Below are 72089 nucleotides of genomic sequence, written 5' to 3' on the forward strand. Positions count from 1 at the left end.
TGATCTCACTAATTAGTTGTCTAATTAACTCTTATCTTCTAACCTGACATGTAAAAAAAAGGGGTAAGAAGGAGCATGTTAAAAAATTCCTGTAAAAAACATACTGCTCCAGTCGTGCACATCCCATTGACCCATACTAACAGCAGCGAACACTTATCCATTCTATTAACGTCTTAATAAAATGCAGTATGGAGTTTTAAAAAATGTAGTATGGTTTACAGCGGTAGCACCAGTTTGATACATAATTTTTTTGTTGAAAGGATACATCATTGCTTGTTTGATGGTATTACTTCACTTACATACTATCTCCTCGATGACCACACGGAACAATCAGGCGTACAAGGTACGCGATAGAGTACTACTCCATGTATCTCATCATTACATAAGTGAAGAAATTTCATGTAGTAAATTTGGCGTTGAAGCCGAATACTCCCTCCGTTCGAAAATACTTGGACGGATGGAGTACAGAGTATATGTTATATGATAACGTCACAATAGGTGAGTATAACAATCGAAAAAATGTCATGAAGACCGCGGTCGAGAGAAGAGAGAAGGGCCGTCAACTCCGCCAATCTCGCCGTGGTGGCGCAACCTACTTCGACAGTGAGGAGGTGGACGAGGGGATTATAGGGAGGCGGCCTTGAGGAGTTTGGCGAGAGATGAGGTGGAGGGCGGAGGCGGCCGTGGATAGGTGGTCACGGGGATCACAGGTGGAGGGCGGCGGCGGCCGTGGATATGTGCTCGCGGGGACGAGAGGTGGAGGGCGGCGGCGGCGGCCGTGGAGAGGTGGCCGAGGCGATAATGGGCCAGAGCCGCTGGATTGCGGATGGGGCCCAACCTAACGGTGGCCGCGATCGATGCTAGCGTCCCGATCTGGACGTTGCATATACTAGCGTCCGCATGTGGACGCTGTAATGCCTAGCGTTCTTCCTATTTCTCAAATAAGGAATTATCCTTTCCTTTTTTCATAATTCTGTGATTATTAATTACTATTAATAAAAAATTCGGGGCGGCTCACCTGAGCCTTGGCTCAGTGGTTGGGCATGCGGTTGTGCAGCCTAACGACCCGAGTTCAATTCCTAGAATTGACAGGTGATGCGCAGGGGTTTTTCCCTATTTATTGAGGATCAAGTTTGGTGTGTGATGGAACCACTCATTAAAAACTATCTTGATTCTCATTTAGAAAATTCTGAGGACCATGTGTATCTTGGTACTCATACTAAAATGGCCGTATGCATCCCTAGTTGGTGCAGAGGCCGGGGAACTGAAATTCTCCCCCAATTTTTTATCTCGCTCGCTCCATGAAAAGTGGATCGCCCCCGCGTCGTGTGTGGCGACACGGGAGGCCATCCATCGCGCCGCCCCAGTCATCTTCCCCAGCCCCTCCTGTCTCGCCGCTGCCTGAGGCCCTACCGGCGAAGCCCGTCGGGTCCGGGGACGGCGGCGGTGGGGCGCTCTCCTGGCTCGCCATCTCTCTCCTGGGGGTTCCTCTGCTGGATTCACTGGGAGACGGCGGCGCTGGTGCTAAGGCGGGCTGCCTGAGGCCCTGCCGGCGAAGCCCGTCGGGTCCGGGGACAGCGGCGGCGGGGCGCTCTCGTGGCTCGCCATCTCTCTCCTGGGGGTTCCTCTGCTGGATTCACTGGGAGACGGCGGTGCTGGTGCTAAGGCGGGCTCCGACAGGCGGCTGGCAGGATCGGCGGCAACAGGGCAATTTAATCCATCACGGGATGGCTGGTGCCTGGCTCATCTCATCAGACCCGATGCTAACCTCGGCATGGAGATGCAAACTATGGATGACGGCTTGACGCAGTGGGGTGGTTGTGCGGCGGCGGCGGTCCACACCGCATGTAGCTGCTGCGATGCGGAAAAGTGGTGATGATAACACATAAGTGACGTCGATGGTGGTTCTATGCAAGCACCTGGTCATGAGTTCCTGGGTGAAAGCCTAGGTTTCCGTGTTGGATATACCTAGCAATGGCGATGTTTTAAGTCGTTACCTTGTTGGATGCATTGCTTGGATATGCTCAAACTGGTTCTTCAGGGTCAAAAGCTAGATTCCGACCTCGTGTGGTTGGATCCGGTGAATGCGACGCATAGATAAAAGTTTAATGTTGACATAAAAGTAATAATACTTCAAACATGCTAACCAAGCAATTATGTCTTATCAAAATAACATAGCCAAAGAAAGCTTATCCCTACAAAATCATATGGTTAGGCCATGCTTCATTTTCGTCACACAAAACGTTCTCATCGTGCATAACCCCGATGACAAGCCGAGCAATTGGTTCATACTTTTTAACGCGCTTCAGCCTTTTCAACCTTCACGCAATACATGAGCGCAAGCCATGGATATAGCACTATGGGTCGAATAAGGTATAATGATGGGGGTTATGTGAGAAGACAAAAAGGTAGAAAGTCTCACATTGACGCGGCTAATCAATGGGCTATGGAGATGCCCATCAATTGATGTCAATGCGAGGAGTAGGGATTGCCATGCAACGGATGCACTAGAGCTATAAATATATGAAAGATCAACAAAAGAAACTAAGTGGGTGTGCATCCAACTCGCTTTCTCATGAAGACCTAGGGCATTTTGAGGAAGCCCATCATTGGAATATACAAGCCAAGTTCTAAAATGAAAAATTCCCACTAGTATATGAAAGTGACAACATAGGAGACTCTCTATCATGAAGATCACGGTGCTACTTTGAAGCACAAGTGTGAAAAAGGATAGTAACATTGTCCCTTCTCTCTTTTTCTCTCATTTTTTTTTCTTTTTTTCTCTTTTTTTATTTGGGCCTTCTCCTTTTTTTCTTAGTCCGGAATCTCATCCCTACTTGTGGGGGAATCATAGTCTCCATCATCCTTTCCTCACATGGGACAATGCTCTAATAATGATCATCACACTTTTATTTACTTACAACTCAAGAATTACAACTCAATACTTAGAACAAAATATGACTCTATGTGAATGCCTCCGGCGGTGTACCGGGATATGCAATGAATCAAGAGTGACATGTATGAAAAATTATGAATGGTGGCTTTGCCACAAATACAATGTCAACTACATGATCATGCAAGGCAATATGACAATGATGGAGCGTGTCATAATAAACGGAACGGTGGAAAGTTGCATGGCAATATATTTCGGAATGGCTATGGAAATGCCATGATAGGTAGGTATGGTGGCTGTTTTGAGGAAGATATAAGGAGGTTTATGTGTGATAGAGCGTATCATATCACGGGGTTTGGATGCACCAGCGAAGTTTGCACCAACTCTCAAGGTGAGAAAGGGCAATGCACGACACCGTAGAGGCTAGAAAATTGTGGAAGGGTGAGAGTGCGTATAATCCATGGACTCACATTAGTCATAAAGAACTCATATACTTATTGCAAAAGTTTATTAGCCCTCAAAGCAAAGTACTACTATGCATGCCCCTAGAGGGATAGATTGGTAGGAAAAAGACCATCGCTCGTCCCCGACCGCCACTCATAAGGAAAGCAATAAAAGAACACCTTATGCTTCAAATTTGTCACACAACTTCTACCATACGTGCATGCTACGGGACTTGCCAACGTTAACACAAGTATTTCTCAATTTCACAATTACTCAACTAGCACATTCTAATATTACCACCTTTATATCTCAAAACAATTATCAAGTATCAAACTTGTGACGATATTCAATGAACTCAATATGGAAGTTTTTATTATACCCATCCTGGATGCCTATCATATTAGAACTAATTTCACAATTAAAGCAAATTACCACGCTGTTTAAGACTCTCAAAATAATATAAGTGAAGCATGAGATATCAATAATTTCTATAAACTAAAACCACCACCGTGCTCTAAAAGATATAAGTGAAGCACTAGAGCAAAAACTATATAGCTCAAAAGGTATAAGTGAAGCACATAGAGTATTCTAATAAATTCCGAATCATGTGTGTATCTCTCAAAAGGTGTGTACAGCAAAGATGATTGTGGTAAACTAAAAAGCAAAGACTCAAATCATACAAGACGCTCCAAGCAAAACACATATCATGTGGTGAATAAAAATATAGCCCCAAGTAAAGTTACCGATAGACGAAGACGAAACAGGGGATGCCTTCCGGGGCATCCCCAAGCTTAAGCTTTTGGTTGTCCTTGAATTTTACCTTGGGGTGCCTTGGCCATCCCCAAGCTTAGTCTCTTGCCACTCCTTGTTCCATAATCCATCAAATCTTTACCCAAAACTTGAAAACTTCACAACACAAAACTCAACAGAAAATCTCATAAGCTCCGTTAGCGAAATAAAACAAACCACCACTCTAAAGTACTGTATTGAACTCATTCATTATTTATATTGGTGTTAAACCAACTGTATTCCAACTTCTCTATGGTTTATAAGCTCTTTTACTAGACATAGATTCATCAAAATAAGCAAACAACACACGAAAAACAGAATCTGTCAAAAACAGAACAGTCTGTAGTAATCTGTATCTAACGCAAACTTCTGTAACTCAAAAAATTCTGATAAAATAGGAAATCCTGAATAATTTGTTTATTGATCTACTGCAATTGGAATCAGTATTTTATCACGTTCTGGTGATTTTAAACAATTGTTTTCGTGAGCAGAAAGTTTCTGACTTTTTCAGCAAGATCAAATAACTATTATCCAAGAAGATCCTATAGATTTCACTTGGCACAAACACTAATTAAAACACAAAAACAAATCTAACCAGAGGCTAGATCAAATATTATTACTAAACAGCAAGGATAAATATTGGGTTGTCTCCCCACAAGCGCTTTTCTTTAAAGCCTTTTTAGCTAGGCATTGAGATTTCAATGATGCTCACATAAAAGATAGTAATTGAAACACAAAGAGAGCATAATAAAACATGTGCAAATCACATCTAAGTCTAACATACTTTCTATGCATAGGCATCTTATAGGCAAACAAATTATCAAGTCAAGCAAAAACTAGCATATGCAAGGAAGCGGAAAGAAACAATAGCAATCTCAACATAACGAGAGGTAATTTAGTAACATGAAAATTTCTACAACCATATTTTGCTCTCTCATAATAATTACATGTAGGATCATAAGAAAATTCAACAATATAGCTATCACCAAACATATTCTTAACATGATCCACATGTATGCAAAGTTGACACTCTTCCAAATAGTGGGATTATCATTAACTAAAGTCATGACCTCTCCAAACCAACTTTTATCAAAAATACCATAAGATTGAACATTCTCCAAATATGTGGGATCTAAAGTTGACACTCTTCCAAACACACTTTCAATATTATTGCAAACACTATTATCAATCTCATATTCATCATGGGGCTTAAATAAATTTTCAAGATCATAAGAAGAATCACCCCAATCATGATCAGTGCAACAAGTAATAGACATAGAAAAACTAGCATACCCAAGCTTAGGGTTTTGCATATTATTAGCATAATTGACATCAAGAGAATTTATAGTAAAGTCATTGCAATCATACTTTTTATTCAAGGCGCTATCGTGAATCTCTTCATAAATTTCTTCATCACAATTTTCAGATTCACGAATTTCAAGCAAAACCTCATAAAGATAATCTAGTGCACTCAAATCACTAGAAATTGGTTCATCATAATTGGATCTCTTAAAAAGATTAGCAAGCAGGTGAGGATCCATAAATCTTAGGTTCTCCGTTTAGCAACAAATTATTCCAACCAAACGAGCAAACTAGCCAAGTAAGACATCAAGGCAAACGAAAAGACGAACAGAACAAGGGCGAATAAAACGGCAAGGTTGAAGTGGGGGAGAGGAAAACGAGAGGCAAATGGCAAATAATGTAATGCGAGGGATATGAGTTTGTGATGGGTACTTGGTATGTCTTGACTTGTGCGTAGACTCCCCGGCAACGGCGCCAGAAATCCTTCTTGCTACCTCTTGAGCACTGCGTTGGTTTTCCCTTGAAGAGGAAAGGGTGATGCAGTAAAGTAGCGTAAGTATTTCCCTCAGTTTTGACAACCAAGGTATCAATCTAGTAGGAGACCACGCTCAAGTCCCACGTACCTACACAAACAAATAAGAACCTTGCAACCAACGCGATAAAGGGGTTGCCAATCCCTTCACGGCCACTTGCAAAAGTGAGATCTGATAGAGATAATAAGATAATATTTTTGGTATTTTTGTGATAAACACTAAAAGTAAAGAAAGCAAAACAAACAAAGATAGAAATAACGGGAGATTAATATGATAGAGAATAGACCCGGGGGCCATAGGTTTCACTTGTGGCTTCTCTCAAGAGCATAAGTATTACGGTGGGTGAACAAATTACTGTCGAGCAATCGATAGAATTGAGCATAGTTATGAGAATATCTAGGCATGATCATGTATATAGGCATCACGTCAGTGACAAGTAGACCGACTCCTGCCTGCATCTACTACTATTACTCCACACATCGACCGCTATCCAGCATGCATCTAGAGTATTAATTCATAAGAACAGAGTAACGCATTAAGCAAGATGACATGATGTAGAGGGATAAACTCAAGCAATATGATATAAACCCATCTTTTTATCCTCGATGGCAACAATACAATACGTGTCGTTTCCCCTTCTGACACTGGGATCGAGCACCGTATGATTGAACCCAAAGCTAAGCACTTCTCCCATTGCAAGAAAGATCAATCTAGTAGGCCAAACCAAACTGATAATTCAAAGAGACTTGCAAAGATAACAAATCCTACATAAAAGAATTCAGAGGAGATTCAAATGTTTTTCATAGATAATCTTTATCATAAACCCACAATACATCGAATCTCGACAAACACACCGCAAAAGAAGATTACATCGAATAGATCTCTAAGAGAATCGAGGAGAACTTTGTATTGAGATCCAAAGAGAGAGAAGAAGGCATCTAGCTAACAACTATGGACCCGAAGGTCTGAGTTAAACTACTCACACATCATCGGAGAGGCTATGGTGTTGATGTAGAAGCCCTCCGTGATCAATGCCCCCTCCGGCGGAGCGCCGGAAAAGGCCCCAAGATGGGATCTCACGGGTACAGAGAGTTGCGGCGGTGGAAATAGGGTTTCGTCCTCTGTTCTGATGTTTCCAGGGTATATGAGTATATATAGGCGAAAGAGGTCGGTCAGGAGAGCCAGGAGGGGCCCACGAGGGTGGGGGGCGCGCCCAGGGATGCAGGCGCGCCTCCCTGCCTCGTGGCCTCCTCGTTGATTGCTTGACGTCCACTCCAAGTCCACTGGATCACGTTTGTTCCAAAAATCACGTTCCCGAAGGTTTCATTCCGTTTGGACTCCGTTTGATATCCCTTTCCTTCGAAACACTGAAATACGCAAAAATAAACAGCAATTTGGGCTGGGCCTCTGGTTAATAGGTTAGTCCCAAAAATAATATAAAAGTGTATAATAAAGCCCATTGAACATCCAAAACAGATAATATAATAGCATGGAACAATCAAAATTTATAGATACGTTGGAGACGTATCACGCATAAGCGTCGCTCCCTTCATGAAGGCGTTGCTGTTGAAGAATCTCGTTGTCCGTCTGATGTCATGTGGTGGTTGGTGCGGATATGGTAATTTCTGTAGTTTGCAGATCGCGGATCGGATTGCTTTGGATTTTTTTCCTCGCCCATGCATAGCTTTGGTCTTATATGACTTTGCTCTCTATTGGGTTTTTTTGTCTGTGTGTGTGCGTTTGTAATGATTGTGTGCATCTTAGCTATACAGAGGCCGGGTGTGTGCTACCCTTGCTGGAAAATCTTACTTTTGCCCCCAGGCCCATTTCATTTCTTCTTCACTAAAAATCTTGGCTAAAAATTGTCCGCCTCCCGCTTAGTATGAAGATATGCTGCGGAGAAGTGATGCATTAACAATAGTGAGAAGAAAAAATTTCTCCTTCTTGTACTCATCACTAATACGCTTAGCCCAAGCCTACAGGAATTGCCTAAGGTTCCGGATTTTGAATTGTCACTCATCAATATTAGTGACTCCTTTGACGTCCTTTGACCATAATTTAGTTTAGCTATGGAGAAAATCTTCGCTCTCAAGCCAAGATGTTTCAAAGGAAAAAGCAGCCTTGTTTCCTTTTCGACAAAGGGTGGATATTATTTGCTCAAAATGGAGCATTAAAAGGATACAAAACACAATGAGCACACACCCGGCCTCTGTATAGCTAAGATGCACACAATCATTACAAACGCGCACACACACACAAAAAAACCCAACAGAGAGCAAAGTCATATAAGACCAAAGCTATGCATGGGCGAGGAAAAAAATCCAAAGCAATCCGATCCGCGATCTGCAAACTACAGAAATTACCATATCCGCACCAACCACCACATGACATCAGACGGACAACGAGATTCTTCAACAGCAACGCCTTCACGAAGGGAGCGACGCTTATGCGTGATACGTCTCCAACGTATCTATAAATTTTGATTGTTCCATGCTATTATATTATCTGTTTTGGATGTTCAATGGGCTTTATTATACACTTTTATATTATTTTTGGGACTAACCTATTAACCGGAGGCCCAGCCCAAATTGCTGTTTTTTTTTGCGTATTTCAGTGTTTCGAAGGAAAGGGATATCAAACGGAGTCCAAATGGAATGAAACCTTCGGGAACGTGATTTTTGGAACAAACGTGATCCAGTGGACTTGGAGTGGACGTCAAGCAATCAACGAGGAGGCCACGAGGCAGGGAGACGCGCCTGCCCCCCTGGGCGCGCCCCCCACCCTCGTGGGCCCCTCCTGGCTCTCCTAACCGACCTCTTTCGCCTATATATACTCATATACCCTGGAAACATCAGAACAGAGGACGAAACCCTATTTCCACCGCCGCAACTCTCTGTACCCGTGAGATCCCATCTTGGGGCCTTTTCCGGCGCTCCGCCGGAGGGGGCATTGATCACGGAGGGCTTCTACATCAACACCATAGCCTCTCCGATGATGTGTGAGTAGTTTACCTCAGACCTTCGGGTCCATAGTTGTTAGCTAGATGACTTCTTCTCTCTCTTTGGATCTCAATACAAAGTTCTCCTCGATTCTCTTGGAGATCTATTCGATGTAATCTTCTTTTGCGGTGTGTTTGTCGAGATCCGATGAATTGTGGGTTTATGATAAAGATTATCTATGAAAAACATTTGAATCTCCTCTGAATTCTTTTATGTAGGATTTGTTATCTTTGCAAGTCTCTTTGAATTATCAGTTTGGTTTGGCCTACTAGATTGATCTTTCTTGCAATGGGAGAAGTGCTTAGCTTTGGGTTCAATCATACGGTGCTCGATCCCAGTGTCAGAAGGGGAAACGACACGTATTGTATTGTTGCCATCGAGGATAAAAAGATGGGTTTATATCATATTGCTTGAGTTTATCCCTCTACATCATGTCATCTTGCTTAATGCGTTACTCTGTTCTTATGAACTTAATACTCTAGATGCATGCTGGATAGCGGTCGATGTGTGGAGTAATAGTAGTAGATGCAGGCAGGAGTCGGTCTACTTGTCACTGACGTGATGCCTATATACATGATCATGCCTAGATATTCTCATAACTATGCTCAATTCTATCGATTGCTCGACAGTAATTTGTTCACCCACCGTAATACTTATGCTCTTGAGAGAAGCCACAAGTGAAACCTATGGCCCCCGGGTCTATTCTCTATCATATTAATCTCCCGTTATTTCTATCTTTGTTTGTTTTGCTTTCTTTACTTTTAGTGTTTATCATAAAAATACCAAAAATATTATCTTATTATCTCTATCAGATCTCACTTTTGCAAGTGGCCGTGAAGGGATTGGCAACCCCTTTATCGCTTTGGTTGCAAGGTTCTTATTTGTTTGTGTAGGTACGTGGGACTTGAGCGTGGTCTCCTACTAGATTGGTACCTTGGTTCTCAAAACTGAGGGAAATACTTACGCTACTTTACTGCATCACCCTTTCCTCTTCAAGGGAAAACCAACGCAGTGCTCAAGAGGTAGCAAGAAGGATTTCTGGCGCCGTTGCCGGGGAGTCTACGCACAAGTCAAGACATACCAAGTACCCATCACAAACTCATATCCCTCGCATTACATTATTTGCCATTTGCCTCTCGTTTTCCTCTCCCCCACTTCAACCTTGCCGTTTTATTCGCCCTTGTTCTGTTCGTCTTTTCGTTTGCCTTGATGTCTTACTTGGCTAGTTTGCTCGTTTGGTTGGAATAATTTGTTGCTAAACGGAGAACCTAAGATTTATGGATCGTCACCTGCTTGCTAATCTTTTTAAGAGATCCAATTATGATGAACCAATTTCTAGTGATTTGAGTGCACTAGATTATCTTTATGAGGTTTTGCTTGAAATTCGTGAATCTAAAAATTGTGATGAAGAAATTTATGAAGAGATTCACGATAGCGCCTTGAATAAAAAGTATGATTGCAATGATTTTACTATAAATTCTCTTGATGTCAATTATGCTAATAATATGCAAAACCCTAAGCTTGGTATGCTATTTTTGCTATGTCTATTACTTGTTGCACTGATCATGATTGGGGTGATTCTTCTTATGATCTTGAAAATTTATTTAAGCCCCATGATGAATATGAGATTGATAATAGTGTTTGCAATAATATTGAAAGTGTGTTTAGAAGAGTGTCAACTTTAGATCCCACATATTTGGAGAATGTTCAATCTTATGGTATTTTTGATAAAAGTGGGTTTGGAGAGGTCATGACTTTAGTTAATGATAATCCCACTATTTGGAAGAGTGTCAACTTTGCATACATGTGGATCGTGTTAAGAATATGTTTGGTGATAGCTATATTGTTGAATTTTCTTATGATCCTACATGTAATTATTATGAGAGAGCAAAATATGGTTGTAGAAATTTTCATGTTACTAAATTACCTCTCGTTATGTTGAGATTGCTATTGTTTCTTTCCGCTTCCTTGCATATGCTAGTTTTTGCTTGCCTTGATAATTTGTTTGCCTATAAGATGCCTATGCATAGGAAGTATGTTAGACTTAGATGTGATTTTCACATGTTTTATTATGCTCTCTTTGTGTTTCAATTACTATCTTTTATGTGAGCATCATCGAAATCTCAATGCCTAGCTAAAAAGGCTTTAAAGAAAAGCGCTTGTGGGGAGACAACCCAATATTTATCCTTGCTGTTTAGTAATAATATTTGATCTAGCCTCTGGTTAGATTTGTTTTTGTGTTTTAATTAGTGTTTGTGCCAAGTGAAATCTATAGGATCTTCTTGGATAATAGTTATTTGATCTTGCTGAAAAAGTCAGAAACTTTCTGCTCACGAAAACAATTCTTTAAAATCACCAGAACGTGATAAAATACTGATTCCAATTGAAGTAGATCAATAAACAAATTATTCAGGATTTCCTATTTTATCAGAATTGTTTGAGTTACAGAAGTTTGCGTTAGATACAGATTACTACAGACTGTTCTGTTTTTGACAGATTCTGTTTTTCGTGTGTTGTTTGCTTATTTTGATGAATCTATGTCTAGTAAAAGAGCTTATAAACCATAGAGAAGTTTGAATACAGTTGGTTTAACACCAATATAAATAATGAATGAGTTCAATACAGTACTTTAGAGTGGTGGTTTGTTTTATTTCGCTAACGGAGCTTATGAGATTTTCTGTTGAGTTTTGTGTTGTGAAGTTTTCAAGTTTTGGGTAAAGATTTGATGGATTATGGAACAAGGAGTGGCAAGAGACTAAGCTTGGGGATGGCCAAGGCACCCCAAGGTAAAATTCAAGGACAACCAAAAGCTTAAGCTTGGGGATGCCCCGGAAGGCATCCCCTGTTTCGTCTTCGTCTATCGGTAACTTTACTTGGGGCTATATTTTTATTCACCACATGATATGTGTTTTGCTTGGAGCGTCTTGTATGATTTGAGTCTTTGCTTTTTAGTTTACCACAATCATCTTTGCTGTACACACCTTTTGAGAGATACACACATGATTCGGAATTTATTAGAATACTCTATGTGCTTCACTTATACCTTTTGAGCTATATAGTTTTTGCTCTAGTGCTTCACTTATATCTTTTAGAGCACGGTGGTGGTTTTAGTTTATAGAAATTATTGATATCTCATGCTTCACTTATATTATTTTGAGAGTCTTAAACAGCGTGGTAATTTGCTTTAATTGTGAAATTAGTTCTAATATGATAGGCATCCAGGATGGGTATAATAAAAACTTCCATATTGAGTTCATTGAATATCGTCACAAGTTTGATACTTGATAATTGTTTTGAGATATAAAGGTGGTAATATTAGAATGTGCTAGTTGAGTAATTGTGAAATTGAGAAATACTTGTGTTAACGTTGGCAAGTCCCGTAGCATGCACGTATGGTAGAAGTTGTGTGACAAATTTGAAGCATAAGGTGTTCTTTTATTGCTTTCCTTATGAGTGGCGGTCGGGGACGAGCGATGGTCTTTTTCCTACCAATCTATCCCTCTAGGGGCATGCATAGTAGTACTTTGCTTTGAGGGCTAATAAACTTTTGCAATAAGTATATGAGTTCTTTATGACTAATGTGAGTCCATGGATTATACGCACTCTCACCCTTCCACAATTTTCTAGCCTCTACGGTGTCGTGCATTGCCCTTTCTCACCTTGAGAGTTGGTGCAAACTTCGCTGGTGCATCCAAACCCCGTGATATGATACGCTCTATCACACATAAACCTCCTTATATCTTCCTCAAAACAGCCACCATACCTACCTATCATGGCATTTCCATAGCCATTCCGAAATATATTGCCATGCAACTTTCCACCGTTCCCTTTATTATGACACGCTCCATCATTGTCATATTGCCTTGCATGATCATGTAGTTGACATTGTATTTGTGGCAAAGCCACCATTCATAATTTTTCATACATGTCACTCTTGATTCATTGCATATCCCGGTACACCGCTGGAGGCATTCACATAGAGTCATATTTTGTTCTAAGTATTGAGTTGTAATTCTTGAGTTGTAAGTAAATAAAAGTGTGATGATCATTATTAGAGCATTGTCCCATGTGAGGAAAGGATGATGGAGACTATGATTCCCCCACAAGTCGGAATGAGATTCCGGACTAAGAAAAAAAGGAGAAGGCCCAAATAAAAAAAGAGAAAAAAAGAAAAAAAATGAGAGAAAAAGAGAGAAGGGACAATGTTACTATCCTTTTTCACACTTGTGCTTCAAAGTAGCACCGTGATCTTCATGATAGAGAGTCTCCTATGTTGTCACTTTCATATACTAGTGGGAATTTTTCATTTTAGAACTTGGCTTGTATATTCCAATGACGGGCTTCCTCAAAATGCCCTAGGTCTTCATGAGAAAGCGAGTTGGATGCACACCCACTTAGTTTCTTTTGTTGATCTTTCATATATTTATAGCTCTAGTGCATCCGTTGCATGGCAATCCCTACTCCTCGCATTGACATCAATTGATGGGCATCTCCATAGCCCATTGATTAGCCGCGTCAATGTGAGACTTTGTACCTTTTTGTCTTCTCACATAACCCCCATCATTATACCTTATTCGACCCATAGTGCTATATCCATGGCTTGCGCTCATGTATTGCGTGAAGGTTGAAAAGGCTGAAGCGCGTTAAAAAGTATGAACCAATTGCTCGGCTTGTCATCGGGGTTATGCACGATGAGAACGTTTTGTGTGATGAAAATGAAGCATGGCCTAACCATATGATTTTGTAGGGATAAGCTTTCTTTGGCTATGTTATTTTGATAGGACATAATTGCTTGGTTAGCATGTTTGAAGTATTATTACTTTTATGTCAACATTAAACTTTTATCTATGCGTCGCATTCACCGGATCCAACCACACGAGGTCGGAATCTAGCTTTTCACCCTGAAGAACCAATTTGAGCATATCCAAGCAATGCATCCAACAAGGTAACGACTTAAAACATCGCCATTGCTAGGTATATCCAACACGGAAACCTAGGCTTTCACCCAGGAACTCATGACCAGGTGCTTGCATAGAACCACGATCGACGTCACTTATGTGTTATCATCACCACTTTTCCGCATCGCAACAGCTACATGCGGTGTGGACCGTCGCCGCCGCACAACCACCCCACTGCGTCAAGCCGTCATCCATAGTTTGCATCTCCATGCCGAGGTTAGCACCGGGTCTGATAAGATGAGCCAGGCACCAGCCATCCCGTGATGGATTAAATTCCCCTGTTGCCGCCGATCCTGCCAGCCGCCTGTCGGAGCCCGCCTTAGCACCAGCGCCGCCGTCTCCCAGTGAATCCAGCAGAGGAACCCCCAGGAGAGAGATGGCGAGCCACGAGAGCGCCCCGCCGCCGCTGTCCCCGGACCCGACGGGCTTCGCCGGCAGGGCCTCAGGCAGCCCGCCTTAGCACCAGCGCCGCCGTCTCCCAGTGAATCCAGCAGAGGAACCCCCAGGAGAGAGATGGCGAGCCAGGAGAGCGCCCCGCCGCCGCCGTCCCCGGACCCGACGGGCTTCGCCGGCAGGGCCTCAGGCAGCGGCGAGACAGGAGGGGCTGGGGAAGATGACTGGGGCGGCGCGATGGATGGCCTCCCGTGTCGCCACACACGACGCGGGGGCGATCCACTTTTCATGGAGCGAGCGAGATAAAAAATTGGGGGAGAATTTCAGTTCCCCGGCCTCTGCACCAACTAGGGATGCATACGGCCATTTTAGTATGAGTACCAAGATACACATGGTCCTCAGAATTTTCTAAATGAGAATCAAGATAGTTTTTAATGAGTGGTTCCATCACACACCAAACTTGATCCTCAATAAATAGGGAAAAACCCCTGTGCATCACCTGTCAATTCTAGGAATTGAACTCGGGTCGTTAGGCTGCACAACCGCATGCCCAACCACTGAGCCAAGGCTCAGGTGAGCCGCCCCGAATTTTTTATTAATAGTAATTAATAATCACAGAATTATGAAAAAAGGAAAGGATAATTCCTTATTTGAGAAATAGGAAGAACGCTAGGCATTACAGCGTCCACATGCGGACGCTAGTATATGCAACGTCCAGATCGGGACGCTAGCATCGATCGCGGCCACCGTTAGGTTGGGCCCCATCCGCAATCCAGCGGCTCTGGCCCATTATCGCCTCGGCCACCTCTCCACGGCCGCCGCCGCCGCCCTCCACCTCTCGTCCCCGCGAGCACATATCCACGGCCGCCGCCGCCCTCCACCTGTGATCCCCGTGACCACCTATCCACGGCCGCCTCCGCCCTCCACCTCATCTCTCGCCAAACTCCTCAAGGCCGCCTCCCTATAATCCCCTCGTCCACCTCCTCACTGTCGAAGTAGGTTGCGCCACCACGGCGAGATTGGCGGAGTTGACGGCCCTTCTCTCTTCTCTCGACCGCGGTCACCACATCTGTTCCGTTCCTCGTCCCTGCATTCCTCGCAGCCTCAATCGTCACCCGCCGGAGCACAGGACAGTAGGTACTGTTATTTTTTCCTCAAACTGTATGTTCTTCATGATCTTCAATTGAATAGCACACTACAGTAGATGCTAGCAGATATCTTCTATGTATTGCATAGTATTTGTCTCTTCTTCTGATTAATAGATTGGTATTGATATTGCGGCAAAAAAAGTGTAGTCCTGAATTTTCATGAGTGTAAGTGTGCAACCTGGTACTTGTATGTAGTTGACAGTAAATGATTGATATTGTTAATGCGGCTGCTTTAGTGATTTGTCATTGGTTTCATAAGCATAGCTCTTACTGAGAGAGAATATGATTTACTGAGGTTTATCTAATACTCTGAAGAATAAATGCAAATGATTGATGTAGTGCACTCTCAAGGCTTACTTGTTCCTTTTATCTTGTGACAGGGTACTGAAATGAATACAAATGGGCGTTTTAGTGATTTATTATGGATGCCTCACAGCCAACATAAAATATCCAAAGCTTGGGAAAATGTGAGTCTTTGTTGAATTTGCATGTGGTCTGTTACACTTGGTGTTTGGCTTAAATTGATTTCTGTTTGTATTAATGCAGCCTAATATTTCCTTGAATGTACGGTGTCATCGTGTTGGCCTCCCATTTGATCCTCTATGTAGGACAGCTTTAGAGAACCTTGGTTTTTATCAGATTGCAAAGATGAGGAAAATCAATGTCGACAAATACTTGATATCAGCATTGGTGGAATGTTGGCGGCCCGAGACAAATAGTTTTCACTTACCTGTAGGAGAAATGACTATTACACTGCAAGAGGTCAGTTGTTTGTGGGGGCTGCCTATCCATGGTAAACCACTTGTTGGCATAGCTGATGCGCCATGGTCGGAATTAGTTGAGAGGTTGCTTGGGATTCCCGTGGATGAACAACACATGAAACAAAAGAAAAGGCGAAAAAGTGATGATAATATTGTTGTGAGGGATTCACAATACCCTCTAAATTTGGGCAAACTACGAGAAGGCTTCCATGTGTTGCCAGATAATCCAATGGATAGGGAGATTAATTGGCATGCTCGAGCACTTGTTCTAGAAATCCTTGGCTCCATAGTCTTTACGGATACATCTGGAGATGGAGTGCAGAGGGCATGTCGAATAGTGGCAGCTTGTGACATGACACAGGAAACTGCAAAACTTTTTTGGCTTTGTTGTGCCACGCATTCATGAGAATATTCTAGATTGCTACAGTGAAAGGAAAATAAATCGAATGTCATGTTTGCGGGGAGGTCAGGTTCTTCAATTCGCTGCAGAATATGAATTTCTTCACTCAAATTTATTTTTTTAGTTCGTGTCTCACATCCAGAAAATAGTTTCAAACTTGTATCCGGAGTATAATTTTGTTTACATCTTAAGGAAAATATGCGAACATAAATGCAAATCAGTAAGCACGTCCATCATTGGTTGCATGATGTGCTTTTCTTATTACTCGACCTCTTCTCTTTGGATGATATGCTCGTCCCCTGACATGTCCTCTTTCCATTGGATGTGGTGCTCTTCCCTTGACTCGGCCTCTTTCCTTTGGATGATGTGCTCTTCCCTTGACTCGACCTCTCTCCAGTCTGTGCTCGACTCGATGAAATAGTCTGTCCTTGGCTACATGATGTACCTACAGTGAAATAGTACATACACAATATTAAAATCAAGTGAAAATAAGTTTGCATCTAAACCACCACTACAAAACTACTTTATATACCTGTTTGGTTATTGTCTGCAGTCGAACGTCGGGCTTGCTGTCCCATTCTCCTTCCTTGCATCTCATCCATGTACATCGGAATCCTTTTGTGTTGACGCCACCCACGATTTATCAAGTTCTCATCAGGAACAATAATCGGGCCATTATATGTTGGCCACTCATTTTGGTTCCCATAAGGATGAAATTGTCCAGCCCACGTGTTTGCAAGTACTTCAGAAGAATAATATGAATGAACTATTTGATTTTCATTTAGATTCCTGTACTTGCAAACAACAAGCAAATGAGCACATGGCACACCGGTCAGGTTTGGCTTTAGGCAGTCACAAGATGGAGCAGTATTTGGTTGGAGAGTGAACTTGTACTTGAAGTCTTTATGAATAAAAAGAACATGATCTCCATTGTGTAATGCAACCCTCTCATTGTCAACCTTGACCTCAAATATTCCAACTTCATCACCATATATATGAAATAACATGCATATGTCCTGCCTTGTCGGCCCTTTTAACCAATAGCTTGTCCACCCGTTCGGACCATTGGTTGCCTCCCTCAACCAAGTTAAGAGCACTTCGCCTTCTTTCTACAAACCACTCTAAGCACTTTGAAAATGTCTCCTCCACAATTGCTGCCACCGGTAGCCTTCGGGAAAGCCTGAACACATTATTTAAGGACTCGGACCCATTGCTTGTCATGATCCCCCACCGGTAACCCCCATCCTTGCATTGAAATACTTTCTCAGGCTTCTCTTGCTCATTTTTGTCTTCCTGCAAATACTTACCGACCTTTCTAAGATATGTTATTGCATCAGGACAAGTATGTTCAATAGAAGACATGCCCTCCTCAAACCTACGAGATTTCTTTTTCTTGACTGCCCACTTGAAATTTTTCAAAATGTTATCATCACGAAAAGCTTTGTATAGGTTCTCTGCGACATGTTGAGAGCAAAAACGATGCACACACTCGCCAGCACTTTCATTCCACCCAAGGTGTGGCTGCTTAAACACCCATTTAATTGCTTTGTGGGGATCTGAAATCACACACATGAACTTTCCAACACCAATTACCTCCCTCCGCAACCATCTCATGAACCAGCCCCAGTTCATAACGTCCTCTTTCTCAACAATGGCAAATACAAGAGGTATTAACCTATTATTAGCATCATATCCGCGGGCCATTATCAATCGGCCCTTGTACCTTCCTGATAGAAATGATGCATCCACACTTATTACAGGTCGAAGGTGGGGAACTGCTGCAATGCAAGGTCCAAATGCCCAAGCAACACATCAAAATTCTCTATGCCCTTCTAATGTCATGGATTTTGATAGAAGAACATACTTTGTACCTGGATTTTTTACTCTAATAGCCTCGAGGAAGGGGATGAGAAGATTGTATGATCCTTCCCAACCAAAAAGTTGTGCTATGGCCTTCTCCCTTCCACGCCACAACTTATTGTATGATGGTCTCACATTTCTGTAACATTGTTTGACCAATGCCCGCACATTTTTTATACTCAACTCTGGGTCATCCTTGAGTGCTTCACGAATAACATCTGCAATTATAGAGGCCGATAACTGAGAATGGTCAGTTCTATTAGCCGGTGCACGACAAGTGTGAGAATAAGGACATGTCCTTATTTGCCAGCATGAACCAATTTTTGTTGGTATTGCATACAACCTCCACATGCAACTGTCATCAATACACTCTGCTACAAGTTTAGATTGACTGCTTGTGCTATACTTCACTTCCAGGTTCATGTTTATGTGAAATTCACCAATCGCAATTTTTAGGTGCTCTTTTGAATCAAAAATTTGCTGCTCTGACAATGGGCTTTGAAAGTGCTTCTTGCATCCAAAAAAATTTCATCTGCTGTCGTCTCTGTTAGTATAGATATGTCACCAAAGGCTCTCACACCATTCTGTCCACATGTACGCATGAATGGAAATGCATTAACATGATGCATAACTCTTGGTTCTGGATCTTCGTCTGAACTCTGGGTAGGTGCGGCATCAGAATCATGCTCATCGTCATCATCATGTCCCATAGAATCCTCCTCTGGCTCTGTATCCTCCTGATCATATGGGTCATTGGCAGTACTTGTTGGAAAATCATTTGTCACAGTACCATGAGTATAAGATGGAGCATGTGCCATGTCGAAGTCAGGACCACGTGAACTAGAATTTGGAAAACCACCGATAGATGTTTGATGCAATGACGAGTGCACTGCACTTCCATACCTTTGTGATTGACTTTCAATTATTGGTATGTTGCTTCCACCGCTGACATGGCTCAACATGTCTTGATTTGGCGTGATGTTAACATATAACTCTATCACTTGCCACGTTGTCCGGGACTTGGTGTTCTCAAAAATCATGTTCCATCCTCTTTCCTCATATATTGGAATTAACTGAAAATAATGTGGTCCAGGAGCTCCAATATCAAAGCGAGCTTGGATATTCAGGTTTGTTTGAGCACTGACATTAACATGTCCAAGTCCTCGACATGTCTCACTCTTGATATCTTCAAAAGTGGTATTCTCGGATGCTAGAAATGTTAATTTGGGAGGAATGGTATACTCCACACCCATGGATCCATGTTGCACTTCACCATCCACGTAGACTAGAACGATTAACATGTTCTTATATGCACCTACAAAAATGAACATGCAGCAAGTAAATATCAAAATTTCAAATTGATCTACCATAGACTCACGACTGAAATTTTGGTTTCTCACAAACCAGCCAATTAAGGACCATAATTCAGGAATAATAATCCAATCATATATAAAGTGCCTGCTTGTAAACCATTGTATCAATTGCATAGAAGATTAAAACAAAGGAGATTCGATAGAACAATACAACAACTAACATGAACCAAGCACAAAATCAATTGGAGAATCCTAATGGCGAGCGGCTGATGAGACCATGTCGCTCCTGTGATGATCGGCGTTGCCGGCTGCCACAGATTGCTTACCGTATGGCGAGGTCCAGGAGCGAAGACTGCATCCGTACTCCTGTGATGATCGGCGTTGCCGGCTGCCAGAGATTGCTTACCGTATGGCGAGGTCCAGGAGCGAAGACTGCATCCGTACTAGGGTTTTAAACCTCGCGTAACTTCTATCTGTCATTAGGAAAGACTCGGTTTAGTCGGATCTGATGGCTAGGCGAAGCACTTGACTGGACGCAGTTACTACTAGCGTCCAGACCTGGACGCTATCCTCGATAGCATTCAGGTGTGGACGCCATTGTAGTTAGCGTCCTTCCTATTTCTAAAATTTCCACCTGCCTGTCACTAGTTTCCAAATTACTGGGTTATTAATTACTATTAATAAAAAATTCGGGAGCCGCCTCACAGGAATCCAAAATAAGAGGAGGGTGATCCGGGATACTTTTTTGGAGGGCTTGTCACACGAGAAATTTTATGCTCACCCTCAACACTCATGAAAGCACGATCCAAAATTTTCACAAGTCGGTGAACGTAAATTATTAGCCGAAGTGAACTGACGTTCCAATAAAGCTATTGCTGGTATCTCTCTCTTGGTTCCGAGTTTGTACAGAGTTGTAGAAGTATGCAATAGTTTTGTATGCCGCAAAAAATTAATTCCAAAGTCAGGCTTACCTCCATCGATGGGCTGATACGTACTATATGTTATTGGATGCTCAGGATCGTCCTGGTGGTGTAAATTTCCAAGTCAACCCACTCAAGTTGTTTGACACGCGGATGGAATCATGTGTGGTGATCTTATATCGAAACCTGAACTACGTCGAACTCCGGATTTATTAATTAGTGGAACGAATCAAGAACTGATGCTGAATACTGTCGCCGACCATGCACCCGCGAGGCCACGAGAAACATAGCCGGACTAAACAAGTATACTGGGGAATAGTCGCCGATCGTGGCGATTAAGAACGCCGAAGATAATTAGTGGAACCAATCAAGAACAAATACTTAGTGATCCCGCCGATCGTGCGCACACGAAAGCCACGAGGAACATGGTCCGACTAAACAAGCAATGGAAGATACTCGCCGATCTCTAGGCGTTCTCGGTGGGAGTACGTTGATCATGTCAAGTCTGAAGCCGCGGCCATTCGGAGGTGGTGCCTTGTGTTAGTCGTGACGCGGTATGGGTGTCCCTTCCCCGTGTCTCCTTGCCTTATGTGGCCGGAGGCCGGGCTAGGTGGGTTTAGCCGTGTGTGTTCCTTGTTCGGGCTGAGCATCCCTCTTTCCTCTGCTCCGGGCACCATACTCGCGCCTTTGCATTCGTGTAGTGTGTTGTACCCTATCTTGTACTTTCTCTATTCTCTTCTATAAATGAAATGATACACAAGTTTTGCGTATTCGCGATAAAAAGATAATTGCATCTCCGACGGACGTTTCTTAAACGGACCGCAGACTCCGAACGTGTCTGCGGCCACTTGACCGGGCAAAGGCCCTTCAACAACGGAAAATGACTAGATCTATTATAAAAGGTCCCCGAAATTGTAAAATATCACAAACATAATAAAAATTACATTGAGATCCCGAGACCACCGAACTAGGGCCTACACCAAACGACCACTACTGTCACAAGAACGTGCCGTCGACACGTCGTTGTAGCCGCTCCCTATCGAAGCCGGCTTGATCTTGTTGAAGAGAGCTAAAAAGTCTTTGTGCACATGCCCCTAAGGACCAGTGCCCTGGAGCCGCAGTTGTCGGTGTTGAATCCTTTCATAGATCTATTGCGCTTGTGAGGACTAAGAAACCCTTAAAGACTACTAACTGGAGTGGAGGCACCCAGATTTCCCTCCCCATCACCGGCCGCAAATGAGAGGTTTCCTCGTCACGCAACAAGGAGGCTCTCTTGCCGCGCCTTTGACTCACGAACTCAACTCGAATCAGACTCATGGCAAAGAGCATCAACTACCGCTGCGACAACACAGCTACCGGGAAACCATTGGAGAATGTGGAATGCTCAATGATATTTCAAACTTAGATATACTAGGAATCTCAAACCGTACAACTTTGGAGTTGAATTTTTGACATATGTTGTACAAATCTAGAACAGATTTCTCACCTTGAGAATGTACTAACTATACATATAAAGTTGATATCTTCAAATTGATGGATGTGTTTGAAAAAGGTCATTGTTTTCTCTGGATTTGATACACATATAAAACAATTCTTTTGGGGTATATTTTAATGTAGAGAGTAAATGTATCCACTTAATAGATGTTTGGAAACTTCATAAAATAAGCTACAACTTTAGCAAAGATACTATCTTTTGTCTTGTGATTACGTAATTAATCCCGAATTTAGTTCGAATTGAAATATGTCAACCTTTTAGGACAGTCAATTTGTAAAATACATCCAGCCTCTACTCCAATGAGATGTCTCAAAGACATCAAAGATGCACACAGCCCCCAAAGAAGACAAAAAAGAAAGGAAAAACAAACAAAGGCCTTGCCACAGTGATCAACTCCTCTCAGTAGCAGCACAAAAACCACCACCAAAGAAAACACCGGAAAAATATAAAATGTCTCCAAAAGGGACGCCTTCAAGAAGGAAAATAGTGCACAAGCACCATCGTCGCCCGATCCAAGATGTTATGTTTTCACCATGGAGAAGTCCGAGCTCTCAGAACAATAATTTCAGTAAGTTAATTGTCAGGCGCAACCAATAAAGGTCAGACCTTAGGTTTTCTCCCTGAAAGTCACGACTCGCCAGCCGAAGAGCACCACCAAAAATGAAATCCTCCATTGCTGCCAACCCCACTTGTCACTGCTGCTTCTGAAAGTTATCAAACACCTGACTGACTCCATCACCTCCAAGGCCCCCTCCTCCTTACTGACCCTCCAATCTCAGCCATGATGACTTTCTCTACCGCTGTCTACGCCATGGAAATCGCCGACATGTTCCATGGTGTCAACAAACAATACAGCTTCATTTCACGCCCTCATGGAACCGCGTAAGCTGATATGGACGTAAACTACTGGATTCTACCCGATCCAGATATTCATGGGCAACATCTCCGGCAGCAGTTTCGAAACACGTTGACGGCTAGATTGAGGAGGACCGATCATGCAGATCTTTGCCATTATGCGAGAAGAGCACTGGGACCACCACAACACCGATGCCTCCACCATGCCGACGCCATCGCTGCCACGGCGGAGGACACCGGCCCGCGCTGCCCACAGCCCGCGCCGCTGGCTGAAGACGAACGGCGGATCGGGGTGGATTCCGATCCGCCGCCACCCCCTCACCTGCACGATCCAAAAGACATGACAGTTTGATGCATTTTCAGATATCCAGTTCAGAGAACTTGCAATAGATGAGTTGTTCAGGATATATGTACTAGCATCTTCCATTTTTTTAGAATCAGATTTTTGTTTCACGGATATTTTCTTTTCTTTTGCCTTGTAGAGAGTTAATTTGAGGGAAACCTTGACCAAAGTGTCCACCTTAAGCCTGGTTGGAAGGACATCTTCCGAATGGATTAGAGTCAGCTCGAGGTGGAGGCAATAACATGTAGGCCAAGAAGGGTGGCCATCTTCGACAGCGAATGCCCCTTCGGAAGGGACGAGAGCCTCGGCGGTATCTTCTTGGGGCTAGAGGGGGGAACAAAGAGCGAAGGGGCGGCTTCCTCGTCACGCAACAGTGAGGGTCCGTTGTTCGTCTCTTGGGCAAATAGCATCAACTACCGCTGCGACAACACAGCTACCGGAAACCATTGCTGAAGATGGAATGCTCAACGATATCTCAAACTTAGACCAAGAATCTCAAACCATGCAACTTTGGAGTTGAATTCCTGACAAATGTTGTAGAAATCTAGAACAAATTGCTTTCCTTGAAAATGTACTAACTATAATGTCAATGAATCCTATTATCCAATATACACATGGATGATTTGAAATCTTCAAATTGATAGATGTGTTTGAAAAAAGTGACTCTTTCACTGGATTTGATATACATATAAATAAATTTCCTTTTTGGTATATTTTAATAAATACATCTCCGGAAACTTCAGAAAATGAGCTACAACTTTAACAATGGTGCTATTTTTTGTCTTGTGATTAAGTAAGCCTGAACATCAGTTCGATTTGAAATCTGTCAACCTTTTAGGACAATCAATTTGTAAAATACATATCTTGTAAACCAGCTGCCCAAAAACATTGGAACTTGGTTCTGTGACACAATCTACAAACAACTTGGTTCGACGGTGAACTTGTCTAGGCGGGAGCAGATCGGATTTGGGTTGCACACCACTCCGGCCTCATCTCCCTTGCGGATCGTTCGAGAGTCAAACTCGCTCTCTTGGAGCGCCTTTAACTCACGAACTCAACTCGAGTCGGACTCAAGGCAAGGAGCATCAACTACCGCTGCAACAACGCAGCTACCGGGAAACCATTGGAGAAGGTGGAATTCTCAATGATATTTCAAACTTAGATATACTAGGAATCTCAAACTGTACAACTTTGGAGTTTAATTTCTGACGAATGTTGTACAAATCTAGAACAGATTTCTCACCTTGAGAATGTACTAACTATACATATAAATGTTGATATCTTCAAATTGATGGATGTGTTTGAAAAAGGTCACTGTTTTCTCTGGATTTGATATACATATAAAAAAAAACTCTTTTGGGCTATATTTTAATCTAAAGAGTAAATGTATCCAATAAATACATGTTTGGAAACTTCATAAAATGAGCTACAACTTTAGCAAGATACTATCTTTTGTCTTGTGATTAAGTAAGCCTGAACTTCAGTTTGATTAGAAATCTGTCAACCTTTTAGGACAATCAATTTGTAAAATACATATCTTGTAAACCAGCAGCCCAAAAATATTGGAACTTGGTTCTGTGACACAATCTACAAACAACTTGGTTCGGTGGTGAACTTGTCCAGGTGGCAGCAGATCTGATTTGGGTTGCACACCACTCCGGCCCCATCTCCCTCCTCTCCAATAGTAGTCCTATAAAAGCTACCTCGGATACCATCGTCCATGGAGAACAAAAGCAAGGCTACTACCCAATCCCACCACTCTCGGTCTTCCTTGCTCGGCGGTGACCTTGTGTTCTCGGAGATGAGGAGCTCCATGGCTCTCTTAGTGGCGGCGCTGTTGCTGCTGCTGTCGGTGGCCGCGGCGGCGGACATCTCGAGGAGCGAGGAGGAGATGCGCCAGATGCACGCCGAGTGGATGGCGGAGCACGGTACGGTCTACAACGCCACCGGAGAGGGGAAGCGACGGTTTGAGGTGTTCAGGGACAACCTTCGCGACATCAACCAGCACAACGCTGCCACCGACGCCGGGGTCCACTCCTTCCGCCTCGGACTCAACCCCTTCTCCGACCTTACCTACGAGGAGTTCCAAAGCAGGTATCTCGGCGCCCAGACCAAGCCGCAGAGGGAGCGGAAGCTCAGTGTCAGTTTACATGCCGAAGTCAACGTGGAGCTAGCGGAGTCTGTCGACTGGAGGAAGAAGGGGGCCGTTGGTCCTGTCAAGAATCAGGGCTCTTGCTGTGAGCATCGATCCTCGACCAATCTGTTGCTCTCTTTCATTTCCGTTTTATTACAGTAAAAATTGGCCTCTAACTAGATTGAATGCTATAGTATGATTTAGGGTTCAGCAACCAGGACACCCTTTTTCAATATGGCATTGATTTAGTGGCCTCTAAGTAGTTATTTTTTCTAATTAATTAGTTCTGTTTGAATGCTATAGTATGTCACTAATTTCTTGTATCAATATGCATTGAATTTGAGCTAAAATTGTAAAGGTATCAGAATCTGAATTTGTTTCTCTTTTCCAGCGAGCGCCTGGGCTTTCGCAGCAACAGCAACTATCCGTTTTTAGGGTTTATGGCTAGGGTTTAGATTTCAGAGTTTAGGGTTAGGTTTTATGGTTTGAACCTTTAGTGTTTACTGTTTAGAATAGAGTTTCAGATGTTTTAAGTCCCGGGTTTAGGGTATAGGACAATTTTTTAAAATCACAAAATTCCAAAGGGAAAATAGAGTTTTTGGACGTTTTAGACATTTTAGGCTTTAGGGCTAGGGTTTAGATTTCCACGTTTAGGGTTTGAACCTTTAGTGTTTACTGTTTAGAATAGAGTTTCAGACGTTTTAAGTCCCGTGTTTAGGGTTTTCAGAGTTCATTTGCAGTGCTTTTCCATTTCAGGCTAATTTAGCTTAAAGAATCATTAAATGCATGAAAAAATAGCAAATGAAGTCAAAAAGGGTTGAAATTTAAAGATGTGGCTTTGAGTGGTTCATATTGAACACACAAAAATTCTTTACTTAATATAAGTTAAAAAATATGTGGTCAAACAGTGGTCAAACTACTTATTCAATAAATATTAGTGTTACTAAATAATTATTGTTTTTTGGAATAATAATTTCAAACTCAAACAGTGAAGCATGTGACATCATGGTCACATTTTTCTGATAATAATGGATATATTATTTGTCAAATTTCGATTTACAGATTTAAAGATATTAAATGAATAAATGACATAATAATAATAATAATATTTATTTTATTTTCATTGAAATTCAATATTATTATTACTTATTTTATTTTGGAATTTTTGTATTATTTTGGATTTTTTTTTATTTTAGAATTTTATTTTTTTTGGGATTTTTTCCTTTTTTGAAGTATTTTTGAGTTCTTAAATTAACCATTGTTGTTTGTTAATCATTTTTGTTTATTTTAATAATTGTTTAGAATTATGAAAATTAAATCATGTGACATCGAGGCCTAAGTGTTAACAGGATTGATAGCTTACTATTGTCAGGAAAACAACAAGTGCAGACTTGGAAACTATGGGAGATAGAACCTGAAAGTTAAGCGTGCTCGGGCTGGAGTAGTGAGAGGATGTGTGACCGGCCGGAAAGTTGACGATTTGGAATGAGTGCTGATTAGAGATTAGAGATTAAATTCTGAAGCAGTGAGGAGGGGTGATTAGAGATTAAATTGTCAAATAATTGAAAGATTTGAAAATTAGAAGAAAATTAAAAACAAATCAAAATTTTTTGAAAAAAGTTTGAATTTTTTTCATTTAGTCCCGGTTGGTAGGTTCTCCAGCCCATGCACAGAGAGCGGCCACGTGGAGGGTCTTTAGTCCTGTTCGTAACACAACCGGGACTAAAGGGGGGCCTTTAGTCCCGACCCTTTTGTCCCGGGTCCAGAACCAGGACTAAAGGCCCTCTGGAACCGAGACTAAAGGCCTGTTTTCTACTAGTGATGGTCTTCTACTCATGGTATGATCTGCATGACCGGCATGAGCTCTGAACTTTCTTAGATATAAAATAGGAAATGGTCTGTAATAATCTGCACTTTGGGGCTGTTGGGCTCCGGCAGTTTCTAGTTCCTAGTTTTGTTGAGTCCTTTTTCCTTTTGTCTGGTAAAACTTTGAGGTCGTGTAACAGATTCTGCTCTGGTTTCGTTTTGAATGAAAAATGGAAACGCGGGGGGGGGGGGGGGGGGGCGGGGGGGCGTTTTTTGCCCTCCTGATAGTCTAAAAAAGCATTCACCAAATGGCACAATGGGCAGATGCCTTAGACAAACAAATTATTGCAAATTTAGTTGTAGATTTATTTTGGCTTTAACGTTTTAATCTAGCAGTGCAAGTGTATGCTGATTAAGGTGCTGGTATTACATCATCAGTACTTTTTGGTTGCATAGGTGGAAGTTGGATTCGTTTATCATGCATGCTATTCTTTCCTTCTCCGAGTGAAGTGAGACTACATGCTTATAACAAAATATGTCTCCGAGTGAAGTGAGACATCATGCTGTTACAATTTCCCTCCATAGTAGTGTGCCTAAGCTAACCAGTTCAATTTAACGACGGCCATTAGTAATAGAGCAAGCCTCTACAAAAGCTGAGCGAGTCCAACTTCCAGTTTTCAGAAAGATTTTTTTGAATAGAAAACATCTTCTTTGTTTGTATTATGGACGTAATGCTTACTAGTAGAAAACGGAGCTTTATTACCGGTTCGTAAGGGCGTTTAGTGCCGGTTCTGCAACCGGCACTAAAGGTGAAGACTAAAGCCCCCCCTAGTCCCGGTTCAACACGAACCGCCACTAAAGACCCACCCCGTGGCGCGCGCCCGCGCTGTGGTATGGGGGACCTTTAGTACGCGCCCGCGCCCACGAAAGGTTTTTTTGTTTGAATTTTTTGGAAAAAAAAATGATTTTTTTTTATTTTCGATTTTCCGAATTAATTGACGATTTAGTCTTTAATCACCCCTCATAACTGCTCAAGTGTGGATCACTCATTCCAAATCGTCTAACTTCCCGGCCGGTCACCCATCCTCTCACAACTCCAGCCTGAGCACGCTTAACTTCCGAGTTCTATTCCCCCAAGTTTCCAAGTCTGCATTTGTTGTTTTCTTGACAATAGTAAGCTGTCAATCCTATTACCCTCAGGAGTTTAGCTTGAGCATTAGGTCACATGTTTCACCGTTTGAGTTTGAAACTATTATTCTAAAAAACAATAATTATTTAGTAACACTAATATTTCTTGAATAAGTAGTTTGACCACAGTTTGACCAGATTTGACCAAAATTCAAAAAACTGAAATAATTATTAGTAACACTAATATTCTTGAATAATTATTTAGTAACACTAATATTTCTTAAATAAGTAGTTTGACCATAGTTTGACGAAAATTCAAACAAACGGAAATTTGAGCATATCATTTTTCCTTTTAGAATTTGAGCATTCTAAAAAAATTTCAAAATGGCCTACGGCCGTCAAAATCGGATGCGCATTTTCGTGCTGAACATTTTGATATATTATATGTTTTTTTCGACATCGTATGCAAAAGATATGGTCGTTTTACTTTTTCATCACATTTTTTTTGCAAAACATGTCCAAATTTAAGTTTTAAAACTTTCCTAACTAGTAGATGTAGTAACATAACTACATCTCGAAGGATTTTAATATTTGAAGTTTTTATCATTTTCTTTTTTTCAAAACTGAAATGGCGATAGGGGGGGGGTAGAGTTTGAGAATTGCCCTATAGTGCCCGTTTGTGTCTCCAAGCGGGACTATAGGTTAAGACCCCTTTAGTGCCGGTTTGTGACATAATAGGTTAGACCTTTAGTCCCGGTTTGTGTCACAAACCGGCACTAAAGGGGCTCCTGGGGCCCCGGCCTGACGCCAGCCTACCACCACCCTTTTAATACCGGTTCGTGGCATGAAGCGGTACTAAAGGTTCAACACGAACCGGCACTAATGCTTAGCCGTTCGAACCGGCACTAATGGTCACATTAGTGCGGGTTCAGTTACAAACCGGGACTAATGTGCTTCACATTATGCCCTTTTTCTACTAGTGTTAGAGGGTGGTGAGGTGTACCTTTCGTCAAGAGCCACCCACGCGGCCCTATATTCCTCCATAGAAGCACGTATCTTTTCAGAATAATAGCAAAAATAGTGTAGTTGGCTGTAAAAAATGAAACACTATAATTGTTACTGTCGTCTTGTAACATATGGTTTGTGGTTATCTGGTGGAGTTACTGTCACGAGGCATGCGGCCTCGGGTGTTTTTTTTTTTTTGCTTTATTTCCGGGTTGATGTTGTTCAGCTGCTGGATTTTCCATTCTTAATAATACATGGTTGTATGCGTTGTCCTGATGCAGAGGCCAGGGGTTATCATCCCATTCGAGAAAAAAAAGTTGGCTGTAAAAAATGAAACACTCTAACTGTTTTGTGGACTGTTTATGTTTTAGTGCGTTCCGCGGAAAACCCGTGAACACAAAATCAACACATCATGACATCTTGGTTTACTTGTAGGTATACTTGGTTTGCATGATGTGAGTCAGTACTGTTCTGTGATGATTAAGATTTGATCAAACTCTATGGTAACGCACATACCTCCTCGGACAAATGATGATTAACCATTAATTGATCAAGAACAATTTTGACATACACGTAGCTAGCTTTAGAAAATGTAAACATGCATACTCATTTCATTATGGTATATGAAGGATTTACCTCATTAGTCCCTACATACCTGCATACCTTGTTTTTAAAAGAGACTGATTGTTCCTTGTGGCCCTCCAACGGGGCTATCTAGTAAATTTGGTGTTGAAGCTGAATACTCCCTCCGTCCAAAAATACTTGGACAGATGGAGTAGCAGAGTATATGATCACGTCACAATAGGTGAGTATAACAATCAAAAAAATGTCATGAAGACGCGAAGAAGAAAATAATGACCAGACTTGCATATCATATTCATAGCCCTGAGCCGGATGAGATTGGGCCTTGGGTTCTGTGGTACAGCCCAAGCCCCAGTATGGCTCTCACTTTTTTATAAAGCACGAGAGTAATTTTTTTTTAATGTTGAGTGCTATATTCCTGATACCAAGATTGCCTGCTACAAATTTTTATTTATTCACTTAATTTTTTATTTGTAAATTTGACCCAAAATTAAAATTTTCATCAAGAAACGGGGGTAATTGCTGTTTGTACACTGTTTATCGATGATAAATAGGAATATTAAAATTAGAAATTGTAGAGCATACAAGACTGGAAAAAGGCTCCTTTTTATTTGATACAACAGGAAGCTCTCTATCTGTTTTGGTTACTGCGATCTTGTATAGTCTCCACCACTACTTCTGGTAAAAAAAAGGTTTGGATTTTGAAATGCCTAAGCATTAAACGTGGGGGCAGGGGGTATTTTTGAATTTGTACGTAGAGTGGACTTTGACATTAGAAAACAGACCAACCAGCTGGATTCCAGCATAAAGAAAGTCCTCGTAAGGTGTAAATCTTTTCTAGTATATCAGGAATCTGGATCTGGATCACATCTTCCTTTAGGATTGTTTGGTTACTAGGGAACCAATATCTGATAGTGGAACTGATCCACGCATGGACCTCCTATGAACCAATCACTATTGCCACTCACGTCGCTTCGCCGTAGGTTCGTTCCACGGGTGTAGTACGGTTTACTTTTAGCCCGTGAAGTGGAGTGCTCCCCCTCCCAACTTTTCTGATATAACTCAGCTGGGAACCCATATGGTCTCGGAGTTTTATTACATTCAATTTGAGAAATGACCTCAAAAACTTGGTTTCTAAGAGAAGGTGTCGCTAAAACAACATTCGTCGGTGGAGAGTTAAGGTATATCATCGTTGGCATCTTCACCCAAGGATGCGAAATTGGATTGAGGATAGCGCAAAAGGCACTTGAAATCATTACTTATATGCACTATCAAATGATTCCGACCCAGAATGGTCCCTTCATCTTGTTCAAGCTGAATTTTTTTAATGTGTTCTACAATTGCAATCGAATCTAAGAAGTTCGTATTATTATTCCCTTGCCGGAAAATTTTACTTTTGCCCCCGGGCCCATTTCATTTCTTCTTCACTAAAAATCTTGGCTAAAAATTGTCCGCCTCCGGCTTAGTATAAAGATATGCTGCGGTGAAGGGATGCGTTAACAATAGTGAGAAGAGAGTCTTTCTCCTTCTCGTACTCATCACTAATACACTTAGTCGATGCCAGCAGGAACTAATTGCCTAAGGTTCCAGATTTTGAATTGTCACTTATCTATATTAGGCTGGTTGTAATGGTAGTATCATAGCTACTATCATGCATGCCAACTAACCAATTTTGATGAGGTGTCATAGCATTAAATGAAGAAAAGAGAGGGTTGAGTATCATATCATGATCAAGGTTTTGGTTACCGGTCGAAATTTCAAGATTTCCCATGGTTACCGCATATTTCCGTACCCCTCGGTAAATCGCCATACCGAGCAAAAAATACCAGTTTTTTGAAATTTTTGAATTTAAACACTCGATTTACAGTAAAGTACGTAGGATCTAATTAATACCATGAGAGTTGGTTCTGGCATGTTGGTAGCAACCTAGTTCCTGTTTTGAGAGGTCTCTGGTTCGAATATTCGTTCATTCACTTATTTGAATTCAAAATTCAACTATAAAATCCGCTCGAAATATTCTCGGTATTTCTCGGTAACCGTGGTAACCACATTTATCTGTCCCCCTCGGTAAAATTGCCTCATTCGGTAACCAAAACCTTGATCATGATACCGTATCATAATAAATGTTATGCTACTATGTGTCATGCATGGTAATAAATAAAGTACTACATGATATTAATATATGATAGTATGCATTAGGGAGGTAGCATCATATACTAGTATCTATGCATGATACTAGTATATGATACTCCCCATTACAACCAGCCTTAGTAACTCATTTGGTCTCCTTTGTCCATAATTTAGTTTGGCTATCGAGAAAATCTTCGCTCTCAAACCAAGATGTTTCAAAGGAAAAAAGCAGCCTTGTTTCCTAGGTGAGCCGCCTCACCGGAATCCAAAAGAAGAGGAGGGTGGTCCGGGATACTTTTTTGGAGGGCTTGTCACCCGAGAAATTTTATGCTCACACTCAACACTCATGAAAGCACGATCCAAAATTTTCACAAGTCGGTGAAGGTAAATTATTAGCCAAAGTGAACTGACGGTGCGATAAAGCTATTGCTGGTATCTCTCTCTTGGTTCCGAGTTTGTACAGAGTTGTAGCACTATGCCAATAGTTTTGTATGCCGCAAACAATAAATACCAAATGCAGGTTTTACCTCGATCGATGGACTGATACGTACTATATGCTATTGGATGCTCAGGATCGTCCTGGTGGTGTAAATTTCCAAGTCAACTCACTCACGTTACTTCCCACTAGTTTGACACGCGGATGGAATCATGCGTGGTGATCTTATATCGAAACCTGAACTACGTCGAACTCTGGATTTATTAATTAGTGGAACGAATCAAGAACTCATGCTCAATACTGTCGCCGAGAAACATAGCCGGACTAAACAAGTATACTGGGGAATAATAGTCGCCGATCGTGCCGATTAAGAACTCGGAAGATAATTAGTGGAACCAATCAAGAACAAATACTCAGTGATCAAGCCGATCATGCGCACACAAAAGCCACGAGGAACATGGTCCGACTAAACAAGCAATGGAAGATAGTTGCGTCTCCAACGGACGTTTCTTAAACGGACCGCAGACATCGAACGTGTCTGCGGCCACTTTGACCTAGCAAAGGCCCTTCAGGAAACTGTCATTCTTTTTTGAAAATGATCAGATCTACTATAAAAGTTCAACGAAATTGTAAAATATCACAAACATAATAAAAATTACATTGAGATTCTGAGACCACCGAACTAGGGCCTACACTAAACGATCACTACTGCCGCAAGAACATGCCGTCGACACGTCGTTGTCGCCGCTCCCCTATCGAAGCCGGCTTTATCTTGTTGAAGACAGCTAAAAAGTCTTCGTGCACATGCCCCAAAGGACCAGTGCCTTGGAGCCGGAGTTGTCGCCGTGAATCCTTGCATATATAGATCTATTGCGCCTGTGAGGACTAAGAAACCGTAAAAAAACTACTAACTGGAGTGGAGGCACCCAGATTTCGGTCCCCATCACCGGCCGTCAGAGTGGCAGGCAGAGGGGAGGCAAATCCACGATCTCATTGGTGAACAATGGAGGAGAGAGTTTGCGCTAGCGGTGTAGGGTTAGGGGAGGAAACAAGAGCTTCAACACTATCATTAATTCAATATACATGCAAACCATACAAAATAGGAATACTTCACATATTTTTATAGAGAAATACACTGGACATTTCATTGCTAATCCTAATCTAAAAAATCCTACTCCAAAGTTGGAGGTGAGGAGAGGTCGATCACCCTCGCAGCGGTGTCATCGGCCTCACCGTTGGGTGGGACGAATCCACATCATCCGACAAACCCAGGAGGCGGAGGACGAGCGGCATTGGCCTAGCCCTTCTCCTATTTGGCCCCGTCTTCAAGGTCTGCTAAGAGCGCGACACACTCAACATCGTGGGTGAAGATGCAACTCCGACACTTGAGTGTGCCAGCACTTTTCATGGACTAGAAGATTGCTCAATTCTTGGTAGTGATCTCTAGGTTTGCAAGGAGTGGCGGCATCCATGATCTCCACGTATGACTGCGAGATGCTCCTCCTCCGCGCCTGTGCAAGGCGGTATTACTCCTCTGTCTCGGTCGTGAGGTGCCCCGCCTTCTCTACCTCGCCGACCATCTTGGACCTGACGGCTTCAAACATGTGGGAGGGGGGACATCAACCGCCATTGCCTCCTCTTTTGTGGGGCTCCATGAGTACCATGGGGATGCCCTCCTCTTTGTCCTCCAGGTCAGAGGATGACCATCCGCAATGTGCACCATGAGCCTGCCGACAGTGGCCCGCATAGCCCTCTGGGGTGACCATCTAGCACCACATGAGCTTCCAACAGACCATAGCAATGGCGGTCGGGGTCCACGACAAGATCGTTTACAAGCGTCGGCAGCGGAAACGTGGAAAAGATGGGGAAAAGGGGCGACTAAGGTTTGGAGGTTGCCAGCCTCCTTTTAATATCCGAGGGAGGCTCCTCAGATGATGCATCGATGGCCGTGTCATGAATGCTGATAGGCGGACTGGTGAGCTTTAATCGGGACGGGAAAAGACGCAGGCTCCAGGAAATGTTTTGGATGAGTCCAATGTGACGGATGCCCAGACTCCTCTACTTTCTCCTTGATTTGTGTTGGATTGAGGGATTTCAAGCATCTACTTGTGTCCAATATGGACATCCGCTTGTTAGACACCCCCCCACCACCCCCCCCCCCCCCCCCGCGCCCCCCATATGCGTTGTGGCCATATTGTACAAAAATAAATATTCTAGTATATTGCCCTTTCATTGGAAAAAAACATAAATATTACAATATAAATATTTATTAGGTTACAAAGAAAAGAAAACATTTTTGGCAAGTCAATAACTAGTGGGGTGGTTGAGGCAGGTTTCAGTGAAAACTGATGAATGAAATCATAAATGGGTGGTAACTATCAAATATGGAAAGGATGGGGCTTTGGGGGGGGGGGGGGGGGGGGGGTAGTGATGTTCAATGAATGACGAGCGGAACTCATGAAAGAGAAATAAATAATCTTGTGCTATTTGAAGCAGAGAAAAAATCATGTGAATTATTGCACTTAGAACATGCAATTGTCTCCATCAATCATGTTGTCGTCGTTAAGCGGAGCCAACAAGCTTGTCCCCGCTCATGCATCGACACTACCTAAGTAACCATTGTCTCCTGAATTTCAATGTCGGTCCGGTAGTGAGAAAATTGTGTGTAATCTCACTGAGGAGGCGTCTTTCTCAAGTGCAAGAAACAACCTCTAGGGACATTGAATGCAAGAAGTTTCCCCTTGTCAATCTAGAAAGTGAGTGCATATGTTTTTGTAAAACTGTGTGAATTCTTGCACTTTGAACATGCAGCTGTCGTGGGCACCAGTGAGCTTATCTTGCTTTCCACATTCGCTCTCACCGCCCCCATTCCACCTCAAACTACTGTATTGCGGTGCCTCCTTTTCGATATCCTCACTTCAACGACACTTCCCAGTTACCTCTCATGGCGTCTCGCCTTTCAGATTTACATCCATGGTCAAGGGAGAGAGATGGAGCGAGAGGAACCACTGCTATCAAAATTGATGTCTCCAAAATTTCAATGCCGGTCCAGCAGTGAGAAAAATTCCCAAAATTTTACCAAACAGTGACACTTCAATTTCTTCGTACGGCTGGCAACATTGTTACAATTAGCGGTGAAATAAGGTTTGGTCTCTTATCGTCATCCCCCAATGATATACCACGGTTCTGGAAGGAAAAATAAATTTAGCAAGGCAGCGGAAGAGGTGGCGAATATGTTGATTTGCTAACAACGATGTTTTATACACATATAAAGGTTGAATAACTCATCTCCTTCATCTTTCATGGCGAGAATAAAACTATCGCAGCTAAATGAAGAAGAAAATAGACAGGAAAGTTAAAAGTCACTGGAGTCAAATCCTTCCATCTCCCCTTTTTTTAGTTTTTAGGAAAAACTAAAATCGGTGGAGACGTATGAAGACTCCTCCCGTGCTTACCGAATCTCATCCGTCGACACGTGTCCGATCCCAATATCACACGGTATCCCTCCGCTCACCCGCTCCAGCGCACCACTCGACTCGCACATGGACGCTGCGCTCCAGCCGACGCGATCTCGGCTCCAGGACTAGGTGAGGACGACCCTATCCCTTCATTCTCTCAATCTCGCAGTCGCTCGCTCCATGGTCGACATCGTTCGTCCATCTCCATAGCAGTCGCCTCCGTCCACTGCCCGGCCCCTCGTCCGCCACGGGATAGTGCAAAAGCGGCTGCCGACCACACATGCTCCTAGTTCCTTATCCCTCACACACGCTTAATCACTTTGAGATTCGTTTAGGCCGTCTCAGTCCGTTTGGGTCAAAACAGAAAAATGGGGGACGGTCCAATGTGCAGGAGCAAAACCAAATCTTGTCTGCATTGTGTCCATCTTAACCCAAGTCCGTCTCAAATTTGGGCCAGATTTGCTTTGAAACGGACAATGAAGTTAAATTATAGCATCTTACATTTCTTAGAATAAGATTTTTGTATCATGGATGTTTTCTTTTGCCTTGTAGAAAGTTAATTTGAGGAAAACCTTGACCAGAGTGGCTAGCTTAAGCCTGGTTGGAAGGGCATCTTCCGAATGGATTAAAGTCAGCTTGAGGCGGAGGAAATCACATGTAGGCCAAGAAGGGTGGCCATCTTCGACAGCGACTATCCCTTAGGGAGGGACGAGAACACCTCCATGGGGCTACAGGAGGGAGCAAAGAGCAAATGGGAGGTTTCCTCATCACGCAACAGCGAGGCTCCTACTGACGTGTTAAAGGATCGGTCCTTCACTTGCGGATCTTCACGAGTCAAACTCGCTCTCTTGCCGCACCTTTGACTCACGAACTCAACTCGAATCGGACTCGTGGCAAAGAGCATCAACTACCGCTGCGACAACGCAGCTAACCGGGAAACCATTGGAGAAGGTGGAATGTTTCAACGATATTTCAAACATAGATATACTAGGAATCTCAAACCGTACAACTTTGGAGTTGAATTTCTGACAAATGTGGTACAAATCTAGAACAGATTTCTCACCTTGAGAATGTTGATATCTTCAAATTGATGGATGTGTTTGAAAAAGGTCACTGTTTTCTCTGGATTTGATATACGTATAAAAAAAACTCTTTTGGGCTATATTTTAATCTAAAGAGTAAATGTATCCAATAAATACATGTTTGGAAACTTCATAAAATGAGCTACAACTTTAGCAAGATACTATCTTTTGTCTTGTGATTAAGTAAGCCTGAACTTCAGTTTGATTAGAAATCTGTCAACCTTTTAGGACAATCAATTTGTAAAATACATATCTTGTAAACCAGCAGCCCAAAAATATTGGAACTTGGTTCTGTGACACAATCTACAAACAACTTGGTTCGGTGGTGAACTTGTCCAGGTGGCAGCAGATCTGATTTGGGTTGCACACCACTCCGGCCCCATCTCCCTCCTCTCCAATAGTAGTCCTATAAAAGCTACCTCGGATACCATCGTCCATGGAGAACAAAAGCAAGGCTACTACCCAATCCCACCACTCTCGGTCTTCCTTGCTCGGCGGTGACCTTGTGTTCTCGGAGATGAGGAGCTCCATGGCTCTCTTAGTGGCGGCGCTGCTACTGCTGCTGTCGGTGGCCGCGGCGGCGGACATGTCGAGGAGCGAGGAGGAGATGCGCCGGATGCACGCCGAGTGGATGGCGGAGCACGGCAGGGTCTACAACGCCACCGGAGAGGGGAAGCGACGGTTTGAGGTGTTCAGGGACAACCTCCGCGACATCGACCAGCACAACGCTGCCGCCGACGCCGGGGTCCACTCCTTCCGCCTCGGACTCAACCCCTTCTCCGACCTTACCTACGAGGAGTTCCAAAGCAGGTATCTCGGCGCCCAGACCAAGCCGCAGAGGGAGCGGAAGCTCAGTGTCAGTTTACAGGCCGAAGTCAACGTGGAGCTAGCGGAGTCTGTCGACTGGAGGAAGAAGGGGGCCGTTGGTCCTGTCAAGAACCAGGGCTCTTGCTGTGAGCATCTATCCTCGACCAATCTGTTGCTCTCTTTCGTTTCCTTTTTATTACAGTAAAAATTGGCCTCCAATTAGATTGAATGCTATAGTATGATTTAGGGTTCTGCAACCGGGACACCCATTTTCAATATGACATCGATTTAGTGGCCTCTAAGTAGTTATTTTTTCTAATTAGTTCTGTTTGAATGCTATAGTATGTCCTGATTTCTTGTATCAGAATCTGAATTTGTTTCTCTTTTCCAGCGAGCGCCTGGGCTTTCGCAGCAACAGCAACTATTGAAGGCATCAACCAGATCGTTACCGGCGACATGATCCCTCTGTCTGCGCAAGAGCTTCTTGACTGTACTAGCAGATACGGCAACGACGGATGCGATGGAGGTCTGGCGCTCCATGCCTTTGAGTTCATCATTCACAATCGTGGCATCGCCTCTGAGGAGGACTACCCCTACCAGGCTTCGCAAAATCGTTGCGATCCTGAAAAGGTATCATCCGTCTTCTTAATTCCTTTTTGAAATTTAAGAATGTGCATTATACTGATATGCCGTTCTATTTGTGTTTGTGGCAATTTACAGCAAAAATCAAGGGTTGTTACCATTGATGGATACGAGAATGTACCCAGTAATAGTGAGAAGAGTCTGCAGAAGGCAGTTGCAAATCAGCCAATCGTTGCCATGATTATGGTTTCTGACTCATTCGCGAGCTACGCCGGAGTGAGCTTCTTTTCATATTACTGTTGTGCAGTAGATAATTAAGCAAATGAGTAGGCTCCAAAAGGTTACCGGTACCTCTTTATTTCCAAATAGATAGGTATCATTCAGATTGAGAGCTTGGGAGGAATTTCTCTCAATAGGTATCAATATGTTTGGTCCACAACCCTAATTTCTTTTACTGTCTCCTACACGAAAACAAATAATTTTGTTGTCCTCAGTCACAAGCTGCAACTACTGCAACTTAAGTACTCCCTCCATTTTTATATACAAGACCACTATGGAATATACATTTTGCATCTATACAAGGCCGCCAACAGTAATCGAGGCAAAATTAATGATATTTTCTCGTACTAACAACCTGTTTAATATTTGCATGTATGCAGTCATAATGACAGTCAGCTACTTCCTCCACTCAATTTCTTTGCATGCATATGGAGTATTAATGATCCCAGTAAACAAGAAGAAAAGTTGACTTACAAAGCAGGCATTAAATTTTACATTGGTACCTATAATCCGAGTTTGTGGCCTTGTATACAAAAATGGAGGGAGTATGATTAATTTTGATGCAGTTCTGATTCTTTCATACTTTGATATCCTCCAGATAATTTGCACTGTTTTTATTCCTCTAGAGTAATGTTTCTATGTGCCCACCATTCATGTAATCATCATGCTTATCTGTCCCTGCTTTTACGGAGCACTTTGAGTGCACGGGTCACTTTTGTGTGTTCACATCTCCCTCCGTCCGAAAATACTTGTCATCAAAATGGACAAAAAGAGATGTATCTAAAACTAAAATAGGTCTAGATATATCTCCTTTTATTCATTTTGATGATAAGTATTTCCGGACGGAGGGAGTATAACATATTGGATTAAGTGGTCTGAGCTACCATCCACTGATGCTGGAAATCAACAAAGTAGAACGTCATGTTCTGTTATGTGAAAAAAAATCAGATTCATTTTAAACGCTTTTTGCTATCCATCTTGATCAAACAGTAGAAAGGGAAATTCAGACTATATATACAAAATACCTCAAATAGCATCTTGACATAAAACTGTTGCCAGTTAGTAAACTCTTCAACTAGGTGAAACTAGCATTTTTTTAACCATTGGATTGGACCTTTTAAAGAAGCATTCGATTTATAGTTTTATACTGATGATTAACACTTACAATTCTCTTAGGGTATCTTCAACGGAGATTGTGAATTCAAAGGATCCGTTAACCATGAAGTCGTCGTCATTGGCTATGGTACAGGGGACGGCAATGACTACTGGATTGTTAGGAACTCATGGGGTGCTTCGTGGGGTGAGAATGGTTACATCCGGATGAAGCGTAACATCGAAGCAAGCAGTGGAATGTGTGGTATTGCCTTCCATCCTTACTACCCCCGGAAGGCGGCCAAGATCCTGCCGTGAACATGCCCGAAGTTAACTGAAAACTCAACACTTTTATTGTTCCCGCGCTTCTGAGGTCACCGTTGAGGCTCATCCTGCATCGGATGGCACTCAAGTCTTTGTACCCCTTCGTTGCTGAGCTTCGTCATCGACCGTTAATCTTCAATCGGAAGCTTCACAAGCTCTAGGACGTCGTTGTTCAATGTCCGACATGCCTTGCTTGTTTTACTTTTGCTTTTCCACCTGCTCCTGTAGTGTAATAATGGATATAAAGCCCCTTTTCCCTTTTCATTTCGGGGGCATAATAATGTTGAATTGGGTAAAACCGTAGCCACCCATGGCATGCGTTACCTTCTGTTCTTCCACCCCAAGCAATAGAGCACCCTGAATTCGAGTGGAAATCCTGTCAAATCTCTCTGAAGTTTCTCTGAACGTTTAATTCAGTCATGCTCGTAGTTCTGGTCTTACAATCAATTTGGTATCCATAGCAGGTTGATCTTCAGAGGCGTACAGATCGGGAGGCGACTTGAGCTTGGGTTCTCTCTTAAAATCCTTCCCCTTCTCGGATCCCGGCGGCACTGTGCTTGATCTCTGGTGGCGGCCTGGTGAGACTTGGCTGCTGAGAATTTTTTTTCTCACTGTTGAACACTAGATCGTGCCAAGTTACTCTCGGCAGTCAGGTGAGCTCGCTTCTCCAGCTGGAAACCCTGTTTGCCATGACTGAGATGCTACTCTATTTATCTGGACTTTAAGCGTTTAAATTCAAAATTTTCAAAATTTTCGATTTTTTTTTGCTCGTCATGCGTGTTTCTCGTGGGGCAGCGAGAAACGCGGATACCGCCCGGTATCCGAATTTCTCGGGCAGTACCCAAAACCATGATCACCACAATTGGACATAAAAATATTACAGCACAATAGAGAAGAAGATAGGAAAAAGTTTTGGGACCTTTCTAAAACAGTTAAACATAAATTTTGGAAGTATTCAAAATATCTTTGTTAAGATACAAGCAAATTTCAAATGTTTGCTTAATGATACTTGCTACTTCTGCATAGTATAGTGTCCACAATAGTAATCCCATACTTGCTACTTCTGCACCTACTACCACCATTATTGGCACCAAACAAGAGCTTTCGGAAAAAGAAATTGAAGATGAAGATGGTTGTCATGTCAGGTTGTTGTGTCAGGGCAGTTTCTGCAGAGAAGGAGCAGAGGTTTACAAGGCTGCTGCATATATTGATCTGACTGGCACAGCAAGAGTTGTTCCAGAATTTGAAGGTGTCGAATATCGAGGAAGAAGAATAGGCTTACTTTGGCAAAACTAACGAAATATATATCTCAAAACAAAAAGGATAGCATCCTATACTATAATATCTCAGTGTGAAACTAACGAAATATATGCCTGCGATGCAAAAAAGGTATATACCTGTTTAATTCAGGCTATGGAGTCTGTGGGCTTCAGAACATGCTCGACAGAGACTATTAGACTGGGCAGCTGGTTTTGCTACTAGTTAGCAAGATGTGCGCTGACTCCCCCTTCTTTTATATCCTGGTTGATGTATCCTATTCCTAACGTAGGTCTGGTGATGGCCTGGTGCACAAGTTGTGCGGCATTAACATCACCTTCATGTAAATGACTTTGGTTATTCGGGTACTTCGCCCGTTTTGAATGCATAAGGTAGAAACTGCTCTACCTTTTTATTCAAAAAAAAATATCCTTATTTAGCGGATATTTGTTTCTGAATTGTTCACACTGGAACTTCCCAGGTGGCAAGCAATCAGGCACTTGATCAGTTTACTGTAGTATGAGTATTCTTCAGATGATGATTTGGATTATGTCAGCAAAATATGATTAGTACTGCATCTACAGAAAATGGACACTTTCACTACTATAGATAACAACAGGCACTATTACACTGTACCAGGAACGCAGGAACAACTTAATTTGCAATAAGTTTATATGCATACAAAACATCAGTATCGAAATCAGTCTACCAATTTGTGACTTGAACATCTCCAGTACAATACACTTGAACATTGATTGGTACATGATAAATCTCCATAGTATTTATTAAATTACATGAGAGCAAACCATGAAAAGGTAACGGTGATCTCAGCTTCTACCCATTTGTTTTACCTCTGAAGGAAGCCTAGGTAAAACAGCCACTTGAACATAAACCCGGTAATACAAGCTGCTGCAGAGCGAGTACCAAGCAGCTCGCCATCTCCTCTTGAGGAAGAAGGAGCAGAAGACCACCCAGAGACCCATCACATATTTAGAATCCATGGCGCTTGCATCTTCATGGCTCTAGAGTAGCAGGAGCTGCTGGATGATGGGGCTAATAATGCTGCTGCTCGACAAGCTATTAATAACGTTCTTGAAGATGTTGATCGCAAGATTAGACGAGGCCTTGTTGAATGATGAATGAGGATATCAGCGATGAAGAGCAGGATGCAAACTTGGATACCTGAGCGTTGGCCTCATGAACTGAATTGCTTACAGTGATTTGTGTTACTCTGAGAAACATCAGTGGACCAGTCACTCCATACTACTAATGCAAGTCTAGATGGTGACATTGCAACCTTGCAGATGGCCACCATCAGGTTGATTGCTACTCTGCTACCCGGGTGGATTTAATAACAGAAGATGTACTATCAAACAAAAGATATTTAATCGTGTTTTGTAAGCGCTTATATATGAAGGCTTCTATACAACTAAACTGTGCTAAAATCAGGAAGAGAGTCACAAGTGAACTTACATATTCTCAGGAGAACAAGGCCAGACCCACTATGTCAGTCCTCTGGATAATAATTTATATGTCAAATGTACTCCAGAACATCAGGATTTTGCAAACACTGTCATGCATCTCTTCAAATTTGACTTTGATAATCTTGAGGTATCCTGAAATAGCAGCTGGTTTCTCAATCAAACTGTTTCGGTCCAGACATCTAAAATGGTTAGCCCCCACAATCTTAATTTTCCGGGGTGTTATCAATTTTCTCCGACTGACGGACTATCATGCTGGTTTTCCTTTGGTAAGCTGGTGAAGAAAAAAAAGTAAAAAGATTGGTTTCCTCTGTTATTGGCATTGTATGGAAAGAACTGATGAATCATGCACTGTTGCACCAATCTACTGGGGCCATTTAAAGATGGATCACTAGAGGTTCCATGCTGCTAACCATTAACACAAGACATTATAACAAATAGACTATTAAGCTGAAAAGGTATGAACAACAACTATTGAGATGGATCACTAGTTGTATACCTCCTCCTAATTACTAGTTCTTTCATGTAATGGCAGAACTTAATGGGTGCAAATCTAGACATGCACCTGAGGTCCAATGTCTAAATTTAGCTTGCTTTGGAAAGAGCAAGAGTACCACATCTCGATTTTGTTCAAACATAGGACCATGGCCATCTTCATACATATATATGTTTCAGCAACAGATCTAGTGACATACATCAATAACTAGCATATTAAAAAATAGAGCACACGGATCAAGTAAAGCACAACTTCCAATCAAACAGAACTTTTTATTGATTCCACTTTTTCTAGGAGGAAACAGCACAACATGAACCAGTGACAGTCAAGCAGGGATTTTGGAACAAGCCAAACAGTTTCTACATCCAAAATGCTACAGGACCAAAATGATCTTTATGACTAGACACTATGAAGGAGCGCGTGGAGCGGTGATCTGTGATCCGCAGCTCTCCCTTGTGATTGTACTTGAGCCCAAATATGGTGATATGGAGCACACAGCTGTCATGGTCTCCGAGAGCCTGTCCCTCCTCCACTCCCTCCCGTTTCACGCACTCGACGAGGCAGAACTTGCTCGTGCCCATGTAGGTGAGAGAGGCTCCCATGTGCATCTGCCGGTCCTTGCAGAACAACTTCTCCTTGGTTGTCTGGCAGTCCAGCTGCAACGTTGGAGTCGTGCTGTGGCAGCTGGGGGAGGCAACTTGGCAAGCAGAGATGTAGCCATCCCACCGAAGGCCAACCCAAGCGTTGAGCTCCCTGTCAAAGTGAGCTTCTTCAATATATGGCAATGCCCACTCCCCATGCCATCTCCACACAGAATCCTTGGTGTTGAATGAGTAGGTGCCCAGGCAACCTTTGATAGGTGTGGTCATGAAGTTAGCTGTGGTCATGAAGATGGTGCATCCATCCGGGTGTAGTGCATAGGAGTTGACGCGGCGGCGGAACGTTGGCGGTGGTGGCGGCAGAGTCTTCCAGGACCAGCCCTCGGTTGGATGTTGCAGCGCATCCGTCTTGGTGTCGTAGATGAGGCTGCATCGCTGGTTCATGAAGGTGAAGCAGATCTTGGTGCCCAAGGCAGAGAACGACATGCCGGAATGAGGCACAGGGCCAACCGGGCACTCTAACCGCAGGGCCGGAGGCTCCGGGAGGTGCCGGGCAGCGCCGCTGTGCTGGTCATCAGAGTCAGAGTCAGAGTCGAAGCTGTCGGATTGGATCTTGTGGATGCTGTACCCCTTGATCCAGTCATCCAACACGAGGTACAGATGCTTGTTCCGCCGCCGCCTCTTTTTTCCGCTGCCGCCGCCGCCGTCGGCATCTTGGCGTTGGTCATCATGTCCCCGGCGTTTATTAACAAACAGAATAATCTAAGTCACCGATCAATCTTTGAGTTTGTTGTGGCAAAAAGAGATGGAGCCTTGAATTTATATACCTCTCGCGCCCTGTAAAATCTCAGTGTTGGAACCAGATTTGAAGGGAGGGGAGGAGTCGGATTCAGGAAACGATTCGACCTGCCAGATCAGACGAGGTCGGTGGTGAAATCGATCTGCAATTTGGGATCACGAAAAAGGAATCTCTGGTGACGGCGAATCGGAGACGAACGATTGCGCCAGATTCAGTCCGTACCCTGCCCTCTCCTCTACGTCCCGTGATGACTTGTGGTCTTAGCGGTGGTGGAGCGGCCGCCGAAGGACCCAGGAATTATGGCAGGCACCGCTACGCCAATAATGCAGGCATCGCTCACTAAAAATCCTACTTCCCCTCGCATAATGGGCTTTGGCCCAGAGGCCTAGGATTCCACCAGAGCGCTAATCTGTGTTAAAAAAGGTTGCAAATTTGCAGGATGCCGAGCATGAGAATGTCCAACCTGGCGACCTGGAGCAAAAAATGAATGCACGAAGGAAGAAAAGGATAGACGCGAGAAAAAAAAAAGATTGGCGCTACTTCCTCACATGATGTGGTGCTATCCTCAAAGCTGTCGCTATTGGACGGACCGACATCAGGGTCATAGTTGGGTTCGTATCCACTGCTCGATGACCTCTGCGCCATAGAGTCCCTAGACCTTCTGCAGAAACAAAAAAACACATGTTATGTACTCTCTCCGTCCCACAATATAGGATGTTTTTACAAGCTATGTTAGCTTGCAAAAACGTCTTACATTATGGGACGGAGAGAGTAGCAGATAGATGGAATATAAAATGGAGGATTTACTAGCAGCAGAGGTAATGAACGGCCAAAAAATAAGGCCAACAGAACTATGCTAGTGAGATGTTGCCTCTAAAAGATTAAGTACTAGTCAAATAGTAACATTCCTTGAAAGGAAAACTTCACATAAAAGCATTCAGAGCACGCTGCAGAAACATATCAAACAAAAAAGTGCAGACACATTATCCCCCTGAATTCAGAAAACCTAAGTCTGCATAAACTGAACTTGCAACATGGCACAAAAAGCACTATGAAAACAGAACACATACACAAAACCTGACTAGCTCTCGATCAAAAAGTAACTAAAAAATCAGTTCCCGTTCACCATTGTACCAGATTCAAAAAGCGCAGCGGCACTATATAATTGCTTGCAAATTTAGTTGTAGATTTATTTTGGCTTTAACATTTGAATCTAGAAGTGCAAATGTATGCTGATTAAGGTGCTGGTATTCCTTTATCGTGCATGCTATTCTTTCCTTCTCCGAGTGAAGTGAGACTACATGCTTATAACAAAATATGTCTCCGAGTGAAGTGACATCATGCTGTTACAATTTCCATCCATAGTAGTGTGCCTAAGCTAACCAGTTAATTTAACGACGGCCATTAGTAAAAGAGCAAGCCTCTACAAAAGCTGAGCGAGTCCAACTTCCAGTTTTCAGAAAGATTTTTTTTTAATAGAAAACATCTTCTTTGTTTGTACTCCCTCCGTAAACTAATATAAGAACGTTTAGATCACTAAAGTAGTTATCTAAATGCTCTTATATTAGTTTACAGAGGGAGTATTATGGACGTAATGCTTAGAGGGTGGTGAGGTGTACCTTTCGTCAAGAGCCACCCACGCGGCCCTATATTCCTCCATAGAAGCACGTAACTTTTCAGAATAACAGCAAAAATAGTGTAGTTGGCTGTAAAAAATGAAACACTATAATTGTTACTGTCCTCTTGTAACATATGGTTTGTGGTTATCTGGTGGAGTTACAGTCACGAGGCATGTGGCCTCGGGGTTTTTTTTTTCGCTTTATTTCCGGGTCGATGTTTTTCAGCTGCTGGATATTCCATTCTTAATAATATATGGTTGTATGTGTCGTCCTTATGCAGGGGCCAGGGGTTATCCCTCCATTCGAGGAAAAAAGTTGGCTGTAAAAAATGAAACACTCTAACTGTTTTGTGGATTGTTTATGTTTTACTACAATCCGCAGAAAACCCGTGAACACGAAATCAACACACCATGACATCTTGGTTTACTTGTAGGTATCCTTGGTTTGCATGATGTGAGTCAGTACTCTTCTGTGATGATTAAGATTTGATCAAACTGTATGGTAACCCACATACTTCCTCGGACAAATGATGATTAACCATTAATTGATCAAGAACAATTTTGACATACACGTAGCTAGCTTTAAAAAATGTAAACATGCATACTCATCTCATTATGGTATATGAAGGATTTACCTCGCACTAGTAGAAAACTGGGCTTTGGTCACAGGGCAATATTCACATTAGTCCCGGTTCAGTCACGAACCGGGACTAATGTGAGCATTGGTCCCGGTTCGTGCGGCCAGGGGCCTGCCGGGCCTCGTGGGGGCATTGGTCCCGGTTCGTCCGGACCCTTTGGTCCCGGTTGGTGGGACAAACCGGGACCAATGGGCCACGCTCCTGGCCCACCACCCTTTAGTCCCGGTTCCTACCACAAACCAGGACTAAAGGGCTGGTCCTAGTTGCGGCCAGTGTTTAGTCCTACCTCGCCAATCGAAGGGCGCTCACACCAGTTTATAAGCCCGTCCCTCTATGCCTTGTTGAGCTTCTCTTAAAGTGAAAATAGATGCCCTTATACAGGGAATTTCACCTAAATTCATAGTAAATTTCTATGAAATTTACTATGAATTTAGGTTTAATTTTCTCTATAAGCGCATCTATATTTATTTTTTTATATTTATAAAATAAATAAACCTTAATAAAATAAATAAAACTAAATAAACCTTAATAAAATAAACTATAGTAACTACAATAAATTAAGTAAAAATAGCAGCAGTAAAATAAATAAAAATAACAGCAGTAAAATAAATAAAAATAAAATAATTAAAGTAAAATACATAAGTAATTAGAAATAAAATAAATAAGTTTTTTGTTGTAATTAGAAACAAAACAAAACAAATAAAGCAAAAGAGAAAAAAAAACAGAGGAAAAAAATTATGCCACCTACTGGGCCACCACGGCCTGAATACGACTAGAAACCCATCCATGGGTCAGGATTCAGGCCCGCAGAAGGCCCAGTAGGCCCACAGGCAAATAGTGACAGAATAGGCCCGTAAGCCTGCATTTGAGAGGAGCTCGAAGTGGTCAGCGCAGCTGCGCTTATAAACCACTGTCGAAGCCTCTCGGCTAGCGAGGTGGGACTAAACATCCCACCGCACCGCGCCAGTTCCAGCACAAGGCCTTTGGTCCCGGTTGGTACCACCAACCGGGACTAAAGGGGGCATTGGTCCCGGTTCGTGGCACCAACCGGGACCAAAGGCCTTTAGTCCCGGTTGGTGCCACGAACCGGGACCACTGAGTTCCCTATATATACCCCATCGCCACAGCAGAGCACTCCACAGTGCTTTGTTTTTTCTGGCCGGCGAGGGGAGGGCATTTGGGTGCTCTAGCTCACCTCCTATGCACATGAGGTGTTCGATGAAATGTCTGAGCCACACTAGTTAATCTTTGTCCTCTCGAAACTCGACCTCCGAGCTCCATTTTCCCCGAGATTTGTCTAGGTTTAGCGGTCCGTCACGTCCCGTCCCCGTCTTCACCGCCGTCGATCGCCCACGCCGATCTCGTCGCCAGCACCACCGTGGTGAGCCTCTTGTTCTTATCTTCTTTCTGAAAGGAAAAAATTCTTACTTTAGATAGTTACTTGTCTAATTTTGTTACTTTTATTATTCCTTCTTATTACATAGTGCGATGATTTTGGTATCCGCCCCCGTCGGCCCTCGTCCTGTCTATGATTCGGATGTGGTATATATTATCTTTTTATAACTATTTGGTTCATTTATTGTTTATGACAAATATACCGACCAACGTGACATAGATTTTATTTATCTAGGAGGTGGTTGAACCGGAAATTCTAACCGACCCTATTGTCGAGAGGTTAAGTTTAGTTGAAGAAGAAAAAAATTATTTGAAGGAAAAAAATAAAAAAAATTGAGGAGGAGAAGATGATATTGGAGTTGCATGTTGCGGATGTCGTCGATGATCACAAGACCAAGATGGATGCAATGCGCTTGAAGATTAGAAAGATTAGAAAATATGCCATTCATACCGAGGCTTGGTATCATTATGCCGCTGGATCAATTGTTACCTTGGTTGCGATTATGATCGCATTTGTTTTCGCATTGAAATGTTTTACACAGTTTCAATGTATGGTTTAATTAATTAGATGCTCTGGAGAGCTATATATATGTTGTGAGATGAGAACTATGTATGTACTTTGGTTTTAATGTGATGATGAACTTCTATTAATTTGGTCACTTAATTATCTATTCATGATGTTCTGTAATGGTTTTTGACACACTTAATTATATATAATGCACGCAGATGAACCGGCAATGGATGTACGGTGACAGACACACCTCCGAGTACATTAAGGGCGTGCATGATTTTCTCGAAGTGGCTGAGGCAAACAAGCAGAATGGTTTTATGTGTTGTCCATGCCCTATATGTGGGAATACGAAGTCTTACTCTGACCGGAAAATCCTTCACACCCACCTACTTTACAAGGGTTTCATGCCACACTATAATGTTTGGACGAGGCACGGAGAAATAGGGGTTATGATGGAAGACGGCGAAGAAGAAGAGGACGATGACAACTATGTGCCCCCTGAATACGGTGGTGCTGCAACGGGGGAAGCTGCTGAAGATCAAGAGGAACCAGATGATGTGCCCAATGATGCTGCAAGGGGGGAAGCTGCTGAAGATCAAGAGGAACCAGTGCCCGATGATGATGATCTCCGCCGGGTCATAGTCGATGCAAGGACGCAATGCGAAAGTCAAAAGGAGAAGCTGAATTCGATCGCATGTTAGAGGATCACAAAAAAGGGTTGTACCCCAATTGCGAAGATGGCAACACAAAGCTCGGTACCGTACTGGAATTGCTGGAGTGGAAGGCAGAGAATGCTATGCCTGACAAAGGATTTGGGAAGCTATTGAAAATATTGAAGAAGAAGCTTCCAAAGGATAACGAATTGCCCGACAGTACATACGCAGCAAAGAAGGTCGTATGCCCTCTAGGATTGGAGGTGCAGAAGATACATGCATGCCCTAATGACTGCATCCTCTACCGCGGTGCGTACAAGGATCTGAACGCATGCCCGGTATGCGGTGCATTGAGGTATAAGATCAGACGAGATGACCCTGGTGATGTTGACGGCGAGCCCCCCAGGAAGAGGGTTCCTGCGAAGGTGATGTGGTATGCTCCTATAATACCACGGTTGAAACGTCTGTTCAGAAACGAAGAGCATGCCAAGTTGATGCGATGGCATAGTGAGGTCGACCGTAAGAAAGACGGGAAGTTGAGAGCACCCGCTGACGGGTCGCAGTGGAGAAAAATTGAGAGAAAGTACTGGGCTGAGTTTGCAGCTGACCCAAGGAACGTATGGTTTGGTTTAAACGCGGATGGCATTAATCCTTTCGGGGAGCAGAGCAGCAATCACAGCACCTGGCCCGTGACTCTATGTATGTATAACCTTCCTCCTTGGATGTGCATGAAGCGGAAGTTCATTATGATGCCAGTTCTCATCCAAGGCCCTAAGCAACCCGACAACGACATTGATGTGTGCCTAAGGCCATTACTTGAAGAACTTTTACAGCTGTGGAATGGAAACGGTGTACGTATGTGGGATGAGCACAAACAGGAGGAATTTAACCTGCACGCGTTGCTGTTTGTAACCATCAACGATTGGCCCGCTCTCAGTAACCTTTCAGGGCAGACAAACAAGGGATACCACGCATGCACGCACTGTTTAGATGACACTGAAAGTATATACCTGGACAAAAGAAGGAAGAATGTGTACCTGGGCCATCGTCGATTTCTTCCGACCAACCATCAATGTCGAAAGAAAGGCAAGCATTTCAAAGGCGAGGCAGATCACCGGAAGAAGCCCGCCATGCGTACCGGTGATCACGTACTTGCTATGGTCAATGATTTACACGTAATCTTTGGAAAGGGTCCCGGCGGACAAGCTATTCCGAATGACGCTGAGGGACACGCACCCATATGGAAGAAGAAATCTATATTTTGGGACATACGCTACTGGAAAGAGCTAGAGGTCCGCTCTTCAATCGACGTGATGCACGTGACGAAGAACCTTTGCGTGAACCTGCTAGGCTTCTTGGGCGTGTATGGGAAGACAAAAGATACACCTGAGGCACGGGAGGACCTGCAACGTTTGCACGAAAAAGACGGCATGCCTCCGAAGCAGTATGAAGGTCCTGCCAGCTACGCTCTTACGAAAGAAGAGAAAGAAATCTTCTTTGAATGCCTGCTCAGTATGAAGGTCCCGACTGGCTTCTCGTCGAATATAAAGGGAATAATAAATATGCCAGAGAAAAAGTTCCTGAACCTAAAGTCTCATGACTGCCACGTGATTATGACGCAACTGCTTCCGGTTGCATTGAGGGGGCTTCTACCGGAAAACGTCCGATTAGCCATTGTGAAGCTATGTGCATTCCTCAATGCAATCTCTTAGAAGGTGATCGATCCAGAAATCATACCAAGGCTAAGGAGTGATGTGGCGCAATGTCTTGTCAGTTTCGAGCTGGTGTTCCCACCATCCTTCTTCAATATCATGACACACGTCCTAGTTCATCTAGTCGACGAGATTGTCATTCTGGGGCCCGTATTTCTACACAATATGTTCCCCTTTGAGAGGTTCATGGGAGTCCTAAAGAAATATGTCCGTAACCGCGCTAGGCCAGAAGGAAGCATCTCCATGGGCCATCAAACAGAGGATGTCATTGGGTTTTGTGTTGACTTCATTCCTGGCCTTGAGAAGATAGGTCTCCCTAAATCGCGGTATGAGGGGAGACTGACTGGAAAAGGCACGCTTGGAGGGGACTCAATAATATGTAGGGACGGATATTCTTGGTCTCAAGCACACTACACAGTCTACAGAACTCTACCTTGGTGACCCCGTATGTCGATGAACATAAGAACAGTCTGCGCTCCAAACACCCGGAGCAGTGTGACGACTGGATTACATGTGAACACATTAGGACTTTCAGCAGTTGGTTGGAAACACGTCTCAGAGGTGACACCACTGTTTGTGATGAGTTGTACTCGTTGTCCAGGGGACCATCTTTGACTGTATTGACTTACAAAGGATACGAGATAAATGGGAATACATTTTACACGATCGCCCAAGATCAAAAGAGCACCAACCAAAACAGCGGTGTCTGCTTTGATGCAGCAACCGAGAGGGGAAAGGACACATATTATGGTTACATAATGGACATATGGGAACTTGACTACGGACATGATTTTAAGGTCCCTTTGTTTAAGTGCAAATGGGTCAATCTGTCAGGAGGCGGGGTACAGGTAGACCCACAGTACGGAATGACAACAGTGGATCTGAACAATCTTGGGTACACTGACGAACAGTTCGTCCTAGCCAATGATGTGGCACAGGTTATCTATGTGAAGGACATGTCTACTAGACCGAGGAAAAAAAAGATAAGGAAGCGAATACATCATACGATGAGCCAAAGCGCCACATGGTTCTTTCAGGAAAAAGGGACATTGTGGGAGTGGAGGGCAAGACAGACATGTCTGAAGATTATGAGAAGTTTCATGAAATTCCTCCCTTCAAAGTCAAGGCTGACCCAAGCATCCTGATAAACGATGAAGATTATCCATGGTTACGGCGCAATAAGCAAATGACACAAGTGAAGAAAAAGTGAAGACTTTCTCCCGCAACTATTATGATGATACCATGCCAACTTTGTAATAGACGAGTATGATACCATTGTCCGTTTTGTACAAGAAGTGCATCTAATTTTTGCCGTAACCCTCCCAACTTTCTTGCACATGCTATGTGGATGAAATGATGATACCATGCCAACTTTCAACCTTTTCAGAGTTCATTTGAAATGCTTTTCAATTTTAGGGTCTTATAGCTCAAAATAATTAGTAAATGCATGAAAAATAACAGGCCAAAAATTAAAAATTATGCCACCTACTGGGCCACCACGGCCTGAATACGATTAGAAACCCATCCATGGGCCAGGATTCAGGCCCGCAGAAGGCCCAGTAGGCCCACAGGCATGTACAGAGAGGTTAGGCCCGTAAGCCTTCTTTAGAGAGGAGCTCGACAGCTCAGGCGCACCGCACCTTATAAACAGGTGCGGCTCTCTCTTAGCTAGCGAGGTGGGACTAAACTCACCACCACGCCGCTGTGCAAGGCCATTGGTCCCGGTGAGTGGCACGAACCGGGACCAATTCCACCCTTTGGTCCCTGTTGGTGCCACGAACCGGTACTAATGAGGCTGTGGCCCCACGAGCACCTTTAGTACCTGTTCGTGGCACGAACCGGTACTAGAGTTTCTTACTAAGCAGTTTTTTAGTCCTACCTCGCTAGCTGAGAGGCACTAGGAGCGGTTTATAAGCCCTGAGTGTAGAGACGATGAAGAAGAGGCGCAATGCTCACGTTGCTTTGCTTCAAGCCTTGAGGAATAAGGTAGACTGCATCGAGCTATGTGCAGTGCAGTCTACACTATTCCGAAAGGCTTGAAGCAAATCAACGAGCATTGCGCCTCTTTTTTATTTTTAATAACTTATTACAACTCCGGACTTCTTGTGTTCCGACAAAATAAAATAAACTTTAATAAAATTTATGAAACTAAAATTAACAAAGTATTTTCTGTTCAAAACATTATAAGAAACCTCTATTATTATTGAAACTAAAATCATATAAAATTGATGCAACTAAAATTATCGAAGTATTTTCTGTTCAAAATCATTAAAATCAAAAAGAATTTTCATAAAGAACTTTTTTTGATAGAAACTTTAATAGCAAAAAGAATTATCATAAAGTAAAATAAATAAGTAATTAGAAACAAAACAAAATAAAATAAATAAGTTTTTTGTTGTAAGTAGAAACAAAACAAAACAAATATAGAAAAAAAGAAAACAAAAAAACTAAATACAGCAAAAAGAATTTTCATAAAGAACTAATGGCACTAATAGAAAGTTTATATTTTTTCTAAAACTAATGGCACTAACAGACAGTTTATAATTTTGCTGACCTAAAAGCAAAAAGAATTAAAAAATAAAGCAAAAAACAAAAGAAAATAAATAATGCAAAAAACAAACAAAAAACTGAAAGAAAACTATTTTTATACTAAAGTTAATCACAAACTTGTGATTCACACAAATTTCAAAGAATTCAAATTTTAACAATTCAAATTTGAAAACTAATGTCACTAATAGAAAGTTTATATTTTTTTCTAAAACTAATGGCACTAATAGAAATTTTATAATTTTGCTGACCTAAAAGCAAAAAGAATTAAAAAATAAAGCAAAAAACAAAACAAAAAAACTGAAAAAAACTATTTTTATAGTAAAGTTAATCACAAACTTGTGATTCACACAAATTTCATAGAATTCAAATTTTAACTATTTAAATTTGAAAACTAATGGCACTAACAGAAAGTTTATAAATTTTCTGACCTATAAGCACAAAGAATTAAAAAATAAAGCAAAAAAACAAAAGAAAATAAATAATGCACAAAACAGAACCAAAAAACTGGAAATTAAAAAACTGCCACCTATTGGGCCACCACGGCCCGAATACGACTAGAAACCCAACCTGGGCCAGGATTCAGGCCCGCAGAAGGCCCAATAGGCCCACAGACAGCACAGTGTGACATTAGGCCCGTAAGCCTGCATTTGAGAGGAGCTCGAGAGGGCAGCCGCAGTGGGGCTTATAAACCACTCCGAGCCCCTCTCAACTAGCGAGGTGGGACTAAACTTTTGGCCGCGGGCAGCGCAAGGCCTTTGGTCCCGGTTGGTGGCACCAACCGGGACTAAAGGGGGCATTGGTACCGGTTCGTGGCACCAACCGGGAGCAATGCCCCCCTTTAGTCCCGATTGGTGCCACCAACCGGGACCAAAGGCCGCCGCTTCCCGCCCTTTGCGCTGCTGAAAAGGGGGTCCCGGTTGGTGGCACCAACCGGGACTAAAGGGGGGCATTGGTCCCGGTTGGTGCCACGAACCGGGACCAATGCTCTGAGTATATAAGAAAACACTTAGCGTTTTTCAGATTCATCTCTGCAGTTGCCCCGCCCCGACGACGCCGCCAGGCTGCCCGAGCTCGCCCCGTCGACGCCGTCGCCGCCCTCTGCCTCGTCAACGCAGCCGCCCTGCCCCGACCACGCCGCCGTCGTCCCGCCCCGACCAAGCCGCACGCCCCTGCCCCGACCACGCCGCGGGCCCTCGCCGTGCCTCTGCCTCGCCCTGCCCTGATCGACCACGCCGCCGTCGCCCCTGCCCCGACCACGCCGCCGTCGCCGCCCTCTACCCCGACGCGCGCCGTGCCTCTGCCCCTGCCCCGACCACGCCGCACCTCTCCTTTGGTCAGGCCGGCGCCGCCCCCTGCCTCCCTATTTTTTTAACATATATATGATGTTTTTTTCCAGATTATATGTATATGTGTGAGTATATGTATGTGTGTATATCTGATTATATGTCCTCTTTTTAGATTTTTTGTTTTTTGCATTTTTATAAAAATGTATATATGTATGTATGTTCTCTGTGTATATATATGTTCATGTATGCAAAACATAGATTTTTAGAAAAGTTTTATCTATATATGTTCTCTGATTTAGTCCATTTTAGGTTAGTTTCATTTTTAGAAAAGTTTTATATATTTAGGAAAAGAAGGAAGAGAAGGAACAAGGAAGAAGAAGAAAAAGTTTTATATATATGCAAAAGTTACATTTTTTGAAAAGTTTTATATATCTAGCTAGGAAGAAAAGGAAGAAGAAGAAAAAGAAGGATAGGAAAAAAGAAAATAAGAAGAGGAAGAAAGGAGAAGAAGAGGAGAGGAAGAAGAGGAGAAATAAACAAGAAGAGGAAAAAAGAAGAAAAAGAAGAGGAGAAGAAGAAAGGAATAGAGGAGAAGAAGAAAAAATAGATAAAAATAGATATATTATCTATTTTTTCTTCTTCTCCTCTATTCCTTTCTTCTTCTCCTCTTCTTTTTCTTCTTTTTTTCTTCGATCTTCTCCTCTATTCCTTTCTTCTTCTCCTCTTTTTATTTCTTCTTCGTCTTCTTATTTTTTATCGGGTATGTCGTTGTCGATATACCCCCTCCCGATAACTTCAACACGAGGGGGGGTCGATATACCCCCTCCCCGCCGATAATATTATTTTCCCATGTACGTATATGTCGTCGTTGTCGATATAACCCCCTCCCGATAACTTCAACACGTGGGGGGGGGTCGATATACCCCCTCCCCGATAACATTATTTTCCCATGTATGTATGTCGTCGTTGTCGATATATATAACTCCCTCCGAGATAACTTCGACATGATGGACGGTCGATATTTATACGCCCTCTCGACCGTGATAACTTATACCACAGGAGCACCCCCCGGCCCTCTCGCTCGACCAAAACTCTCGAGGACACCCAAACCCTAGAAAAAAACGATGTCGGTCTCCTACCCCCTCCCGCCGCGCCCCTACCCTTGAAGCGTTGCCTAGGCCACCCCAAACCCGGAATAAGCTAGGTCTACGTTTGCACTAATATATCCACCTGCTGTCATGTTTGTGTAATAATTGCCATGTTGTAATATTTGCAGAAACAATGGAGCACGGACGAGATGAGCAAGCAGAAGAGGTGTTGGGGGACATAATCTTAGCCGGAGGTGATATCTTGTCGTATCTTAACGACAATGATGGTCTGGAAGAACAGGGTGAAGAAGCAGGCTATGGTGATCGAAGAGTGGAGGAGGAAAGACATGATTATGATGGCTCCGGTGACCCAATGCTGGTGCAAGAAGGAGCCCGTGGTGACGGCTCCGGTGACCGAACAGAGTCCGGCCAGGTAAATATATTAGTTAAGCCTGTGCTGACTAGCTAATTGATGCATTCATTGTTTTGGTATGTACACATATTAATTAACACTCGTCTTTCTTCTTTTTTCTAGCCCTCCGATCGAGCACAACTGCGGTAAAGAGACGAAGCCCAAAGAGAAAGTTGCGCTCGGATGAAAGGTTTGAGATCACAGCAATCGTGCGCGACGGCCAACCGATTGAACCCATCCGGACAAAGGATGCATTTGCTGCTCAGTGCGGGGTTCTAGTTAGGGACAAGATCCCGATCAGCATCCACCAATGGTATAAGCCTAAGAAGGAAGACCCTGAGGTGTCTTATGTCAATGATATGCAGAAAGATGATATTTGGACTGAGCTGAAGGCAAATTTCACCCTACCGCCAGAGGAGGATCCGGAGAAGCCAGTTATAGAGCAATTAATCAAGTCTCATGCTCTTAAGAAGATGGCAGACCTATTCAGGAGGTGGAAGAATGAGCTGAAAACGTTTGTCGACAAAGAAGAGACACCAGAATTCATCGGGCCGGTATGAGAAGATCAGAGATCACTGGCCCGCATTTGTGGCCCACAAGACATCGGAAAAGAGTAAGAAGATGTCAGCGACAAACAAGAAGAATGCTGCGAAGAAGAAGCTTCACCATCGCACAGGGTCAGGTGGCTACCTCAAAGCCCGACCTAAGTGGGCCAAGGCTGAGAATGATCTGCTTGAAAAAGGGATCGAACCACAGACAATGAACTGGACAGACCGTTGCCGGACATGGTTCTTCGGGGCTGGCGGAACCTTGGACCCTGTATCAGGGAGGTGCGTTTGGACGAACGAGCTTTTGAGAATACCAGTCAAGAAGATTCAACAATATATCGATGGAGCGCAGGAAGGGACGTTCGTTCCAGACAGAGAGAACGACGAGCTCACAATGGCCCTCGGGAATCCTGAGCACCCTGGACGGACACGAGGCACGCCAGGCTCCGTTCCGTGGAAGGCTGGTTTTCCGGACGCGGGCGGTTACAAAACCCAAGAGAGGAGGAAAAAAGTGGAGCAGATCCAAATTCAGAAGCTGCACGAAAGGGTTCAAGCGCTAGAGGAACGAGACGGCAATCGACATGCCGAAACTGCCCCCGAAGCTACACGCCATCTCAGCGGAGAAACAGCATGGCTTCCGCCGAGCTGCTTCAGCTGGAGCATGCGGCTCCTGCTAGCTACCCCGTGGATGCTATCACAGAGTCTCAACATTGCCACCTTATGGCGGAATGGCAGAACTTCAAAGTCAAGGCGGCTGTTGGCTCTGTTTTACCTCCTGAACCCGGCACAACCTACCACTGCCGGCCGATTCCAGAAGAATATGCTAGGGTGATGGTGGATGAAATAACGGAGGGATTTGAGGAGCTCCAGCTTGACCACCCTACCGGTGAAGGGGAGACTCGGCTGGGTTCTGCTCTGAAGACTCCATGCCTATGGCGGAAGGAGCTCATCAAGCTTCCGAACTGGACGGCTCCGGCGAGTAAGGGCACTCCGCCTCCTCCTCCGGCGAGTGATCAGGGCACTCAGCCTCCTTCTCAGGCGCGTGACGGCACTCCGCCTCCTTCTCCGCCAGCGCCGGCGCGCCAGAGCAGCCAGCCTCCTCCTTCTCCGCCTCGTCAGCAAGGGCGGAAGAGACGCGCCGCCGCTGCGGCTGCTCCGGCGCGTCGTAGTCCTTCTCCTCCGCCTTGTAAGCAAGGAAAGAAGACAGCTGCAGCCGCTCCGTCTGCTCTGCCGGCGTCTAGCAGTACAGCTTCCAGAGGCGGGAGGCAATACAGATTCGGTCCTTCTCTAAAGACTCTAGAGAAGTTACCATACGAGAGGACCGAGGAGGAAACCAAGAAATCGTGCGAGCTGAAGTGACAAACTTCTTTGAAGGGGTGAAAGCAAAGAAACATCCACCTCCGGAGGAGAAGGTAGATCCGGTGAAAGCAAAGCGCACTCTGGCTGCCCTGACAAAACCACCAAAGTCTCCGCCGAGAGGCAACTATGAGCGCATTCTTGCAAAGACATATGCCGAAGCGGAGCGGTCGGGAAGTACTGTCAGTGATAAAAGGTTAAAAGAACGACGAGCTGGGAAAAAAATTGCCCAGCTCGGCGAACAAGCGAACCAATCGTGCCCCCCGCTCAAGGTGTCAAAAGACATCGTCGCTAATGATCCGAGTATGGTGCCCGGTTATAGCAATCTTGGAGATTACCTGCCCGGCGATGTACATTATGAAATCATGGAGGTGGACGAACACAAATACCATTACGGGAAGCCTCTCGTCAAAGATGAAAGATCTCTATCAACGATGATGCGAAGACTACATGATTGGTACATGAAAATCTGCAGAGAGTCTGATGGGATGGCTACTTTGACGCTGAGCGTTAAACCGGAGCATGACCTCGTTGGAATTGATCTGCTGAATGTTTCATTTGAGGATTTCTTCCAGTTTTACAATCAAAAGGCCCTCGATAAAACAACGATCACTTGCTACTGTCTGTAAGTAGTACTACTTCTGTCATTAAGTCTCTCTATATAGGTCAGCTCTTTCATTGCATGTATTTATACTTATCCTCACTATATTATGCAGATTGAAGATCGCCGAATTGAAGAAAAGACAAATCGGTGATATTGGGTTCATTAACACAAATCTCATAGATGCATATACGGTTGAAAAACATCCCAAAGAAGCCGAGGCTAACTTGCTACAATCGTTGGTGTTAAATCAAAACAAAGATATAATACTCTTTCCTTACAACTTCAAGTGAGTGTTACTGTCTGGTGCATATTCGGTTTCCCTTATTAGTCCAGGTTATGGTAATGTAATTGATGACTTATGCATGCATGCGCAGCTTCCACTATATTCTCCTAGAGATTAAGCTTGAGCAGGGAGTAGTAACCGTCTTAGACTCGAGACGAAAAGATCCCCAGGACTATGCGAACATGACTCAAATGCTCGAGAAGTAAGTTAAATCGATCATTATCCACCATATCAGCAACTTTGTTCATTTCCTGATATCAAGTAATTGTTTTCTTTGTCTGGCAGGGTTTGGAGAAAATTCACCTCAAAAGCTCCGGGGCTGCCGAAGAAGCTGCAATTTAATCACCCGAAAGTAAGTACTATAGTAGCATGTTCCGCGCATCTCCTAGTGATTCAAGCGCTAGTTTCATCAATACCATTTAGCATGCTTGCTTATCAGTTAGATTGACTTCTATTTCTTGTAAAATGGTTGTGGCAGGAACCCGGGAATTATTACTGTGGATACTACGTTTGCGAGTCCATCCGCTACACGACCTGTGAGCGGGGCTACACTGAAGAACAATATGAAGTGCGTAAGCAATAATATTCACAATTTTATTTTATTACCATCATTTGTGTTGAGTTTCATTTATTCATATATATATGTATTGACCCCCTTTTTCAAATTAGATGTTTCGGAAGCGGGATGAACTCCTAGCAGAAGATCGTATGCGAGGAATTCAAGAGGAATTGGCGGCATTCTTCCTTGACCACGTGATCGCTGAAAACGGAGAATACTATGTGGACCCTGTGTTCCTACAATTTAATTAGGAGATTGTATTGTAAGAGATAATTATTGTATATATGTAGCCGGTAGTGTCGGATAGATATACGAGAACTTGTTGCTCGACCAATATCTTGGAGAAGGAGAGGTGGTAGATATCACTTCTCTCTGTATGCATATGTTCATGACGATCTTCTGTTTCCTTCATTTGATTACTAGCTAGCGTGTCTACTCCTCTCCATACGTATATAGTACGTAGCGTCGACCAAGCACGGAGATAAGAGAGGACACTTCTCTCTATTAATTAGCTAGCTAACACAATATATGAAACACCTAAATTAACCCCCCAAAACCCCTAAACCACCCCCTTTAAAAAAAACAAAAACCTCAGCTCCTGCCAGCTGCTGACGCGTGGATGCCTATTGGTCCCGGTTGGTGACACCAACCGGGACAAAAGGCCCTGCCTATTTGTCCTGGTTGGTGCCACCAACCAGGACCAAAGGCCCCTGCCTGGGCTGGCAGCAGCGGCCATGTGGAGGACCTTCTGTCCCGGTTCGTGTAAGAACCGGGACTAAAGGGGGGAGGCATTAGTAACGACCCTTTAGTCCCGGTTCGAGAACCGGGACTAAAGGCCCTTACAAACCGGGGTAAAAGCCCCTTTTCCTACTAGTGTCGTTAGTCCCTACATACCTGCATACCTTGTTTTTTTAAAAGAGACTGATTTTTCCGTACGTGTGGTCCTCGAGCGGGGCTATCTAGTAAATTTGGTGTTGAAGCTGAATACTCCCTCCGTCCGAAAATACTTGGACGGATGGAGTAGGAGAGTATATGATCACGTCACAATAGGTGAGTATAACGATAAAAAAAAATGTCATGAAAACGCGAAGAAGAAAATAATGACCAGACTTGCATATCATATTCATAGCCCTGAGGATGAGATTGGACCTTGGGTTCTGTGGTACAGCCCAAGCCCCAGTATGGCTCTCACTTTTTTATAAAGCACGAGAGTTTTTTTAATGTTGAGTGATATATTCCTAATACCAAGATTGCCTGCTACAAATTTTTATTTATTCACTTAATTTTTTATTTGTAAATTTGACCCAAAATTAACAATTTCATCAAGAAGCGGGGGTAATTGCTGTTTGTACACTGTTTATCGATGATAAATAGGAATATTAAAATTAGAAATTGTGGAGCATACAAGACTGAAAAAGGCTCCTTTTCATTTGATACATCAGGAAGCTCTCTATCTGTTTTGGTTACTGCGATCTTGTATACTGCGATCTTGCATAGTCTCGACCACTACTTCTGGTAAAAAAAGGTTTGAATTTTGAAATGCCTAAGCATTAAACGTGGGGGCAGGGGGCCTGAACAAAGTGCCGTGTTAAAAAAGTGCTTCCAAACCTCAAAAATAAAAACTGAAAGAGCCTGAACAAATTGCAAGCGAGAAAAAGTGAACATCTGAGCATGTACAATGCAACTCAGAAAATCACTCTTTTGTGCTCTACCTGTTGTGTGTTCGAGATTGCTGCATTGTTGATGTTTTCTCTCAAAAAAACTGAACCCATGCATGCGTTAGCTAGATGCTTTGGTTTTCACAAGGATGCAAATGTTGCCACTCCCTGTATAAATAATGGAAACCTGAAGATGGACAGAGAAAGAGCCTAATGATAATAAGAATGAGAGACATTCATACATAGTGACAGTTAGAGAATACTTATAACTGAATATGATCTGAAAATGTATAACAATGAAAACGACTGAAAATAATTGACAACACTAATAATTGAACTCCATAAATATCACACTTACAGAATGGAATGTACCACATTTTTATCAAGTACAACCTCTATGGGGATGTCAGGGATGTCAACGTCGAGGTGGTTGGGTAAGTCCGTGGTGAGCTCGCACTAGTAGAAAAATAGGCTTCCATACGCCCCCATTAGTCCCCAAAATAATCGAACCGCGACAAAAGGGGTCTTTAGTCGCGGTTCGGGAGGAGACCCGCGACCAACTATCTGGGCCCAGCGCGCTCGGTCGACAGCTGGCGGACGGGAGGGGCTTTAGTCCCGGTTGGCCTGGCCAACCGGGACTAAAGGTCCCCGAAGGCCTTTAGTCGCGGTTGGCTAGGCCAACCGGGACTAAAGGCCCATCCCTATATATAGGACTCAGCTCACTTCACTTCACTCAGCTCACTTCACAATTTTCAGAACGGGGTGGTGGGTTTGCTTTTGGTTCCTCCTATGCACACAAGGTGTTCGATGAAATGCCCGAGAGCCTGAAACAAACATGATATGAAGTGTCCGAGCCACACTTGAGCTTTCTCATTTATTTTTCCTCCGCGATCGCGGTTAGCAACTTGAACCTTTCATGTGTCATTGATAAAATATGCATGTGTGTAGTTCATTGTTTAATTTGTATTATTTCTAGCTAGTTAGTTTAACAAATGCATGATGGTTAATTATATACTTTATATAATAATAATGCAGATGAATCGGCAATGGATGTACGGTCCCCGACTCTCCGGCGAGTTCACTACGGGTTTGAAAGATTTCCTCGTAGTGGCAAATGCGAACAAGCAGCAAGGTTTTATTATCTGTCCATGTGCTGTCTGTAAGAATCAGAAGGGTTACTCCTCCTCAAGAGACGTTCACATGCACCTGCTTCGGCACGGTTTCATGCCAAGCTATAATTGTTGGACCAAGCATGGAGAAAGAGGGGTTAGAATGGAAGAAGATGAAGAAGGGGATGATATCGATGACAACTATCATGATCATTTCGGTGATACTTTCATGGAGGATGATGCTGAAGGTGGGGAAGGGTTAGGTGAAGGTGAAGAAGAGGCACATGATGAGCCCGCTGATGATCTTGGTCGGACCATTGCTGATGCACGGAGACGCTGCGAAACTGACAAGGATAGGGAGAATTTGGATCGCATGTTAGAGGATCACAAAAAGTCGTTGTATCCAGGATGCGATAATAGTCTAAAAAAGCTGGGCTGCACACTGGATTTGCTAAAATGGAAGGCACAGGAAGGTGTAGGTGACTCATCATTTGAAAATTTGCTGAAAATGTTGAAGAATATGTTTCCGAAGAATAACGAGTTGCCCGCCAGTACGTACGAAGCAAAGAAGGTAGTCTGCCCTCTAGGTTTAGAGGTTCTGAAGATACATGCATGCATTAACGACTGCATCCTCTACCGCGGTGAATACGAGAATTTGAATGAATGCCCTGTATGCACTGCATTGCGTTATAAGATCAGAGGCGATGACCCTGGTGACGATGTTGAGGGCGAGAAACCAAGGAAGAGGGTTCCCGCCAAGGTGATGTGGTATGCTCCTATAATACCACGGTTGGAACGTCTGTTCATGAACAAAAAGCATGCCAAGTCATTGCGATGGCACAAAGAGGACCGTAAGTCCGACGGGGAGTTGAGACACCCCGCTGATGGAACGTAATGGAGAAAGATCGACAGAGTGTTCAAAGATTTTGCAGCTGACGCAAGGAACATAAGATTTGGTCTAAGTACTGATGGCATGAATCCTTTTGGCGAGCAGAGCTCCAGCCATAGCACCTGGCCCGTGACTCTATGCATCTACAACCTTCCTCCTTGGTTGTGCATGAAGCGGAAGTTCATTATGATGCCAGTGCTCATCCAAGGTCCAAAGCAACCCGGGAACGACATCGATGTGTACCTAAGGCCATTAGTTGATGAACTTTTACAGTTGTGGGCCAGACCTGGTGTACGTGTCTGGGATGAGCACAAAGGAGAGGAATTTGACCTACGAGCGTTGCTTTTTGTAACCATCAACGATTGGCCTGCTCTCAGTAACCTTTCGGGACAGACAAATAAGGGATACAATGCATGCACGCACTGCTTACATGAGACTGAAAGTGTACGTTTGGTTAATTGTAAGAAGAACGTGTACCTGGGTCATCGTCGATTTCTTCCCCGAAATCATAACCTAAGAAAGAAAGGCAAGCATTTCAACGGCAAGGCAGATCACCGGCCGAAGCCTGCGGAACGTACTGGTGCTGAGATATTTGATATGGTCAAGGATTTGAAAGTCATCTTTGGAAAGGGTCCTGGCGGACAATCAGTTCCGCGGGGAGTTGACGGGCATGCACCCATGTGGAAGAAGAAATCTATATTTTGGGAGCTAGAATATTGGAAAGTCCTAGATGTCCGCTCTGCAATCGACATGATGCATGTTACGAAGAATATTTGCGTGAACCTGCTAAACTTCTTGGGCGTGTATGGGAAGACAAATGATACAAAGGAAGCACGGCAGGACCAACAACTTTTGAAAGACCCAGATGACCGGCATCCGGAATGGTTTCAAGGTCGTGCCAGCTATGCTCTTACCAAAGAAGAGAAGGTCATTTTTTTGAATGCCTGAGCAGTATGAAGGTCGCGTCTGGCTTCTCGTCGAATATAAAGGGAATAATAAACATGGCGGAGAAAAAGTTCCAAAACCTGAAGTCTCACGACTGCCACGTGATTATGACGCAATTGCTTCCGATTGCTTTGAGGGGGCTCCTACCGGAAAATGTTCGAGTAGCCATTGTGAAGCTATGTGCATTCCTCAATGCAATCTCTCAGAAGGTAATCAATCCAGAAGATCTACCACGGTTACAGAACGATGTGGTCCAATGCCTTGTCAGTTTCGAGTTGGTGTTCCCACCATCCTTCTTCGATATTATGACGCACCTCCTGCTCCACCTAGTCGAAGAGATTTCCATTCTCGGTCCTGTATTTCTACACAATATGTTCCCCTTTGAGAGGTTCATGGGAGTATTAAAGAAATATGTTCGTAACCGTGCTAGGCCAGAAGGAAGCATCGTCAAGGGCTATGGAAATGAGGAGGTAATTGAGTTCTGTATTGACTATGTTCCTGACCTTAAGCCGATTGGTATTCCTCAATCGCGGCACGAGGGGAGACTAAGTGGAAAAGGCAAGATCGGAAGGAAATCCACGATATGTATGGACGGTCATTCTATGACTGAAGCACACCACACAGTTCTGCAAAATTCCAGCTTTGTGGCTCCGTACTTCGAGCAACACAAGAATATTTTACGCTCGGACAACTCGGGGAAGCCTGAATCCTGGATTAGAAAGGCCCACATGGAGACTTTCGGCAGTTGGTCGCGAAAACATTTAATGAATGACAATGATGTTGGAGATCAGCTGTACATGTTGGCCAAGAAACCATCTTCGACTATAACGATTTTCCAAGGGTACGAGATAAATGGGAATACATTTTACACCATCGCCCAAGATAAAAAGAGCACCAACCAAAACAGTGGTGTCCGCTTTGATGCAGCAACCGAGAATGGGCGAAAGGTCACATATTATGGTTACATAGAGGAGATATGGGAACTTGACTATGGACCCTCCTTTAAGGTCCCTTTGTTCCGGTGCAAATGGTTCAAGCTAACAGGAGGTGGGGTAAAGGTGGACGAGCAATACGGAATGACAATGGTGGATTTCAACAATCTTGGTTACCTTGACGAACCATTCGTCCTTGCCAAAGATGTCGCTCAGGTTTTTTATTTGAAGGACATGAGTAGCAAACCGAGGAAACGGAAAGATAAGAAAACGATCAGTACATCATGCGATGATCCAAAGCGCCACATTGTTCTTTTAGGGAAAAGAAACATCGTGGGAGTGGAGGACAAGACAGACATGTCAGAAGATTATAATATGTTTGGTGAAATTCCGCCCTTCAAAGTGAACACTGACCCAAGCATTAAGTTAAATGATGAGGATGCCCCATGGATACGGCACAATCGTAAGCAAGCAGGGACACAAGGGAAGAATTGATGTGTAATAATTTATTGAACCAAACTTTGTATTTGGTCGATGAACTGAATGATGTATCAAACCTTTTGCCAAACCTTCAAGGGATTTTAAAATGAATTAGTTTTATTTTTCTGATTTTTTTGATATATAATTGTATTTTTAAGATTTTAAAATGAATTAGTTTTATTTTTCTGATTTTTTTGATATATTATTTGTATTTTTAAGAATTTAAAATGAATTAGTTTTATTTTCTGATTTTTTGATATATAATTGTATTTTTAAGTTTTTAAAATGAATTAGAAACAAAATAATATAAACTTTAATAAAATATATAAGTACAAACAAAATAAAATAAATTTTAATAACATAAATAAAATTGATTCAACTAAAATTATCGAAGTATTTTCTGTTCAAAATCATTGAAAGCTAAAAGAATTTTCATAAAGAACTTTTTTTGTTAGAAACTTTAATAGCAAAAATAATTATCATAAAGTAAAATAAATAAGTAATTAGAAACAAAATAAAATAAAATAAATAAGTTTTTTGTTGTAAGTAGAAACAAAACAAAATAAATAAAGCAAAAAAGAAAACAAAAAACAGGCAAAAAATAAAAAATATGCCACCTACTGGGCCACCACGGCCTGAATACGACTAGAAACCCATTAATGGGCCAGGATTCAGGCCCGCAGAAGGCCCAGTAGGCCCACAGGCACATAGTGACAGAATAGGCCCGTAAGCCTGCATTTGAGAGGAGCTCGAAGTGGTCAGCGCAGCCGCGCTTATAAACCACTGTCGAAGCCTCTCGGCTAGCGAGGTGGGACTAAACATCCCACCGCACCGCGCCAGTTCCAGCACAATGCCTTTAGTCCCGGTTGGGGAGGCGGACCGCGACTAAAGGGTACCCTTTAGTCGCTGTTGTTGTCCCCAACCGCGACTAAAGGGTCTTTCTGCGCGGGAAGGAAAGCGGCGCCAAAACCCTTTAGTCCCGGTTGGGGAGGCGGACCGCGATACCCTTTAGTCGCGGTCCGCCTCCCCAACCGGGACTAAAGGTACGTCTATATATACTGCACTTAGCAGTTTCGCCACTTCCCATTCTCCTCTCTCTCGACGCCGAAGCGCTGCCCCGATGCCGATCGACGCCGAAGCCCTGCCCCGACGCCGACGCCGACGCCGAAGCCCTGCCCCGACGCCGAAGCCCTGCGCGCCGCCGCCCCCGTCCCCAGTGAGCGCCGCCGCCGCCCGTGCCCTGCCCTTGCCCGCCGCAGCCCCTGCCCTTGCCCGCGCGACGCCCTGCCGCCCGCTGCCCCTGCCTGCCGTCCTCCGCGCGCCGGCAGAAGAAGAAGAAGGAAGAAGAAAAAGGAAGAAGAAGAAGAAAGAAAAAGGAAAAAGGAAGAAGAAGAAAGAAGGAAGAAGAAAACAAAAGAAAAACAGAAGAAAAACAAGAAAAAGGAAGAAAAAAGGAAAAAGGAAGAAAAAAAGAAAACAAAAGAAAAAGGAAGAAGAAAGAAAAAAGAAAACAAAAGAAAACACAAGAGAAACAAACATAAGAAAAAAAACAGAAGAAAAAAACAGAAGAAAAAAGGAAAAAGGAAAAAAGGAAGAAAAAAACAGAAGAAAAACAAAAGAAAACAAAAGAAAACAGAAGAAAAAAAGAAGAAAGAAAAAGGAAGAAAAAAAAGAAAGAAGAAAGAAAGAAGAAAAAGGAAGAAGAAAAAAGAAAGAAGAAAGAAAGAAGAAAGAAAAAGGAAGAAGAAAAAAAGAAGAAAGAAAAAGGAAGAAGAAAAAAAGAAAGAAGAAAGAAAGAAGAAAAAGGAAGAAGAAAAAAAGGAAGAAGAAAAAAAGAAAGAAGAAAGAAAGAAGAAAGAAAAAGGAAGAAGAAAAAAAGAAGAAAGAAAAAGGAAGAAGAAAAAAAGAAGAAAGAAAAAGGAAGAAGAAAAAAAGAAAGAAGAAAAAGGAAGAAGAAAAAAAGAAACAAGAACGAAAGAAGAAAAAGGAAGAAGAAAAAAAGGAAGAAGAAAAAAACAAAGAAGAAAGAAAAAGGAAGAAGAAAAAAAGAAGAAAGAAAAAGAAAGAAGAAAAAAATGAAAACCAAAAGAAAGAAGAAAGAAAAAGGAAGAAGAAAAAAAGAAGAAGAAAGGAAGAAGAAAGGAAGAAGAAGAAAGAAAGAAAAAAGAAAAAGGAAGAAAAAGAAAGAAAGAAGAAAGAGGAAGAAGAAAGGAAGAAGAAGAAAAAAAGAAGAAAAAAGGAAGAAGAAAGAAACCAAATGAAAACCAAAAAGAAAAACAAAGAAAACAAAACAAAATACTTGGCAGTGCTCAATAATCTTATTTTTTAATTCCTCCTCCTCTATGTCCCCTTAATCTTATTTTTTAATTCCTTTATACTTAAAGAATTTTTACTACATGCAGGAGTGACATATGGCGGACGATAGAGCCGAGCCGCTTAGGGTTCCGGAGGCTGAACGTTATTTAATGGGCATCATCAACAACGAGATTCCTTATGTGCCGGGCTCAGAATATGAGCAACAAGAGGATGTAGTCTCTTCTTTTCTGAACCTTGACGGTGGAACAGAGATTGTCGATGATCAAGAAGGTGAAGGAACGGACATTGTCGACGGAGGTCAACCGTCAACAAACGACGATCTCGAATTGCAAGTAGCAACCACCTCCGGCGAGGTATATATATACATTGAGCCTCTCGTGATACAAACTTACTGAAATGTGAATACATATGTATTAACGCGCGCGACTCTCTTTCTTTTTTAGCCCTCCGGATCGAGTACGACAAAGCGTGGCAAATCCAAGGCGATGAAAACAGGAGAAACATATGCCATTGAGTTTGTCAGTGAAACCGGTAAGCCCCTACAGCACACCTCAAAGTTTATCAACCAATGCGGAGTCGTTGTTAGAGACAACGTCCCGATCATCGTCCAGGAATGGAAGGAGCCAAAGAAGGCACGTCTTGGTTTCAGTTTTGTCGACAAGAGAACGAAAAAGGATTGCTGGAGAAAGCTTATGGAACATTTCATTCTACCTCCGGAATACAACAAAGTCGATGAATTCGGTAACGAGGTTCCGGGTGGACGTCAGAGGAGGAGGCTAGTTAAAGAGTTCGCTCTTCAGAAGATGGGCGAAGCATTCCGGAACTTCAAGAAAAATTTAACCCGTGACTATGTCAACAAGGGCAAGACTCCGGATTTCAATGGACAACATGAGAAACTGAAAGATGATTGGCCAGAATTTATGAGGCAAAAGCAATCGGAGCATTTCAAGGAAATATCGAAAAAAAATAAGGATAATGCGAGTAAGAAAAAGTTCCATCATATTATGGGGCCAGGAGGATACCGCCTTTCGGAGCTTAGGTGGCAGAAGATGGAGGAGGACCTGAGGGTGCGAGGAATCCCTCTAGGTACAGAGGGATGGGACCCAAGGGCCAAAAGCTGGTGGTACGGGCATGGGGGATCGCTAGACCCGGAGACAGGGGTGTGTGTTCACCGGCAGAGACAGTTTGCTCCCACCCAAGCCCTTATTGACGCAATGACCCAAGCTCAAGAGGGCTTGATCAAGTTCAACAGAGAGAAAGACGCACTGACAACAGCCCTCGGGAATGATGAACACGGAGGACGTGTACGAGGCAAAGGCAAAGTTCCGTGGAAAGTAGGGTTTTCCCAGGACAATGACCCGTACTGTTACAGAAGCCGTAAGAGAAAGACGGACCGGGATGCAGATCTTATGACGAAGTTTGCATCGGAACTCCATGAGTTGAAGCAGACCGTGCATGAACTAGTGAAAGAAAAATCGGCTGCAGGGCCGCATGAAGATCATGAAGCGGATCGCGGAAGCCAGCAGCGGAGAAGCAGCGTGGCTTCCACGGATGCCCCGCCTGGTGCTAGTGCACCGATGATCGAGATTCGTGCACCGGAGCCTCACTACCCCGTGGATGATGTAAAGGAGATGAAAGAATGTGATCTGCATTATCCCGTGGGGAACGTTTCCACGAAGGTAGCTAGCGGCAGTGCTTTACCCTGTACATCTGGAGCACTCCACCACAACAACCCCATTGCATATGGCTATGCTCGTGTCACGGTGGAAGACATAGTCCAAGGGTTTGAGGACCTGGAGATTGACAAACCTACACCCGAAGGGGAGAGAAGACTTGGAGATGTCAAGCGCCAGTTCATTCTATGGAAAAGAAGTACATAGTGTTTCCAGGCGAGGCGCCAAGGCTAGCAAGTCCACCCCCCTCCGATGGTGGTGGTGGTGGTGGCGGTGGTGGCGGTGGTGGTGGTCGTGGTGGTTCACCTACACCTCCTTCACGCCATTCGACGCCGTCCCCCGATCCACAACCTCCGGCGGGTACGACGCCCCCCAATCCTCCTCCGGCGGGTACGACGCGCCCCAATCCACCTCCGGCGAAGAAGCAGAAGCAGGCGGACAGCAAGGATACCCGCTCCTGGACTATTAACCCGGACCCTTATGTACCTAAGACCACAAGGGTACCAGAGCCATCACTGAAGCCTCTCCTCCCAAGGCCTGGGGAACTTAGTGAAGCTGAAACCAAATTGGCCGCGTCTGCTGATTATGAGAAATGGAAGGCGGATATGAAGGCGAAAAAAGAGCCTGAGCCCAAGCAAGTATTCACTGAGAAGCAAAAGAAGTGGGCTAAGGATTTTTTGACGACACCGTCCCAACCCGAGCTGAATATGCCTGACGACTATGGACATGAACTTCATAGGCAAGCAAAAATATTGAAGGAGGAGAAAGAAGAAAGTAAAAAAAGCGGGAAACAAGTTGACCAGCTCGGGATGCAGAAGAAACAATCGATCCCCCCGCTCATAGTGAAAGCCGGTCCGGAAGAGGACCCTGAGATCATAGCAGTTGCGGCAGCACTTGGATTGACTGTAGCGAGTGCCATGAAACAAGCGTCCGAGATGGGTTTGACTCTTCGTGCCTTCTTAGGCCTTGAGGATGCGCCAGTATGTGAGATAGCATTACAATATGTGCGGAATGGGCCTCTCGTCGAGCCTGCGCGGGAAAAGAGTCTACCATCACAAATGCGAAATCTGCTACGTTGGTACAAGCAATTCATAACATGGGCCGACAAAGAATATGTTTATGCGGATGTTACAGATGAGCATCACACCAAACGGTACTCTGTAGAAGTTCATATGAGTGAATTGTTCCAGCTGTTCAATCTGCGCGACCTCGACAAATCTATGCTGAGTTGCTACGTTCTGTAAGTGATTTATTTCTACCTCATCTCATTCTTCATTGCCTGCACTATATATATATATATATATATATATATTGTCCTAACTATATTGTTGCGTACGCTATTATGCAGATTGAAGATTTGGGAATGCAAAATAAGAAACATCCATGATGTTGGGTTCATTGACCCACATATCGTTAATGGACATGTGTTACAACATCACCCCGAAGACGTGGAGAAAGACTTGTACAAGTTTCTTAGAAAGCATCAACTCAAAAGTCATATTCTATTTCCTTACCATTTTGGGTGAGTGTTTCTCTCTTATGCCCATTCTCTTTTGTTTACTCCATGCATGGTATGTCTAATCGATGAGTTATGCATGACTGTGCATGTAACGTGTCCGCAGGTTCCACTGGATTCTGCTAAATATTGAACTTCACACCTCCAGAGTTCTAATCATGGACTCTATGGATTCGGATCCAAAGCGTTGGGCCGACATGAGAAAAATGCTGCAAAAGTAATTATTTTCAATCATTTGAGCTCTATATCGATCGGTCTCTTTCGTTCATTTCCTAATATCAAGTAACTAATAACTCCCTTGTTCATTTAATTTTCTTTGCCCTGTAGGGTTTGGAGACGGTTCTCAGAAGAAATTGTCGGTGAATTCAAACATGAGCTAGATTTCAGAAGGTTAGTTAATGTGGATAAGCAGCCACCGGGGACCAATCTATGTGGATACTATGTTTGTGAGAACATCCGGAGACACACCTCTGAG

At 43.3% G+C, this 72089-nt stretch overlaps 2 protein-coding genes across 2 annotated transcripts; both read left to right on the forward strand.

The window, feature by feature from the left end:
- The first annotated feature begins 25297 nt into the window (after positions 1–25297).
- Positions 25298–25803, forward strand: LOC141042147 (oryzain alpha chain-like). Its single transcript, XM_073509698.1, has 2 exons — positions 25298–25643; positions 25745–25803. Exons 1-2 carry the CDS (start codon positions 25298–25300, stop codon positions 25801–25803), a joined length of 405 nt encoding a protein of 134 aa, XP_073365799.1.
- An 11841-nt stretch (positions 25804–37644) lies between these two features.
- LOC109756074 (oryzain alpha chain-like) lies at positions 37645–40613 on the forward strand. Its single transcript, XM_020314938.3, has 4 exons — positions 37645–38120; positions 38366–38604; positions 38695–38832; positions 40012–40613. Exons 1-4 carry the CDS (start codon positions 37685–37687, stop codon positions 40243–40245), a joined length of 1047 nt encoding a protein of 348 aa, XP_020170527.1. The 5' UTR covers positions 37645–37684; the 3' UTR covers positions 40246–40613.
- The last annotated feature ends 31476 nt before the right edge of the window (positions 40614–72089 follow it).

The sequence above is a fragment of the Aegilops tauschii genome, chromosome 2 (assembly GCF_002575655.3).
Source record: "Aegilops tauschii subsp. strangulata cultivar AL8/78 chromosome 2, Aet v6.0, whole genome shotgun sequence".
NCBI lineage: Eukaryota > Viridiplantae > Streptophyta > Magnoliopsida > Poales > Poaceae > Aegilops > Aegilops tauschii.

Coding starts and splice junctions, on each gene's coding strand:
- LOC141042147 (XM_073509698.1), top strand. CDS start 25,298: ATGCGCCAGATGCACGCCGAGTGGATGGCGGAGCACGGTACGGTCTAC. Junction 25,644..25,744: donor CAAGAATCAGGGCTCTTGCT/GTGAGCATCGAT, acceptor AGTATGATTTAG/GGTTCAGCAACCAGGACACC.
- LOC109756074 (XM_020314938.3), top strand. CDS start 37,685: ATGAGGAGCTCCATGGCTCTCTTAGTGGCGGCGCTGCTACTGCTGCTG. Junction 38,121..38,365: donor CAAGAACCAGGGCTCTTGCT/GTGAGCATCTAT, acceptor TCTCTTTTCCAG/CGAGCGCCTGGGCTTTCGCA. Junction 38,605..38,694: donor ATCGTTGCGATCCTGAAAAG/GTATCATCCGTC, acceptor GGCAATTTACAG/CAAAAATCAAGGGTTGTTAC.